Source organism: Mercenaria mercenaria, chromosome 6 (assembly GCF_021730395.1).
Source record: "Mercenaria mercenaria strain notata chromosome 6, MADL_Memer_1, whole genome shotgun sequence".
NCBI lineage: Eukaryota > Metazoa > Mollusca > Bivalvia > Venerida > Veneridae > Mercenaria > Mercenaria mercenaria.
In genome coordinates this window covers 9,532,059-9,604,147 of record NC_069366.1, presented here as the reverse complement: position 1 = coordinate 9,604,147, position 72,089 = coordinate 9,532,059, and the positions used below count along the sequence as shown (strand labels likewise).

General features: G+C 34.9%; 1 protein-coding gene across 1 annotated transcript; it reads left to right on the top strand.

Annotated features, from left to right (window-relative positions):
• The first annotated feature begins 41,808 nt into the window (after positions 1-41,808).
• LOC123550683 (uncharacterized) lies at positions 41,809-71,383 on the top strand. Its single transcript, XM_045339111.2, has 4 exons — positions 41,809-41,921; positions 66,515-66,625; positions 67,247-67,394; positions 71,306-71,383. The coding sequence occupies exons 1-4, from the start codon at positions 41,809-41,811 to the stop codon at positions 71,381-71,383; spliced, it is 450 nt and encodes a 149-aa protein (XP_045195046.2).
• Positions 71,384-72,089: the final 706 nt, after the last annotated feature.

Here is a 72,089-nt window from a genome sequence, read left to right as displayed (position 1 = left end):
TTTAAAATATTGTTAAATCCAGTGAAAAATCATGTAGCGGTCTTGGTTCGGTTGTAGTCTTACAGTCAGAAATATTAGTTTGGTCAATAATGTAATGCTCATTTTGAAATTGTTCATGTTTTTGTATTTGACGCAAGACTGTGGGTGCTATCTCGCGGAAAGGGCCATCCTTGATATCATTTCGCTAATGTTGTTTAACAGCTACTCATTAAACAGAGTGGCGGGTCTAAAGTGGTAATTAGCATGATTAAACCTACACTGCATGAGGGCGTAGGGAGTGCGTAGAAACACGCAAAGACCGTCATTGTCATTAATGAGTTGTTTATTATATACCTCAACACAATATCGAATACTCAATTGCTTGAATCAGTTAATTATATAGAATATCGACGTTAAGGTAGTTCTGCGCGTTTTCTACAATGTAGAATTTGATTAAACCCTGATTTTTCAAAACTTCAGAATATACTTAGAAAATTCAGCTATGAAAAAAGATAGGGTCGTGTGCTTGATTTTTTGCTTGACCGATTTGAAAAATTTGGACCTCACGCAATTTTTCATAATGGGAGTCTATGGGAAAATCACAATTTTTATAACATTTTCGCTCATAGAATTTTTTTTTACAATGTAGATTTTAATGAAACCTCTCACGGTCGTTAATAAATATGTGGTCTTTAATGTGGTGAAATAAAATGTATAGGTCCGTGTGCTTACTTTTGACATATTTGACCATGATTAAAGTGAACCGCACATTTCAAGGTAATTTTATGACATTATTTTGCATTATTTAACGTGTCAGATGTTTAAATATCATATTTTAACTTAAGAAAGATAGCAACAGTGCCATTGTAAAAACTTTACTCATGGGTTGCCATTAATTCATAAAATGATTTTCATTTCCTTACGCCGAATCCGGGTTTTATTCTACGTTTTCCGGATAAATGACGTTACGCCATCACTTCCGGTTTATCAAACGTGCAGAACTACCTTAACGGATTTTTTATTGGACAACAACGGGAAAAATTACGTCAAAAATGACGTCACTCATCCATGACAGGCCCCTAACCGATTACAATGCCCTCTTCCGGTTACTTGACCTTGGTTACAGGATTTTGTTAGATGAAGTTTTGTTACTTTTTATAGTAAGGTATATAATAAACGAAAATAAAAAGTTTTTTTCTCTCCATACAAAATATATAATGAATGTAAATATTAGTTTCTTAGATATAGATCTTGAAACAGTTAACTGACAAAATTTACTTTAGGTGATATAAATTGTACCAGAAAAGCAATATTCAAATTAGATATACATCTATTATTAGATAACTATACCAAATTAGTGATAAAACTTGTATTGGGTATGTATCAATAACTAAGGTCTACTTGTGTCATGTAAACGAATGTCGATTGTAATTTGATGTATAAATTTTCTTTAATACTGTTTGTGTAAAGATATACTATGCCAAAATTTCATTTTTGAACATATCAACAATTGTTATCTATTATATAGAATCTATGTAAAATTAACATAAAATGACACAAACGGTTGATGTGTGTAAACAGTTCTGTACCCTAGATATAAACTACTTCAGCATGAATATGTTATGCCACTAAAACCTGGACGTTTTAAAGCTGTCTTTTTAAACAAACTGCTGTTACAATTTCATTTTGATTACTCTAGTGTCTGATTTCTGACCAACACGCCAGAACGACAAACTAGTGCGCCATTACGACAAAAATCTTATTTCGTATCGGCGTGCTAATTTGTCGTTTCGGAGTGTTTGTGTCTTGGCGCTGTTCAAACGCGCCAGCATGCCAGTGCGAAATGGCAGTAATCAGCCACCATAGATTATAGCTCTGCAAACATATTATTTATCAGTGAAGGGCGTAATGTAAAGTCTTTGAAACAAATGCCAGTATTGCTTAAATGTTGTTCAAACTATATAAAATTGGTCTCTTGCGTCTGTTGTATTCTTAGAGTTTTAATAAAGGGTAGGTGTTTATAAAATAGTAAAGTAATATGAAACTTTACTGACTACGTGATCAATTTGAACGTTTCTGCAATATATCTGTTATTCACGTAGAAAAAAAAGTGTTATGTTCTTACACATACAAGAATGCGTCTAATATTAAGGTCAATGAGTAGTTTTTAAACAGCCATGCGGAAAGTGATCAGTTTAATTATGTGTTCAATCAGTTGTGGGACAGTTTTCGCGGAAGTCCTTTAACGATATTGCGAACAATTAGTACAAGGTTAATTGTTGTTGTTGAGCACGTGTTTCGTCTACCGTGACACAAAGGTCGTAAAACTCTTACACTACCAAAACGATACAAAACTTATAAAATCTATCATTTGGAAGTATTCATGAATAATGCAAGAAAGCAAAAGTTATATAGTGACTTGGTTTAAATGACCCTGTTCATGGATGGTATTGAAATGTGTAACAGCCCTCCCTCTGCCTACCTAACTATTTTCAGAACTAAACGCGATTCTACTTTCATGTAGCCCGCCCGCTTAGCTCAGTAGGTAAGAGCGTTGGTCTACGGATCGCGGGGTCGTGAGTTCGATCCTCGGGCAGGGCTGATGTTCTCCGTGGCTATTTGATAAACGACATTGTGTCTGAAATCATTAGTCCTCCACCTCTGATCATTCATGTGGGGAAGTTGGCAGTTACTTGCGGAGAATAGGTTTGTACTGGTACAGAATCCAGGAACACTGGTTAGGTTAACTGCCCGCCGTTACATGACTGAAATACTGTTGAAAAATGGCGTTAAACCCAAAACAAACAAACAAAAACTTTCATGTACCTGGATTCCTGATTGACGGAAATGAATATATGTAACGTAGTTAACCTTTACCCTGCTAAATTTAAAAAATGGACTGGTCCATCATTCAATTTGGGCAATACCATTTATTATTTAAAGGGGTGTTCACTGAAAGTTTACCGACTGAATAGCGAACAGTGCAGACCATGACTGAATGTGCAGACTGATCTTGGTCTGCACTGGTCGCAAAGGTAGAATCACTTGCCGCCAGCATTCTAAAGGGTAATATAGAATTTCCTACTGCAATAGTACTTTTTACATTATATACTTCTGCTTTAAGTTTTATTTTACCCGTTCAGAAATGTTTTCGCCTGATAAAACAGCACTTGGTATTAGCGAGTAGATTGCTTTCCTTAAAATTTGCTTCATAAAGCGTACCTATATTCTACACTCTATTCGAGTTTGTTCAAGTTCTGCTCTGAGTTCTTCATTCGTATTGCAGTTTAACTGAATTGTGTATTTTTCAGTGTCTGGTGACCTTATTATTGGAAGTACGGCAGTTTCACATTATTTGGCAGTTCAAAAAACATTTATGTTATACAAGTAATGTCTTTGACCTGTTGTTGCATTTCATTTTACCAAAGAGGTCAGAGCTATCTGATATCTCAGTAAAAGGTTGTTTGATTTCATGTTTTATGAATGCAAACACAACTCGTCATAAAACAGACATATTCAACGTATAGAATTACTGCAATTATCATTAAACTTAGTTTAACTGTATCGGTGCCTTTACTAGACGAATTAATCTGCTGTACTTTCTTAGTGATGTGATCAAAACCCAAATGTTATTTCTTTGTCTTATTTTAGTTTATTTTCGTAAGTTTAATGAAAAGAAAAAAATTGAAAAAGAAATAGCCACGCTCAAAGACAGGAAACCGTTGATTAAGGAACCATTGAGCAGGCAGTGTATGTATGAATGTGTATATTAAGGATAAACATGATTGAAAACAAAAGTACATAGACATAATAACCAGTTATTTTATTTGCGAAACCTAATACATGAGATATATGCTTGCAGAAGAAATTCTTAATTCATAGTCAACACATTTTAACTGCATGTTTACACAATGCTTTATATTATATCATATTCGCTTGAATGTTGCCCTTAACATATTAGCTCCCTATGCACATACTAGCCTTTGGTGTCAAAAAACACAGTGCTAGCGAAGGTGGTACTTTAGTTCTGTTCATTTAACAAACGTTGGCTTACTCTAATACTGGACTGGCTGAAGAAGACTCGGTGTCTTAAATATCTGCGTTATAGTGACAAAATCCAAGCTTTTTAATATTACTATCAAAATCATTTAATAACCACCTTTGTTTTGAAGTTTTAGATGTCCTGAGACATTCCTCTACCCTCAACCACTTTTTCAGTGTAGCTATCACTTTCTATGACCTTGGTTATGTTTAGCTAAACAAATAACCTATGAGCTTGTCGTACTTGCTGGAGAAAACGTTTTTGTCTTTGCATTTCGGTAACATTATAGTAAACTGTAATATACACCAGGGCAGTTATCTCTAGTTTTAACATTAGCTGTAACATTTTTCTTGGAAGGGACCTGTACTATTCTCCATTAACAACACTACATTTATTCTCATGTTTAGCATCAGATGTAAAACACTGTCTAAAATTAGTACCTTGTGTTTATACAAAACAGATAGGAAGAACCGTATTTAGTACATCTGAACCACATTTTCCTTCAGGTCCAATACCGTCTACAACCGGATATATAATTTAACACTAAGCAGCTGCCCATAACCTCCAGAGTTCATGTACCCAGTCCAGAACGAACACCTTGCCTGTGTTCTATCCGTCCGGTAACCGGACCCCTTGTCCTTCCTCTAGGGATTGTCTAGGCATTTGGTAATCAATTTATGAATAGTGTACCACAACAGTTCATCCTTGCCATCATCCTTGAAACTTCTGTTTGTCAGCATTTGACTTGGCACATCTACTGCACAACAACATTGAAAGACATTGGGAATCTATCATCAGCATTTAGTACAGATATTAATCTGATGCAATTAAACAAGTTGAACAACTTGATATATTCATAATTTATAAACAAATATATAATACTAAGTTTTTTTTTCTGAAAACGCTTTCTTGAGCGGCGATACCGTAAACCGTAGAATCAAAAATGAGTGAAAGGTGTAAACGCACAAAATAGCATCTAATTCTTAAATATTTTTAAAACTATATGTTGACCGGTTCTGAATGAAATATATAAGAATGCATTGTATACTATTCTAGAAGAAATCAAGTTTCCATGTTAAGAAATAATTATGCCAACATGCCATCGTTTCATGTATATAGCAAATTATGGATTTCTTTCAAATTGGTATACCTTCCTAATCCGAATGAACTTTAATCAAACACAAAACAGGTTTGATCTAACAGTGACTAGAATATGAAACTTGGAATGTCCTGCACAAAGTGATGTTAATTTGCTCTTTGTGTTTTAGTAACCAGGACAAAGTAATAGGTTTACCAATGTTTATTTAAACAAGAGGGCCAAGATGGCCCTAGGTCACTCACCTAAAAACACCATAACAGTGTTAACATGTTTGACATAGTGATTTCATGGAAACAAATATTCTGACCAATTTTCATTAAGATTGGACCAAAAATGTAGTCTCTTGAAGTGTAAACAAGTATTTTCTTCAATTTAACATAATGACCTAGTTTTTAAGCCAAGGTAACCTACATTCAAACTTGGCCTAGATTTGATCAAGGCAATCATTCTGACTAAATTTCATGAACCTCAATTGAAAAATACAGCCTCTATCGCATACAAAACCTTTTTTTCTTTGATTTGTCCTAGCGACCTAGTTTTTGATCCCAGATGACCCGTATTCAAAACTGACCTTAATTTCATCAAGGCTATCATTCTGACCAAATTTCATGAAGATCAATTGAAAAATACAGTCTCTATCGCATACACAAGGGTTTTGACCTAGTGACCTAGTTTTTAACCATAGATGACCCATATTCTAACTTGACCTAGATTTCATTAAGGCAATCATTCTGACTAAATTGTATGTATATCCAGTGTAAAATGCAGCCTCTATTGCGTACACAAGGTTTTTCTTTAATTTGACCGGGTGACCTAGTTTTTGACCTAGATTTCATCCAGACAAACATTCTGATCAAATTTCATGAAGATCCCAGATGACCCATTTTCGAACTCAGCCTAGATTTCATCAAGGTAATCATTCTGACAAAATTTCATGAAGATCAGTTGAAAAATACAGCCTCTATCGCATGCACAAGGTTTTTCTTTGATTTGACCTAGTGACCTAGTTTTTGACCCTAGATGACCCATTTTCAAACTCGGCCTAGATTTCATCAAAGTAATAATTCTGACAAAAATTCATGAAGATCAACTGAAAAATACAGCCTCTATCGCATACACAAGGTTTTTCTTTGATTTGACCTAGTGACCTACTTTTTGATCCCAGATGACCCATTTTCAAACTCGGCCTAGATTTCATCAAGGTAATCATTCTGACCAAACTTCATGAAGATCAGTTGAAAAATACAGCCTCTATCGCATACACAAGCTAAATGTTGACGGACGACAGACGACAGACAGACGCCGGACGCCGGACATCGAGCGATCAGAAAAACTCACCTGAGCATTGCTCAGGTGAGCTAAAAAAGCAGTTCTCATTTATAAAACCATGTGTGGTATAGGTCCTGAGTATCGCGAGTATACTTCTTTAGAGAGAGGCGATTACTGAATGATGCTGATGTATCTCAATGATCCACTTTCGTTCCTTTGCTTCGGATATTCAGTCTAGATAGAACATTTGAGAAAAACTTTTCTATACTCTAGTTCAGCTTTTGGAATGGCTTCTCCCAGTGCATACAAAATGCAACCCCAGTAAAACATTTTAAACCAGTATCTAGCAGCTCTGCATATTGATTATTATGCTTTTTGTATCACGTTTTTTTAGTAACGGTATTGTGTAAATGTATTGTTGAGGGCTTCATGAAATATTGACTTGTTCAAATGTGTTCATTCATAAAACAAAGTCTTTATTACTATTACTACTACTACTACTACTACTACTACTACTACTACTACTACTACTATTACTATTACTATTACTACTACTACTACTACTACTACTACTACAACTGCTATGGAAAAACAAGACAAAGAAATGAGAAGACGAGAAAGTGAATTCTTGGAACAAAACAATAATTACTTCTTACCTTGACAACGAGTGTGAGAGGATGTATACAGGATGTATACTGAGTACTGCACATCATATTCTAAGTTTAAATGAAACCAGAAATAATGGATTACACAGTTTTCATCATTTGTTTGAGACACCGAAAGAACACAACGTTGAAGAATTCAAAAAGTAAATGAAGCGTTTGAAAATTGCATTCGTGTAAATGTACATGTACCTTTCTTCCAACACGGATTACAGTCACGGGGGAGGAAGTGTTACACGAAGGATGGAGTTCTTCTGATAACCTGTCATGTTTTCTTCTGACAACTGTTACGGAGTTCCTGGAAAATGTTACAGAGTTCTTCTGATGTCTGAATGACGAGCCAAGGAATCGGTGGATAGAATGGTAATTATTTATCTTTCAATAGAGAGAATGGGGTGTAAAACTAAAGTTTGATGATCAAGGTTGCCTGATGTCTTGTGCTATGCGTCTGAAAACACTGTTTAGCCTAATAATCAGCGCCACTTCTTTGAAATGAAGACATTTTGAGTAAAATATCGGAATCGTTTGCTTATTCATACATATTATTCTTCTTATTCACGTTCTTCATCCTCACCACATGCAATAAAATAATTGTAGCCCAAGGTTGCAAACATAAATCACTTCCTAGACAATTTTATGCCCGATTTTTCAAATGTTACGGAATTCAGGTGATAACTCTGAAGATGTCACAGAGTTCTTATGATAACTTTTATAACTGCCAGGGTGTTTCTTCAGCTATGTTAAGATATTTTTAGCTAATTCAATATTACAGAACAGCCCTTCTATGCACCAAATGAAAGAGTTTAACAAAGGATGGACACTTCCTTCCTGCAACAGTTCGCTCAGTGTGCTTAATTAGCGTGAGTTATTAAGTGATAATTATCTTTTCCTATAATAAGAGATTGACCTTTCAGTGACCCATTATTTGCTGGAAGGTTCCGCAAAAACAATAGTAATCAAAGCAATAACACGAAGGACCAAGACAAAGAAACGCTTAACGAGGACTATGATAATTTCATTTTATAAAAAAAAAATAGAAACAAAGCTTTTAACTACACAAAGGTATCGTGGAAATTACCTGTTATAAACTGAATCCGAGTATGTTTGAAACAGATATAAAGCGCACTGACTAGTCAGACCTTTGCCTGGTTCATAGAAGAATTGACATTGTTGAAATCTAGATACATTTGTCAAGTTAAATAACAAAAAGCGCTACAGGTAACAAGGTTAAGCCCCGACAAGAGAGTGCATTCTGTATAAGTGGAAAAGTTCGCGACGTGGAAATGTCGAGAAACTCACGAAAATATCATTTTTTAAATTTATAACTCCATATCCATAATTTAGATTTTAACTTTAAAGCGTTTATGCAAGAGCCGTAATAATTGTCCCTTTAGGCCGCGGGGCATGTCAGACAAACAGACACTAATCCAATTAGTAACGGTAATAAACAGAAATATGTCAGCATTCGGTTAACTTATTGTCAAACACGTTATTTGACTTTATCATACATATATAATCATTACAAAAAGATAAGATAAGAAATTTTTAACAACAATATTATAATACTTACAAACAAGAAACATGAAATTTACACCCGACCCAATGGACTTGTTATATTTACATGTACAATATTCAAGTTTAAATATGAACATGTAGTTCTATATGTTAATCAACTTTATGTTAAAACGTTTTAATGCAAAAAATAATTCTAGTTGTGAAAATGGTATTAAATGAATTAAAAAATGGAATATTTTTATTTAAACACGTAATTTGAAATAACTTTATTTTTATTTAATCTGGCAAAGTAATGACATTAAACACGGAATTAGATTGACACACATGTCTATCTTATTCAGTTTATCCGGTGTCATCAGTACACGTGTACTGTGACGGGCAAAATTTTCCAAATTAGTAAAATCAGTGATATTCAAACGTTCAAGGAAGCAAGAAGACATAAAAGTAATTTAAAAATAAACTCATTGAAAGAAAGATTAACTTTTCTAGTTTACTTCAATAACTTAATAAATGTTGTGAGATGATTATAAATATAAGAATAAATCATTCTAAAAGACCATGTAAAGCTTAAAATCTGTCATTTCCTACAGAAATCAATGGGACTCGGGATCAAAATTAGTTACTTATTTCAAACGCTTCGGGAAGCAAGAAGATCATATTTTATTTTATTAAAAATTATATTGAAAGAAAGTGCAAATATTGCAGACTACTTCAATAACTTAATAAATATTGTCATATGATGCTTTTGATGTCATTTGATGTGTTAAAGTTTTTTTTCCTTCTATATTTCAACAGGCGTAAATTGACCGATAATGGCTAATCGATACACCCGATAACCTGTTTTCAAGGGAGACAATTTCGCCAATAAGCCAGCAAATTGGTTTAGATTTCTGGGTATGGCTAGCGTAAATTTCTTTCACCAAAACACGTAATTACAGTCAAGTAAAGATAAACAAAACTTAGCTTTAACACTTCAGTTTTCGGCAATTCGGAAATATTTCCGCTTACGCGAAACGTCTGGAATCGGCAGCGAACTTTTTGACCAGCGAATATATCCACTTATACACACTTATACATATATTACATCTGTCATATAAAAGGAAGCATACTGAGTACTTCACAGTGTTAAGTCTGGAAAAGTCCGGACAGTTTACAGACAACGACAATGATACCTTTGTTACCAAAGAAAATAGAAGCATAGCGTGTAACTGAATACAAAGATATTGTGGTAAATAGTTTTGCCAGTTATAAATTGAATCCGGATGACTTTTTATACCTCAAGTCCAGTCTGTGATGAAAAAGGAACTATTATATTGTTGTTGTTGATACCATTCCATACTTTGTTAACAAGAGAGCCATGTTGGTCCTTTATCGCTCACCAGAGTTCCGCAGCTAAAACTGACCAGTAGATATAGAGGAACAGATTTTGTACGTTTAACATGGAACCATATAACAAAATCAAAGCTTTGAAATGTCTGATGGTTACGGGTTTTTGGTAGATTTATTTTCGGTTTAAATGCCAGTCTATGAATATACATGAATGAGAAACAAATACAAATTTAATGTGCCTCATATCTAAGATGAACTCTACCTGACCCAGCTTGTGATGTAACCATAGGCTGGAAAACCTTATCATTGGTAGATCTTATATAATGTAAATGGTCAGTGTGAGTGGATACAGGTTGAATAAGAAGTAAGGTATCACTGCAAAAATACGCAAGATGTGGTTACCAAATGTTACAGTATGTTGCAGATAGCGTCCAGACAGGAGAGTGATTAGCTCATTTTATAGATAAACGGGAAGCAAAGCTATATATATGGTTTATTATGATATAACGACAGATAGCTTGTTCCTATTACAAACAGAAACTAAGAAAGCCCTGGAAAAGAATTACATGTATTCAAAATACATAATATTATTGTAATACTGCAAATTAAATTTAATAATTTTTCTAACACTTTTAAGATTTTCTTTTATATAAACAAAGAAGGATTTTACCGTGTATTTTATCACAGACACTTGGGGTTCGGACCTCCACACACCCCATTCTCCGCCGCCCCTGGTTAAGTTTAGCCAATATATTTTAGTATTTTACCATGTATTGAGCATAGGTGGCAATCATAAAACGCATTTCGTAACATTTCAGCGTGCTTTTAAGAAATGTATTTTTACCATCAATGTTCTCAGTATTACAAGGTATGAAACATCGCATGAACAATGGGAACACTTGCTTGCGCTGGACACTGGCTTTGTGTAGCGCATGTCATGAACCTGGTACCAAAATTTTTACTCTTACGGTTGTGTTAAACCAGATCATCACATCTTAATGTATACAAACCTCGTGTAACACGTGCTGAAGCGATAATCCGGTATAATGTAGTCGAAACGGTATCAATTTTGGTACCCGGCAAAGATACGCGCAGTTCAAAGCAGGGATCAATTCGCAAGGAAGTGTTCCATAGAATTTAGATTGATTGATTTATATTATTTATTGATTTCTCGTCGGAATACAAATGACAGTTGTCGGGACCGGTGTCATTTGACAGAGCGGTAACAGATCTGACGGTTGATACCAGTGATTCATTGGTAGGGGTTCATTCAAAAGTTAAACTGGCTATTGTTTCCCTAGTGTTCGTGCGATGTTTCATATCTTGTAATATTGAGAGCATTGATGGTAAAAATACATTTTTTAAAAGCACGCTGAAATGTTACAAAATGCGTTTTATGATCGTCATCTATGCTCAATATATGGTAAAATGCAAAAATATATTGGCTAAACTTAACCAGGGGCGGATGAGAATTGGGTGTGTGGAGGTCCGAACCCCAAGTGTCTGTGTATTTTATCGATTAGAACGACCTACTTTTGGCTATTCCGGTTTACTCCCTCGTATTTAAAACCGCATTTTATTCCAGATTAGTATCCCTTCCTGGTGTAATTCGGACGTGTTAGAATGGAAATAGATTTTAGTTTTGCGTACTTTGTTGGCAAATAAAACATTTCCCAAATGAAGTTATTACCGAGTGCAGGTCATACGTCAGTAGCCGTTTGGAAACGATTTTAATAGACTACCCTCCACAAAACTGAAATACACATGTACACATGTCTGCCAAGTTAAAACAAAATTAAAATAAGGAGATGATAAAATGTAGTTATGAAAGGAAGGAACTATATTTAAGACGGTCCTTTTTGACCCCTCATAGCCTTAAAATATCAAAACCCAGTTATAAAAATGAGCCGCGCCATGACAAAACCAACATAGTGCGTTTGCGGCCAGCATGGATCCAGACCAGCCTGTGTATCCGCGCAGTCTGGTCAGGATCCATGCTGTTCGCTAATGGTTTCTTTAATTGCAATAGGGTTTGAACGCGAACGGCATGGATCGTGACCAGACTGCGCGGGTACGCAGGCTGGTCTGGATCCATGCTGGTCGCAAACGCACTATGTTGGTTTTCTCATGGCGCGGCTCAAATGAAGTTATAGACGAATCAATAAATGCAAAGACAATCTTTAATTTCAATAAAATCTATAAGAAGATCATATGGAAGCAAAGGACACAATTAAGCGAAAGTGTAGTTGACTAAGTCTTAAGAAGGCTTTAGCACTAGCATTCTGAAACATTTATGACACAACATTTTGAAATAAAATCTTGGAAGTATAGATGCCAGCACGCAAAATAATAGCAGATTCGGTTTGACTGAGTTAATGAAAATATTCATTTCGTTTTAATTCATAAAAAGTTTCAAAGTTAAATATTTGAATATATACGGAACAGGTTTAAGTTCATTTTTATCAAAACAATATTTTTAAATATATTGAATTCTGGCAGATCGTCAAAATGTGTCTGAAGAAGAATTCAAAAGTCTTTGTTAAATTTGATCTTAAACTAGATAGAAACAATAACAAAGAAACAATTTCCAAAGTAACTTCTTTTTTAGAGAAGAATTAAATCGAAAAAAAAAATCTTGAATATACTTTAGTGTACCAATGAAAACAGAAAATCGCGTCTAGTCAACTTAATTGTGCAGCGTTATTTCTCATTTTCGTTCAAAGATTAAATAGAAATTTGACAGGACTGTCTGCAGAGGTAAAATGTTAGTTTTGATTTAGACAAGTGTTACAACCACACCGTCATGTGTGCATGGTTTCATAATAGGCGTTGGATGTATACTGTAAATAGGGTATTTCTCGCCATGGTCAATTTGGTGAATTTTCACTCTCTGTCCAATCTCAAGTGAAATTAATTATTTCCAATAGTATAAACAATTATAAAGCGCATATGCGTGGATTATCTATCAAATTGTAAAATAAAACCTACGCGAATATAGCCCAACCTACAGAATTCTGAGTACAATGTGAAATCATACCGGAATTAGACCAAGGTCATATGTTTATCAGTCTTGACAACATCTTCGCGACGTGTCTGGGTTACGTAATGAGCTGAACTACTTAATTATGACTTTAAAACATTCTGATGCTATTTATAATTATAAAATGGACACATATTTACAGAACAAATTTATCTAGACACATTTGTCAAATTCTTTCTTTGTTTGTATGTATATTAGTTATTAATATATGAATATTGCTGTGAATATTTTAATGTTATTCATTCTTATGCTGACTGAGACAATCTCAAAACATCATTTGTTTCTAAGGGCAACGTAGTTTCAAAACAGTATTTCAAAGTGAGGCTCTAAGATTAATGTCTTTCGGTAGTCTGTCATGTTTGAATGTCGTAAAGTAATTGCACTTATTTTTTGCGACAACCATAATTGTAAATGAACGCATACAATGAACTTTGATATATGCACGAGCTAACCTTGTCGCAGCTATTATTACTACGTGATAAAACATAAATGATTTATTTTTATAACGAGAACGCATGCTGTTTTTTTTTTATTATTTTACTTTGTCAACTGAGAAAATCTGTGACAACTATTTTGTATTTTGCCTTTAATAATTTTCTTAACTGAGTTCATCAATTGAATCGCTGAAGTTTTTTTTCAGATAAAGTAACCAATGCAATAGGTTATAGTTGAACCTGCTTCTGCGTTCAAAATTAGTTTATATTAACCGCTTTCAAATCTGGTTAAGATTTCTTTTTTAAAACTCTTTGTTATATCTTGTCATTAATACCAAATACTGTTAAAATCTTAAAGTAATTTTGAACTTTTGAAGACTGTCGGGTAATTTTTCAAAATGAATATGATGCATACTGGGTTAGAATGGCGTCATGCTCCTGTTCACAGTAAAATTGATTCACGGAGCCAGCAGACTGATTCCCAATCCCTATTATTTAAATGTTTAGGACATCCCAATATGCGGAAATGTGTTCATGGTGTAATACTTAACAAACGAAATCAAATTATATCGATCAACACTGCTGCGAATGTATAAAACACATAAATTGCACATCACTGCCATTTTAGGAGCTGCAACTTCACAACGAAAAATAGCAACTGTTAAAAACGAATTATTTCTATAAAATTGATATCATATAAGTTGTCACCTTTTTATGATAATATACACTGAATTTCGATTCAGCATCGACGGCAGTCAAAATTGTTTGTTTTTGATTATTTAAAATGAAAAGAATATTTATTTTTAGGCCCTTGGCAGGATGAGCAAAGTTGTACATGCATGTCGGAGATACATTTGTCAACTGTAGAAACACGATCGATATTTAATTGAATTTTTAAGACAAGAATTTTAGATTTCACAACCTGTCTACTTTCACGATTTTATTTTAAAGTTAAGTGTTTTAAATACGCTATAATAACTACAAAGAAAGTATTTCGTTCCGCTTTATTTAGTCTATAATTTGTGAAATACGGTATGCAAGAAAAATAATCTACCACTGGTTGTAGATGCAGATGGGATCGGGAAACTGTTTTAGCGGTTACTCGACAGAGCCTCGTTACTGCAAAATACAGTTACCCTCGAAGCGGATATTCCCGTCTGCATGACTCTCGTGCTGTTAATAACAACTAACGATTCGTGCATAATTATGTTGTTTATGTAAAATACGAAAAAAATCCAATCTTGATAGTTGCTGTATACTTCTCAGTTAAAAATAAATTCATTACCCTCATAAGTTAACACACTCACACAATACCAAGATTATAAGAATAAATATGGGACTATTTTTTAAACGTCCAGAATATTCGTGTCATGCGGTCACATAGAAATAGAATGAAAACTCAAACGACGCGAGGTTGAAACTTGGTAGTTGGTAGTTGCTAAGGCACTGGCTAAAAAGGGTCAGACTTATGAAAGTGATCTTATCTCAATATTTATTTATCATACTTACAAAAAAATGGTAAAATGATGACATCAATAAATGCAAAGACTTGAACAGGAATATAACAAAATGAGATGAGATAAACATTTTGTGCTTCATCTATAAGCGTGTTGATTGTGTTAACTTATTAATATACACCAGTAACAAAGCGCCGGAAATTAACGACTATTGCGCAAAACAACAAAGTTCCGGGTGTTTTTTTGTTGTTTTTTTTTCATTTGCAGCGTGACGTTCCATAAAATGATTTATTTTTTATCGAAATATACGATATTGAATGAAGAGCAAATATCGGTATTAGATTTTATCTCATGGTACATGAAATATATTCAATGCATGAATCTATAGTTGTCATTAACAGCATGAGAGTCAACTGGCATGGGGGTGGCAGATGGATTTTGCCGACATGGGTTAAATCACCAGAAATGCCAGTCCATTGTGCAAGATTATAGTAATTTGTCATTGGTTGCCGGTGCAGATGTTGATATCCGGTTCGAGGGTAACTGTTTTGGCGGTAACGAGGTCCTGCCAAGTTATAGTTTAAACATTTACCCGACAGCCTGATATTCCAATCTGCATCTACAGCCAATAGAAGATTATCTTTCTTGTATACCGTATTTCATAAATTATAGACTAAAGCGAACCGAAATACTTCCTTTGTAGCACTATTTCTTATAGAGGCGTTTTTTTTTTTTAAAAAAAGACAACGCGGGGATGAAACTTCCGTTAACAGAAATGACGTCATGAGATTTCAAATATGCACATCAATAGAGTTCCAAATTGGTTTTATCGTTAGTAGCGTAGCATTATGGCTTTTCCTTTAAATAACTTATTTTGAATCGAGAAATATACCACAAGAATCAGGAGCAACCATCAAGGATTTGATTATTATCGAATTTTACATAAATGATATATTATTATGAATGAGTGAATGAATGCAACAATCGTTAGTTGTCGTTAACAGCTCGAGAGTCATCTGGACGGGTTTTGTCAGACGGGTTCTGCCAGCAAGGGTACAATCGCCGGAAAAGCCAGTCCGGTGTGCAAGAAAATCCAGTCCAGTGTGCATGGATGTAATATTTTAATTCTCTGCACGATATGACCAGCAAAATTGTTTAAAATGCTTGTACTTTTATCATTTTGCAAGATGCACTTAAAATGTTAGATTTTATACAGATATAATGCATAAACTTAAGGACACAGAAATTAGTCTGAAAATATCAGTGTGTTTTGGTATAACTTGTTGTATTTGCACTCATAATAAATAACAAGACATTTAAATGCCCATCAACCTGTTTATCAACCTGGTTGTCTCTATTTCAACTGTTACTAGGTATAGTTCAAAGAGAGTGTCCTTATTTTCAAGGTTACTAGCTGCTGTTCCAAAGCGGAGCTCTAATTTTCACGGTCATAAGCTAAAGTTCAGAGGTAGAGCTTTAATTTCCACCGATACTAGCTGTAGTTCCAAAAATGGACCCTAAATGTTACGGTGGTTATTAGTTCTAGTTTCAAGGCGGGCCCTTATGTTCACGGTTCAAGTGTGTAGAAGCGAATTACAACCATATATGTCACAGTCGAATTGAAATTACTAATAAAGTCAATAAATCCTTTCGAAGTAAATTATGCAGCCATTGTTTTTGGTATAAACACGTCTCCCCACACCGCCTTTACTTCGAAAAAATGAGTTTATATGCAATATCCAGCGATATAGCAAAGGCTAGCCTGGGAATCCAGTCTGACAATTTCTAACTTTTTTTTCTACCTGCAAATTGACTTTGTTGAGATGATAATATCAGAATCTCGATGAATGCCAATTAACACTAATTAGCGCAAATTAAGTGATATCTTTAATGCATAGATATTAGGTATGCTTTCTTCTGACAAAGCACAAATATTATCAACGGCTTCCCAGGCTAAGCAAAGGCTTGTATATGTGGAGACAGTAAAAAAGAAAAGTTAATGTCCCTGCTTGTAAAAATACAAGTTTGTTATTTTTAGAAAATAGAAAGGAAAATTAGTTGAAACTTCTCTTTGAAGGTGGCATTGATCTTTGATCCACTGACCCTTAACACAACAGGGATTAACTACCGACCCAAGCAATCATCCTATAAAGTTTGACAGATGTAAGCCCAATGTTATTCACTTATGTTTAGTGTCAATATAATCGGCGACTCCAAAACAGAAATGGTCGATTTTTAACTAAAAAGCATTGTCACCTCCGGAATATTCCGCTTTCACGTGTCGTAACTAGTTCGTCAGAAATATTTAAAACGTGGGGTTCATATAGGTTCATTAATGCGAATAAGAAGTTATACAAATGTAAGAGAATTATATCTAATAGTTGGAGTGCATTATCGCCAGTATCATGACCATCATGGCTTTGGGTGCAATCAAGGGTTTTCCTGCGAAGATATTAATCTCGGTCAAAGACCTCAAAAACTCGCGATTTCACCCAATGCCATGATATTTGCGATAACGCACGAGTGTCTGTCCTATAACTGTTTTATCGCATGGAAACAATATTTCTTTTTAATCCAAAAAGATATAGATTTTTCATAAACAAGAGTTCCCCACGGGTGGCCCTAAATGTCTATTTTGGTCCTGCCTTTGAAAATAACTGCACCCATATAATTATATCAAAACAGTTTGGTTATAATATCAGCACAGTAATTTCAGTCAGATTTTATTCATTCGTATATATATCATGGCATATATCATTCGTACATATATTTATGTTCGTCCATCCTCTCAGGGTAATAACTCTGTTGTGGTCACACATAATCATAGTTGATAATATGTGCGTTTTTTTTGTAAATAATATGTATATATTGCTTTTTAAATTTACGCAAGAAATTTATTTTCACTTAAATAGACACAAATATCCCAGACAGAATAATAGGCTTCAAACGGAGACCACTTGTTTCTGTTGCAATTTTCCATGTAGAAAATGCTGGGGAAATCGTTTAGCTATAAATTTGAAATTTATTTAAGAAATTAAAAGATGTTCTTCTTAGAAATAAAACAATAAAGTCTTTATTTTATGTTTTTGATTATGGACTTGATTTGAAACAACATATCTATCATTCCTAATGAAGATGAAAAGAGTTCACTATGCAAATATTTAATACATTTTCTACATACGCATTCGCTAAATTTGTTTTGTCTGGTTTGGGATTAACGCCGTTTTTCAACGGTATTTTAGTTATATAACGGCGGGCAGTTAACCTAACCTAAAATATCAAATTATGAAAAACGATAAAGAAATTAATGCAAGCTGCTTTTATATAACATTTAAGACGGACTATAATACTTAAGTCTTCAATGGATCATTTTCAGGCTTTTTTTTTTAAAAAAGATTTTCCTAAACTTCCTCTCTAATTTCCCTGTAGCTGTTACAGATAAATATTTAATCAACAGTTATAACTGGATTATTGCGGGAAGAACTTACGGCACGATGGTGCGATGGTGAAAACGCGATGGTACGATGATGAAAACGCGATGGTACGATGATGAAAATGCGATATTACATCAACATTTCACCATCGTACCATCGCACCATCGCGATTTCATCATCGTGTCATCGCGTTTTTACCATCGTACCATCGTTGTTTCATCATCGTGCCATCGCGCCATCGCGTTTTCGTCATCGTACCATAAAAAGTCACGATTGTCCAAACGGAACACCGTAGTTATTTGTACCATAACATACATCATATATAAACACAAGAAAAAGCTATGAAAACTGGCATTGCAATGAAATAACTAATCACTAAGTTTTTAACCATACAGTTACTTCTTTGTTCCTTTTAACTTGTGGCATACAGGTGTATAGGTAAATGCAAGGTAGGATTATAATTTGTGTCATAGATGGATCTCTATATGTATAGGTGCTTTACATTTGGCTCTTTTGGAAGAGTCACCCATACCGCTGCCGGTGACGACTATAAATAAGCTTACATATACACAAAATTACCAAGGAGACGAAATCACATGGAACTTGTCGACTGTCATCACGGATCCGTTGTCTTATAAATGAAAAGGGGAGGGCGCCCGATAATGTTAGAACTTCTGGCTCAACCCTTCTTGTATACTTACATTGACGTATTTATGCATGCGTGTTGTATGTATGTGAATGGAATATGTATGTATGTATGTATGTATGTATGTATATATGTATATAAATCATACAATAACACAATAAAATATTATTGAATCAAATAACAATAAAAAGATAGGATTCTTCTTGTATCTACTTTGATTCATGAAAACTATCCCCGTTACATTATATGGCTATACCCACGACAGCAAGATAAACATTATTAAAGGTAAACCTTGATCAGTTTAAAGTTTTTAGCAAGGATAGTTTGACCAATGCACTTGAAATCGTACGATTCATCATTTTCATTTGTTCTAAATCGTTCAATTAAATAAAGATATTTATCGAAACACTGCGAACTTTGAGATGATCATCCCTGATTGCAAAAAAAAAACCACAATATATCAGGGTATTGTATCTCTTTGGAATTAACCAGTTTGTCATAGGTCAGATGTAACATTCAACTATCAATTAAAAAGCTCTTTCGGTTGCAGTACAGATATCGCACTTTTATACTTGCAATCCATTCGAAAGAAGTAAATGAAATGAAATGTATTAAACCTTGCTAGATACGCTGAAATGATAAATTTGTCAATTAACAACACAAATTATTTACATTTCGTTATATGAGATAAAATACTTTAGGCTATACGTTAGAACGTGACTTTAAAGCAATTACTTGTACCCCATGACCAGCTTTTAATATTTTCACGAGACCCTATATATATCGTAAAATCGCATATTGTTAAAGGGTAGTACTCCAGTAAACATTAATTACTATCTCTAGAAAAGATAGTCCAGCCTACCTTTCAACGCCTTTTCAAATACGTCTTTAGTGTAACTAATTTATCTGGCTTTTAACCACGTACGTTCATTCATGTGATCAAAACGGGCAGCAATTATAATAATAGAGACATATTTCTGCACTGTGTTAACCCCAGATAGGTTACTCCGTCCAACATCGTATATTTTATGTATAAACCTTCATTTTGATTTAATGTTTTTGGCTGAAACTCTATATTTTCGCATGAACCGCTTGTAGATTTAGCTTGCACAGGTGTTTTGGTTACGGCCATAAATTTTACTTGAGTGAAATATATCTAGTTTAAGTAGAGAAGACAAATAAATTGTATTCATATATTTTGGAGAGTTTTATTCCGTACTAGTTTCAGTGAATTTAAGAAAAAAAAATGCATTTCTTTACTGATTTCTTGAAAGAAACTCGCACAGAGGGCTTATTGCATACAAATACGAGCTTAAAAGATAAACTGCCTGCCGTGGTCAAAGTAGATTAAAATATGCATCACATGTCAGCCATTTCGGATATCGAAATTATACCAAAACTGCAACGTCACTATATTTTTGTGAATTTGTAAAAAAAATCTGGATTACAATCTTACTCAGAATAAAAACAACATTTTCAAAGAAAAATGTTTCAGAATTTTCCGAAATGTTCACAGGCTAGAAATGACACACATATAAACTTCTTTCATTTACATATAAAGGGTATGCATGTCTTTGATCATGAAGTTGAAATACTGTAAGATATCTTTAAAATTGCGTTTTAGTTTAAACATATTTTATTTCAGAAATTCATTCAACATTTAGGGCCTACAAAACATTAGTTAAGGAATTGGACAGAAAGCTTTAACAGCTTACGGTTGTCCTCTCCTTATTGGTACAATTACATATTTTTTCATGACATACCTGGTTATACATAAATACAATATTATATGAAGGACAGAAAGTAATGATATATGCCAACAAAACAAATATTGATTTGCATATCTAAAATAAATAATGTTGTTACGTAAGATTCATAAAGAAATAAGAGTCTTGCAGCGATGCATTAGATAGCACGATTTTGAAACAGGTTGTGAATTAACATTAACAAATGTCATTGAAAGAGGTAGATCTACTTGATACTTAAGAAATAATATCCCCAACAGTGATTTGTCGTTCAATTAAATCATTGTGCGAAAGAATTAGGCCCTATATCACGAGGGCGCAGACCGAGTGATATAATAATACGCATCTATTAAAACGACAAACAATGATTTTATTCACCAGCAAGTCACAATGACTATATCCATAAAATATCTGGCTGATTTCTGTCGATTTCTTTTCCAGCGCGCCTTTATGCCGTCCAACGCTATGACGTAATAATTGTGACGTCAGAAAAATTAATTGTTGAATAAAGGGTATAAACAATAAAACAAAAAAAACGTGAAGAAAGATGAAGAGGTAAGGTACAGTGTGAAAAAAGAATAGCCGAATATTGTTTGCTCTATTAGATTTCAACGTGTATAAATAAGATCTGGGAAATATAGCGTGTATACAATTTGCTATTTATTAAACAGTAGGCTACAATCCTTTCTTACGGTGCCCCTAAAGTGACATGTTACACACTTTTTTCCAATTAGGTAATGTGACACTTTTTTTATTTCGTTTAAACGAAATAACTTATTTCGTTTAAACGAAATAATCATTTCGTTAAAACGAAATAAGTTATTTCGTTTAAACGAAATCATTTCGTTTAAACGAAATAACGAAATGATTTCGTTTACACGAAATAACTATTTCGTTTAAACGAAATCATTTCGTTTAAACGAAATAACTTATTTCGTTTAAACAAAATGATTTCGTTTAAACGAAATGATTTCGTTTAAACGAAATAAAAAAAGTGTCACATTACCTAATTGGAAAAAAAGTGTAACATGTCACTTTAGGGGCACCGTACTTTTTATCTCTAATGTCGTTTCGTTTCTCTTTTGTATTTTTGAACAGCATTAAAATTGATATATTGGAGTCGAGTACGGAATCCTGTTGGGGCCATTTATAATGTCGCCGTCGCGTTTGTGGGGTCGACACACGACAAAGCGATGTGACATAGCGACATTACGAAGTTACACCCGACAATCGCAAACGACGGCGACAATCCCAAACGACAATGTCGCGATATCCTCTTTGAAATGTCGCCTTTCAAAAGCACGATATATCGCGATGTCACTTTGCGTTGTCGAGCGTCGTATCGCATTGTCGCTATGTCACTTTGTAATGTCGTGATGTCACTTCGCGTTGTCGTGTTTCGACCCTGCAAACGCGACGGCGACATTATCAAACGACATGCGATAATCTCAAATGACGCTCGACAACGCGAAGCGACATTTTCCAAATGTCGTATCGTATGTCGCGTGTCGCGGGTTTGGATGAGGGTCGACGCGCGACAATTCCAAACGATACACGACACGCGAAGTGTCGTATCGTATGTCGCGTGTCGCGGGTTTGGATGAGGGTCGACGCGCGACAATTCCAAACGATACACGACACGCGAAGTGACACTCGACAATACGAAGCGACATTTTCATAATATCGTATCGCATGTCGCCCGTCTACCGGTGAAAGGGTAAGTTAAAAGCTGTATTTCCGTACTTTTCCGTACGTAAAATGTCTATATTTTTCATTAACTTCAAATAATTGTAGAATGTTCCAAACACAAGATATTTTAATGAAATAACCTTTATAAATTAAATTCAAACATTGTCTAAACGGATATGTAACTTGTATAATTTTACCGCCGACGGTTTCGTCGGAGGACCGTCTCAAAATGTATCATTTTTCGTGAAAATATGCATACTTCTTCATATAATATTATTAAATAGAGGGGTGGTCCTTGTCTGAGGAGCCATATCTTCATAACCTGATGTCCGCTTTTAATAAATGATACCTTCTTGCAAAGGGCAAGCCAGTACCTAGAAAAAAGAGGCCACGTCAAGTTCGAACCCGGTCGGCTGGGGTTCAAGGCCAAATTCCGGTAGTATTCTCAAAATATGAACTTGTCAGAGCAGTCAAGACTGTCCTAAAAACCCAAGCACTACCTTCACTGAGTCCAATAACACCGATGGAGCAATTCTCATGGCTCCCCGGGTCGGGTCAGCTTAGTCTAGGCCAGCACCCTACCGCATATAACAAGTTTGATCATTTTCTGATACCTGTCCTATTTTTTTTAAATTATTATTATTGTAATTTATACTGAATTTCAGTTGATAATGACATTATGTTAGATTTTGACCCTTGTTCGAGTCTCTACTCCCCAGGTACCTACCTATACCATATATATATGAATATGTTTGTAGATGACTTGGCTTTACATTTAATCTACTTACAAGTCCATATGATGCCATCCGAGCTCAGGACAGGTATCAGAAAATGATTAAACGTGTTATATACGGTAAGGTGCTGGCCGGCCATGACTTAGCTGGTCCGACCCGGGGAGCCGTGAGAATTGCTCCAATGGTGTCATTGGACTCGACTCAGTGAAGGTAGTGCTTGGGTTTTCAGGACTGTCTTGACTGCTCTGGCAAGTTCATATTTTGAGAATATTACCGGAATTTGACCTTGAACCCCAGCCGACCGGGTTCGAACCTGACGTGGCCTCTTTTCTCTAGGTACTGGCTTGCCCTTTGCAACAATGTATCATTTATTAAAATCGGACATCAGGTTATGAAGAAATGGCTCCTCAGACAAGGACCACCCCTCTATTTAATATATGAAGAAGTATGCATATTTTCACGAAAAATGATACATTTTGAGACGGTCCTCCGACGAAACCGTTGGAGGTAAAATTATACAAGTTACATGTTCGTTTAGACAATGTTTGAATTTAAGTTATAAAAGTTATTTCATTAAAATATCTTGTGTTTGGAACATTCTACAATTATTTGAAGTTAATAAAAAACATAAACATTTTACGTACGGAAAAGTACGGAAATACAGCTTTTTATGTTACCCTTTCACCGGTAGACGGGCGACATGCGATACGATATTATGAAAATGTCGCTTCGTATTGTCGAGTGTCACTTCGCGTGTCGTGTATCGTTTGGAATTGTCGCGCGTCGACCCTCATCCAAACCCGCGACACGCGACATACGATACGACATTTGGAAAATGTCGCTTCGCGTTGTCGAGCGTCGTTTGAGATTATCGCATGTCGTTTGATAATGTCGCCGTCGCGTTTGCAGGGTCGAAACACGACAACGCGAGGTGACATCGCGACATTATGAAATGAAATAGCGACAATGCGATACGACGCTCGACAACGCGAAGTGACATCGCGATATATCGTGCTTTTGAAAGTCGACATTTCAAAGTGGATATCGCGACATTGTCGTTTGGGATTGTCACCGTCGTTTGCGATTGTCGGATGTCACTTTGTTATGTCGCTATATCACTTCGCTTTGTCGTGTGTCGACCCCACAAACGCGACGGCGACATTATAAATGGCCCCAACAGGATTCCGTAGTCGAGGGATAATGAACTATTACCTTTAATGATGACCTTCATAGAAGGGTTACAGAACTTGGAAATAGTGGTAAGTAGATCAGTACGTAGATTTATGTATTTTGGATAAACAAGGAAGTGGTGGTAAGAATGTTCTATTTCACCGCATTCGCACAAAGGAGAGTCAACGATATTTTTCTCAAATAAATCAGATGATAGAGAACTGGAACTGCAGTGGGTACGCAATCTTGTACGAAGGACCTGCAGTAAAGAAGAAATCGGGAACATTCGGTAGATCGTTATTTAGCATCCGCTTAAATGACGCTACTGTTGGAGCAGTTTGTGTCTGAGATGGAAGAGCATTAAAATCTCTGATAACACAAGGTAAAAATGATTTGTAATAGAAGTCAGTACGTGTAAGAATGTATTGCGTGTCTTCTTAAGGGATAACGATGCTCACGGAACAAGATCTGATATATATATTGCGGGGTAAGATGGTTTTTCATTTTATAAAAAAGAATGAGTTTGTGTTTGTATCGTCTTTTCACACAACCTCCCTCATGAGTTTGTCACCCGATACAAGTTTTGTTGATCCGGTAATAATTCTTGCCGCTTCATGTTGGATATGCTCTAACTCTCTTTTTATACTAAGTGCCTTAGCCTGCTAAATTTCTAAAATGGATTGGTCCATCATTTAACTTGGGCAATACCATTTATTATTCAAAGGGGTGTTCACTGAAAATTTATTGACTGAATAGCGAACAGTGCAGACCATGATCAACCTGCACGGATGTGCAGGCTGATCTTGGTCTGCACTGGTCGCAAAGGCAGAATCACCTGCCACCAGCAGGCTAACGGTTAAATAATACGTCACCATATTCCAGAATTGGTCTTATAAATGATATGTGGATAATTTCAAGTGACTTTCTATCAAGCTGAAATTTTAATTTTTTCATAATGTTAATCCTTTTCCTAAGCTTTACTTTTTGTGTGTGCGGACCAGCGCAGATCGTGCGATAGATTGATACCCACGTGTTTGTGATTACGAACTTCATTAATTTGTATACCTTACAGTTGAATTGGACAATGGTTAATATTTCTTTGAGTTTTACATGATATTAGTAAAGATTCTGTTTTAGAAGTGTCAAATTTTACCAATCATCTTTCTGCCCAAGAAAATCACATCAAAAACCGCCTGATTTTTCTACGTTGCAGATTCATACCGCTTAAATCATGTCTACGTGTAAGCAAAGCAACGTTTCTTCATTCCATCGTAAAATTCATTGTGTATAACTCTTGAACCCCTAGGATATAGAATTGTTGGATTCACTAGCTACAATACGAGGGACAATACTAAGGTATTGAAACGCACATCACAAACAAAACCTGATCAACATACCCAGTTACGTTGCGTCCCCAATTCATTCCGCTTTAATCGAGTCTACGTGTAAGCAAAGCAATGTTTCTTTCCATCGTTAAATTCATTGCATATGACTCTTGAACCCCTAGGATATAAACCTGTTAGGTTCGCTGGCTATAAAACGAGGAGTTTTCAAAAATTCACCGTCATTGGATTAAGTCATAGTGTACACCTTCTAAACTTTACCAGAACATATGTCTGCAGGTTGTCTTCTGTTGGTAAATGTTTAAGGCACTGGAATATGAAGATGTCTGGATAAGTTCTGGACTGATGAATTTCCTCTGAAATAGTTTTAAGGCTTAGGAAATTAAAAGAAGATGCGTCGGCTTAGAAACTGGGAGTACGGAGGTGGCGGCAGCATGCGTATTCAGCCGCCTCAACATCTTTACACACGTTAGACGCAGTGATGAGTCCACCTGCTCATCCTTCGCTTGAACGTTTCTTATAACTCGTAGTTTTTATAGAAGTGTCCAAGGCACTTGAAAATCGGTCCGTTAGAATAAAAGAAAATTGCGTGCATCATTTTCTTCGTACTGATCGTTTGGTATGCAATACATGGACACACTTTATGGTTCCATTGTTTGTAATCAGACATCCCTGTATATTTTTTGTACAGAGGGTCCCTAGCATGTTTCTAATACTGCATTGTCAGTTCCCCAGTCAGCGAATAAGATAAGGTATGCAACAAGAAACGAACTTTTGCTCAGGTACAAATACATGTATGTGTATGCTGCAAGATAATATACACTTATTGAATGGCTTGCCGGTCAATAGTCAAAACTATCGCCCGAGATTCGAATGACTACGCTTACTGACTGGTAAGCTATTCAATAAATGTTTTATTACATGACATTAGTAAATAATTTTCTCAGTTTTATCTTTGGATCTTTGACTTATTGGCCCAGTTAACACGTGTTGAATATAAACTTGTCATATAGTACAAACTATGACCAGCGGTTAATATAAAGAGTCATGTAATGAAATACCAATTGTACGAGCAATTACTGAAAACCACACTACAACGACAGACCCTACATCAACAATGTTTTTCTTTGTACTAGAGGTTACATCTTTTATAGACGAGAAGTTCGACATTGGACATTGGGCATTGGAAAAGAGAACGACATTGGACATTTAAAGCGCGAAATTGGCGAAAAGGTAAACATTCGACATTTGACATTCGAAACAAGGACGACATTGAACATTCAAACCTAGAACGACATTAGACATTCGAAGCAAGAACGACATTGGACATTCAAACCCAGAACGACATTGGATATTTGAATCAAGAACGATATTGGACATTCGAATTCAGAACGCCATTGGACATTCGAAACTACAACGAAATTGGACATTCACATTGCGGAAGACATTAAACATTCAAACCCAGAACGACATTCAACATTCGAAACAAGCTGAGATTAATAAAAAAAATCTGATCAATATGTTAAGAAATGATATAGATCTAGGCCTATCTCAAACAGTGGTTTGTCGTTGAATGAAATCATTGTTTGTAGAAAAGATGGGCAGGAATTGTATCATCTGAACGACAAACAATGATTTTAACACGTTATCAAGGATAATGATCAATATCTTTGAAGATTTTTACCAATATATTTGCCGCCGCCTGTTTTGTGTGGTTTTCTTTTCCAGCGCGCCGCTCTGACGTTTGGTGTTGTTTTATCTGTAGGACATGAAAATAAGAAGCGACAGACTCGCCCGCACTCTGAGAGACATGTTGTTTTAACCATGACGAGAACTGACCTAGATTTTAACCATGTATCAGTAAGAGCAGTCTGTCGCTTCTGACTATTGACAATAAATAACAAATGCTGATTGAATGGGATAAGGCCGTGACTTTTATTATTATAATATCATTACAGAAAATTAATGAAATATCATGGCATATTGTATGAGATAGAAGTATCATGAAATGAAGCATGAAATGATAGATTTCTAGCCAAATTGCATAGAAACAAAATAGGCAACGGTATGATGCTGAAGCTCTAAATTTATGATAAGTACACATGTACTAGACAATGGAAGGAGAATGCAAAATTGCAAATTCTGCTAGCAAATCCAGCTGGAAAATTTCCGAGGCCAAGATGCTCAACGAATTCTCAACATCATGATAACGGATTTTGCTCTGATTACCTAAATTATATTGATGATTGTGTATACAATATGCCATACCGAAATGCACAAAGTGTGTTGAGGGCCACCAAATATTTTATGAAATAAAATTCGTCCATAAAATGATACATTGAATATTGTATCTAATTACTGAATAGCCACATGCAAGCATTCATTTCTTTAATAATACCAGATTTTCCGGATAATTTACTATATATAAGCTATATTCAACTCTATTTGGCCATTATTTCTCTTGATTTTATCTAATCAACAATATGCAGCAGTTACTTTTTCCCTCATAAATTTGTTGGATCTAACCCGAAATAGGTAAGGCGGTAATCTTTATAAGACACGCACTTTATAATTCAGCCATGATTATTCAAGTATGTAGTTACGTATACTTGAATAGATCAAAAAATTTACTTAATAGTGTTTTGCTTACCCTGCTAGCAAAGTTTACATTTACTTTCACCAGTCTAAGGTGAAAGAACTCTACCGAGGTCATGCCACCCTGCCATTCCGAGTGTATATTTAGAATTAGCAAAGTCTCATGCAATCCACCAAATGGTTCGACAGTGCTCTCAGGCTGCGCTTCTATTCCTAGTGTATTGTTTGACTCGACAGTGCTTCTTCCTTGGTTCCGGTATAATGACATATATCGACAGCACAACGCCTGTGACAAGAGAATATAGAAGCTGCATACACAAGCATCTAAATAAAAGTAAATATAATATCAAAATTATTATCTATTATGTTGGGTTAACCCCCTCGGATTCAAATAACTAAATAATAGAAATACTATACAGTTGTTGATTATTGATGAATGATTTCGTGATTACGATAAAGTCACAAAGCGCACAGCCCTAGATTTGGCACTGTGGACGAAAATTATTAATTACAAGCGTAAACATAGATATTACAGACATAAACCAATGTATAGTCTGTATCATATACGGTAGAACACGGACCAAATACAACTTTTCAATAACATCGACTTTTTATCTTTCGCTTCTACAACATCCACATCAAAATAGTTTGATAAAAAGCGATATCATAAATAATGTGGTCATAAACCGATTTAGATGGTAGAACAAAAGGGACCGACGCTTTGTGAAACAATTGAAACAATAAACATAAGTTCTGCAGAGCTTTAGAGCGACCCTATTTTAAGAACAGTTAAAACCATTTATACCTTACCCCCAGCAGTTTGCTGGTACCCATTTATAGCTGGGTTGACTGTAACAAACGTGATAAAGTGCCTTGCCCAAGGACACACCGCAATGGGAGTAGCCAGGATCCGAACCAGGGGCCTTCATCTCCGTGGGAAAGCGTCTTAGCCCTCTCGACCAATGCGTCCACTAAGCGGCACTCAAGGAGATAAACAGGGGGGTGATGTCTGTTTCAACATACTCAAATGTTAGAGGTTTGTAGCAAAGTGATCCACAAATATATAAAATATATAATATGTACTGACTTACAAGTACACATTTATAAACAACTTTCGACGGGTCAAAGACCAATTGGCCGGAGAGTTGTAATCCCTGTTTAATATAAGATACAGTCAATTCGAGGAATTTGGTTGAACGGCCGACCATGTAGGTCAAGGCCCCCTCTAACGGTTAAGAAGCGCAACACTAATAATAAGAGAAGGCCAGTCGAACGCCAAACTTAAGATGCTGATCTAGTGGCCTACCTAGGAAGTGAGCTTGAATTTTAAGACACTACCGCAGTATCAAACCTTTAAAAGGCATACAAAAATTGTGGATCATATAAATTTAATATAGCTCACATGATCAACACGGACAGCGTAAAAAATGCATTTTTGAACATCATTGTGATCATCATCAAAATCGTCCATTCCAATATTATCATAAGAATCGTCTTGACCATTAGTCGTGTTCAACAACATCGACCTTTCTGTACATACTAAATCTACTAAATCCGTTCTAGTATACCTAGTATTATAACCATCTGCAACGACAGCAACATGATCATAATGGACGGCATGATAAATTATTACGCTTTATAAGTATTCAACTGCTAGTAGCAACAACCATAGAAAGATCCGTCCATTCATTCTCAAATTTTCAATCGTTTTTTTAATTTTTGCATTTCATTTGTAATAGAGTGTATATCTAAGGCAGTAGTGAAACAAATAAAATGTTGTGATAATGCTGTTGTAAAATATGCACGTATTGAGGCCTTCGGTCTTGAAATGTTCAAAGATATTTCATTTATTCGTTGAGGATAGTCATTTAGTTTTGACTGTATAAGCAGTGTAAACGTTGAGCTTTCATCCTAAATTATTAGAATTTTGCGACGTGTCAAAGCTTTGACATGAGACATGTAAAACTGTCACCCAATATCCAAAACACAACGTCCCAACAAAACGGCAACAAAGAAATAATGACGATTGCTGCTACTTTTCAATAGAAACGGGGATTTCCCTCGAAAAGAACCCAGCCCCTGATACCGCAAACAACAAATGACTGTTGGACACAAACAACACATGAAAACTTCCAAACCACAATGCATTCATGTGCCCCAGCGGCCAACCACTGCAGCCTTGCACCCTTCTTTAATTTAATGAAATACACTGTAAAGGAAAAAGACAATTTGTTCAAAACTTATCTGCATTTTTCTTGCATCCTCCTCTCTGTGGCAAAATAACTGGAAAACGCCAGCTCTTCAAACATGTGATGAATATATTTTTATACACGAAGTGTCGACTTGCCTGCTTAGTTATTTGTGAAGGAATGAACCGGTTTGAAATATAACAAGAGCACCGCCTTGCGGGTGCTGACGCTCATCTGATTTTTTTTGTGTAATAGAAATATTGTCCTACCCATGATTTTCTAAGTCTAAAAAGGGCCATCATTCTTGCAAAAAGCAGGATAGAGTTATGTTTCTTAATGTTCAGTGTCCACTTATGATGGTGAAAAACTGTTGCAAGTTTTAAAGCAATAGCTTTGATAGTTTATGAGAAAAGTTGACTTAAACATAATACTCAACCAAGAAAATGATTTTCTAAGTCCAAAAGGGGCAATAATTATTGCAAAAAGCCGGATGGAGTTATGTTTCTTGCTGTACAGGGTCAGCTTATGATGGTCAACAAGTGTTGCAAGTTTTAAAGCAATAGCTTTGATAGTTTAGGATAAAAGCTGACCTAAACATAAAACTTAACCATAAAAAAAAAGTTTCTAAGTCCAAAAGGGGCAATAAATCTTGCAAAAAGCAAGATGGAGTTATGTTTCTTGATGTACAGGGTCTGCTTATGATGGTGAACAAGTATTCCAAGTTTCAAAGCAATAGCTTTGATAGTTTAGGAGAAAAGTTGACCTAAACATAAAACTTAACCAAGAAATCTGATATTTTCTAAGTCCAAAAGGGGCCATAAATCTTGCAAAAAGCAGGATGGAGTTATGTTTCTTGCTGTACAGGGTCAACTTATGATGGTGAACAAGTGTTGCAAGTTTTAAAGCAATAGCTTTGATAGTTTAGGATAAAAGCTGACCTAAACATAAAACTTAACCATAAAAAAAAAAGTTTCTAAGTCCAAAAGGGGCAATAAATCTTGCAAAAGCAAGATGGAGTTATGTTTCTTGATGTACAGGGTCTGCTTATGATGGTGAACAAGTATTCCAAGTTTCAAAGCAATAGCTTTGATAGTTTAGGAGAAAAGTTGACCTAAACATAAAACTTAACCAAGAAATCTGATTTTTCTAAGTACAAAAGGGGCCATAAATTCTTGCAAAAAGCAAGATGGAGTTATGTTTCTTGATGTACAGGGTCTGCTTATGATGGTGAACAAGTATTCCAAGTTTCAAAGCAATAGCTTTGATAGTTTAGGAGAAAAGTTGACCTAAACATAAAACTTAACCAAGAAATCTGATATTTTCTAAGTACAAAAGGGGCCATAAATCTTGCAAAAAGCAAGATGGAGTTCTGTTTCTTGCTATACAGGGTCAGCTTATGATGGTGAACAAGTATTCCAAGTTTCAAAGCAATAGCTTTGATAGTTTAGGAGAAAAGCTGACCTAAACATAAAACTTAACCAGGCAACGCCGACGCAGACGCCGACGCCGACGCCGACGCCGACAACCGCTCAAGTGATGACAATAACTCATCATTTTTTTTTCAAAAAATCAGATGAGCTAAAAATGATCAAAAACGACCCAACCCGTGAGCCACTCGTGCGTGGAAGTGATTAATCGAGGCACGTTATATTATATGGACTGGATTAGAGTAACAGAAGCAGAAATTATAGCTCATGCGTACCTACTGAAAAAAAACAGATTTATTTCTCAAGAGAACATAAATTCCTCTATGACGCAATAATTGTGACGCACAAGCATGTTGCATAATAACACGCAGTTTCAGTCTTCTTTGTTTCATAGGGAAATAAATAGGGCCGTGTTAGAATATTAGATCTATATCCATATGCAGGCATTCAGTAAAGAAGCGTGCATAAGGACCCATCAGCCACAAATAAACGTTTTCATTTTCTTCTGTCCAATGTCTCACAGAACAATTCATTGTGTGCGAAATTTTCAAACATACGGCGGAGGTATAAGATTATGGTGCTATCAATATGTCCTTCCGTCTGTCCATCCGGGGCCGTCTCTAAGACTTGGTTTGTAGTATTTGAATAATCTCTGTGCAATTTCTAACTTGCAGGTCAGGCTTTGCGCTTAGTACTTGAATAGTGTTTACAATATAGGGCTTTACTTACTGTCTTCAGTAACTTCAGTTAAAATTAAAATATTACGAGTAGTCTTGGACCATTCATAGCTGTGTTGAATACCAAGCTGTGTGTTCCGATCACTTAGGTCAACATGGTCATTAACACTGTTAATATGAATAATAATAGTGTATAGCTGAGAATAATTCATTGCTGAAAAAGATGGCTTCCACACAAAGATTTATTATCCCTTGTTTTGCTGATGTCACGTTCTAGGTCACTGTTACTTAAAATGGAAACAGTCGTTTCGTGAAATACATAAACCAAACTTTATACTTGGGTATTCTGCTTAGAATTAGAGGTAAAGGTCTGATTGTATATGAAATTGCTTGGTGTGGGATATTGTTTCTAAATATAGAAAAAATCGTTTTTGCACAATAATATCAATTAAAAATGAGCTATTGCGACCAACCTTTGTACAAATGTCACCAATATTTATGGAAAATAATGCTTAATTGCATTTTAGGTTGATTGTACCAATATCAAGGTCATTCTTATTTTAAAAAAAAATGTAACGGCTTTAGCTCAATAACTTCAGTTAAATATGAGGTACATTTACCAAGATATTAAACTGTTTTAGCAAAATAACTTTAGTTAGGAATTTCAAACTTACCAAAAACCCGTCCATTCTAAGGGGATACCAATTCATCGAATTTGTTTGTTCGCCGTTATTACTTAGAACGTCATCATGTCAATTTGTTGACATATTTGGTGATTTTTAATGTTTTGGAGTAGTTTTTACTTGCACATGTGTTGATTACCATTCTTATTATTATATCTTTTCTCACTGGCTACTTTTGGACAAAAAAAACTTTATTTGTTTCACGGGAATAATTGTCTATCGCCATTTTTAAAGATAAATTGGAGAACAGAAAAATTATCTACTGTGCTGCAGTAAGATATTTGTTTTATACGCCCGTTTGAAAAACGGGACGTATTATGGGAACGCCCCTGGCGGTTGGGCGGGTGGGCGGCCGAGCGGCTGGGCGGGCGGCGTCCACAGACTTTGTCCGGAGCATATCTTCTTCATGCATTGAGGGATTTTGATGAAACTTGGCACAATTATTGACCATCATGAGAAGGTGTGTCATGCGCAAGAACCAGATCCCTAGGTCTAAGGTCAAGGTCACACTTAGAGGTCAAAGGATACAAGAATGAAAACTTTGTCCAGAGCATTTCTTCTTCATGCAAGAAGGAATTTTGATATAATTTGGCACCTATGTTCACCAACAGGAGACGGAATTTTATGCACAAGAACCAGGTCCCTTGGTCTAAGGTCAAGGTCACACTTAGAGGTCAAAGGTCAAATTCAAGAATGACTTTGTCCGGAGCATATCTTCTTCATGCATGGAGGGATTTTGATGTAACTTGGCACAATTGTTCACCATCATGAGACGGAGTGTACTGCTCAAGAACCAGGTCCCTGGGTTTAAGGTCAATGTCACACTTAGAGGTCAAAGGATACAAGAATGAAAACTTTGTCCGGAGCATATCTTCTTCATGCATGGAGGGATTTTGATATAACTTGGCACAAATGTTCACCCATGAGACGGAGTGTTGTGCATAAGAACCAGGTCCCTAGGTCTAAGGTTACACTAAGAGGCCGAAGGTCAGATACAAGAATGACTTTGTCCGGAGCATTTCTTCTTCATGCATGGAGGGAATTTGATGCAACTTGGCACAATTGTACACAATCATGAGACGACGTGTCATGCGCAGGTCCCTTCTTTAGAATTACTTCCCTTTGTTGTTACTATAAATAGCTTATAGTGTAACATTTTTATTACTAGTCGTAGGGAAAAGTCGAGACCACTTTTCTGTAGTACAACATGCATGTTACATCCAATTTTGAGGTGTATTTAAACCCTTCTCTTCCTGATAGGGATTTTTGTGTGGACTTAGAATTTTTTTTTTATTTCTTTATTTCCATTTTTTAAAGATTAACTCCCTTAGTTGTTACTTTAAATAACTTATATTGTAACTTTTTTATGACTGACCCTAGGGAAAAACCAAAACCACTTTTCTGCGGTAAAACATAGATGTTACTTTCAAATTTTAGATGTATTTTAAGGTATCTCTACTTGGTAAGGAGTTTTTTGTGGATTTAGAAAAACAAAAGAATTACAATAATTACTACACAACCACAGAATTAAAATTCCATTTGCAAATACAGGTGCTAGTGTAAAGAAATTTGCTATGACGGGCGTATATTGTGACATTCTGGCACTCTTGTTCCTGTCTTTAATATGTCTCTAGACAAACATTGTATCCTTTGTTTCATACTTGATTAATGTGTGTAAAATAGCACGTTTCATATTAGTAACATTTTTTTGTATTATGTTTGTCGTACAAATTTCCTTATTTAAAACATTGTAAACATTGTTAAACATTGCACGTAACTTAAATACTTTGTCAGATGTTTCTTAAATAACAGCTGTAGTACTACGTGAATTCTATTTGTCAATTATGCAAATACAGTCGTAACTGCAGTACTTGAAGGACAGGAAGCATTGTGGGTTTCTTGTATTAAATATACGAAGACCTACATGATTGCCTGATGAATGTTTTTGCTTTAAAACTTTCATTTACTCTATTCAAAAACGATGCGACGCAAATATCGCAACATCCAGAGCATAATTAGAACGCATATAATGAAAGTTTATTTGGTAAGTAAAATTAATGCTCCTTTACAGCAAATTACTTATTCTTTCTCAAATGGCCGACATAACGTTAACAGATCAGAAGTAACTCTATTCTCACAAAATAGTACATATATGTTTGTTACAATAAGGTTGTTATTATTATTATTGTCATTATTAATACTGTTATAATAATTATTATTATTATTATGTACAACGCCATTGAATATATCATTGTATAAAAATAGGCGTTTAATCAAATTATTCAGTTTCAGTTTTCAGTTTATATGTATCAATTTTCAATTTTGGCCCATTGTAAATGAATTTTAGATAAGCTTGAAAATAAAGTTGTTTAATCAGAAAAAAACAAAGTTTTGCATAGAACAGTCTTCCGTTTCGAATTCTAGATCATTTATTCATCTAAACACGTTTTTAACAGAATTGTTTGCAAATATTTTATTCTAAGCTGTTTCACCTTTCAAGTTTTATAGTGTATCCGCTCTCAAATATCTGTACTTCACAGGTGTTAGACAGTCTTACGAAATGGATACCCGTGTCATTCTCTTAAATTAAGGATAATAAAGGCACAATTTGTCTCATTTTTCCCGCATCTACAAATAGCAACATACTGCTCTATATTTTAGCCTTATCAAGTGCTATTTATGAAGCAGATTCTCACATATTTTTCTGGCATCTCCGCATTGAAAAAGAAGCTTTGTGTCAGATATTACCTACATGACATTGTATTTATATAACTGAGTAAAAAATATATATTTGCATATCAATTTACAAAATATTTAGTTTGCAACACTAATAAAAACCGCGATAACTACTTGGTAGGTCGAAAATATACGTCCGTGCTTAATATTAAGTTTGTATAATGCTTATAAAGAAAACATATATATAGTATACCTTTCCCCCGACTGTATGTGAAATGCATATTTTTAATTAGAATCATGGGAAATAGCTTAAAATCATTTTTTATTAAGAATTAGAATGTACGTATCCAGTACGTCCCGCAAAAGAAAAGTGAGTTTGGTTTTACGGCGGATCGACACAAAATGGTCATATATCGCCGAAAAAAAAAAGAAGAAAAAACAAAAGAGATAGTCAGGTATTTGTTCATGTAGCAGATCCATAATTTTTATTTATTTTTTTGCTATTTTACACAGTCAATTAAATCATGACACAAGAAGAGATATTTAATCGAATTTGTTATAAACACCAATATAAGATTGTGATTAAGTCGACAAAACATGAATACAAACTAATTACCGTACCATGTATGTGGATTTAGGTAGATAAATATACAAAACGAGAGAAATTTGTGTTCGCATATCGACCTTCCAGAAGTAAAAGCTCGTGAGTGATTCAGGTTTTTCTCACCGAAATTGTTCGTATTAATATTGTAACCTATGTATTGTAACAGTGAAAGCTTTTAAATTCTGAAAGAATCTGTTGTCATATACTTGTCGAGCTGATCATATTTAAGAAATTGCACGCCATTTTACAGTCATCAATAATAAAGGGTCGCACCTGCTTCTTACGACCTTGTTGTATCCAAAATATCACATAATATGCAATCTAATAAGGTTGTAAATGGCAGATTTCTGAAACCTTCCGAAAACTGGATCGTTGATAACAGATACGACCGTATATTTATGATTAACAAAATGTCATTTTTGGCTCACACAATTATAAATTCATGTACAATCTATGGGTCGTATGTAACAGTTACGACCTGATATTTCTGGGTAATAATCTGAGCTCTACAGTCGGTCATTTTGCCGACCTCATTCTGAATTAGAAGACTTTCCGCAAGTTGCACATATGATCAAAATATAAGAAAGTTGCTTTTGTTGACCTTATTCCGTTAGTTTTAAATACCTTTTTTTGTGCGTTTATACGGGTATATATAAACTACATTCATTGGAACTTCTGGCAAATCTGCAAATCATAGGGCGGTTCATGGATGGTTCGCAAGAGGCCCCAATGGGTTTATACTCGTATAAACGCACAAAAATGGCATTCAGTTCTTGTATTTACACTTTTACTGAAGTTTGCTACCAAAGTTTTACACTTTTACTAAAGTTTGCTACCAAAGTTTCTAAAATGGACTGGTCTATCATTCAATTTGGGCAGTACACTTTTTTATTTGAAGGGGTGTACAGACTGAATAGTGAACAGTGCAGACAATGATCCGGGCAGGCTGATCTTGTTCTGCTCTGATCGCAAAGACAACCCCACTTGACGCCAGCAGGTTAAAGGTTCAGTAAGTTTAAACCACACTTTGTTTCTACAAAATAGTTATTTAGCTGTGTGTTTAAAACTTGAAACTACACTGAAAAGAGATTGACTGAATAAAAAGACAGCTAATAGATAATGTCGTGGAAACACATTATTTCAGGAAACGCCTTAAATTTTATAGTATTGTTGTATTATAGCAGTATTATAAGAATGATTTTAACCTTTACCCTGCTAAATTTCTAAAATGGACTGGTCCATCATTCAATTTGGACAGTACCATTTACCATTTGAAGGGATGTTCACTAAAAATTTACTGACTGAAAAACGAACAGTGCAGACCATGATCAGCCTGCACGGATGTGCAGACTGATCATGGTCTGCACTAATCACAAAGGCAGAATAACTTGCCGCCAGTAGGTCACTAGATAGTGGATCGAGGACTTCTAATATAGCTGTAGAATAAATAGGTTTAAACTGAAACATATGATATACTAATATTTAAAGAAAGTAATCTTTATCATGTAGTCTAAAGTTTTTTGTATATAAAAACATAAATCTAGAGTAATAAATTCAAAAATAAACAATTAAAACGTTGTAATTTAATGAACCTTACGCTGACGACGAGTGCTTGACTTTGAAATGTTTATGGCCTTGTCTGGCATGTATATTATAGGACAATCAAAGTGTAGGAGTACCACAAGGTTTAATACTGTCAAGTAGGCAATAAAACAAATATAGTGGAACCCCTCGCCCATTGGGGAAGAAGACAACATCAGTGTAGTAATAGGTGAAAGGTCGAAACATGGTTATTTTGTGAAAGGTTGAAAACATGATCATTTCAAAGTAACGGAGTTTTATTCTCAGAACATGACATTTTGATTTATGCGGACATTTTGTAAAATAAACATCTGGGGCTGACTTAGTCATTTCATTGCATTTGACGTCACGAAATATCTGATAGTTTATTAGGTTGTATTGTTTGGCATTTGAGTTGAACCATCGACCTTCCGCTAGCCAGCTGGATTATTGAAAGATCTGGGCCCATATCACCCATGCCGAGTGAACGGCATCACGTGGTCGGTTATAGTGGTTTATGCTATTTATTTAAATTGATGAAAATAAACTATGACAATTAATTTTGGAAAGTTAAATCAATAATATACATATTAACTAAAACATACGAACAGGAAATCTGTTTAGAAATTGGTATATTTCATTTTTTAATAAAGTGGTTTCAGAATAGCCCAGCTTCTCTTCCATAACGTTTGTAGGCGTCACATGTTTCCACGAAACAGTGAACAAATCACGTTTCATTATTTATATGATATTTGTCATAATTATACTGTTTAAGAGAATTTAATCTTAATGCATATCATACAATAATACATAGGAATGTTCCCTGATTTTATTGCTTCTTTGAAAGTCAATTTTATTTGATCATTTGATTATATAGGTTATATATTGTCATTATATAAAATTTCATCAAAACTCGTACAAAAGTAAATGGTCAGGAATTTTGATAAGCTCATTGTATTTAACCCTTACCCTGCAAAATTTCTATAATGACCTTGTCCATCTTTCAATTTGGACAGTACCATTATCTGTTAAAAGAGGTGCTAACCAAAAAGATACTGACTGAATGGCGATAAATGCAGATCTTGATCAGACTGCATGGATGTGCAGGCTGATCATGGTCTACACTGGTCGCAAAGGCAGAATCAGTTGTGTCAAGCATGATAAGAGTTAATAGAACTGCTTACAGAGTATGTTCCTAGTAGACAAGGTCTGAGATCGTGAGAAAATTCTGAATATCGTTATGTTGTTTCATACAGCAAGTGCAAAACAGAAGTTTCTGTACTATTGGTCCAAACCTGTGGGATGAACTTCCGCTAACATTACGCAAAAGTGAATCACTTGAAACATTAAAATAATAATCGTAAGACACTGTATGTGTTAGTTTTAATGTTATGTGAGATTTTACATTTTATCATTAATATTTTAAGTTTTTTATGTACAACGCCATAGAATATGCCATTGTATAGAAACAGGTGTTTAACCCTTATCATGCTGGACAGGATTGATTCTGCCTGTGCGACCAGTGTAGATGGACAGGTTCATTATAGAAATTTTGCAGGGTAAGAGTTTATCAAATAAATCAGTTTCAAACTCATATTCTGCACGAGTTTCCTTGATATTTGAAAGAACATGCGCGCATGCGCTTTAGATACTACCTTTTTCTAGTCAGAATATCATTTGATTTTGATTCATTTCTATAAAACAAAATAACCTTTGCAAATTGGTAAAAAAAATCCGCAATGGTGATTTCCGTGTTCCGTACCATTTTGGGTCACGTGATTCCCCACACTGTAAAACAATCAAGCATTTATGTCGGCTAATGTTTTGCATGACATAAAATACCATTTACACTGTATATCTAGTTATAGAATTAATTTATATCAGTTTATATTTCTGACTATCGCGTACACCATTAATCATATATGTTGACTGATTTTATGAATGAAATATTTACTATAGTTCAAATATTTGAACTTGAACATATCAATAAAAGTGTTGTTACCATAGATAAACATTTTCCTGAAATAAAATTCAGATAAGTATCACGTACATTCATTCATAAATTCAAATTTATTTGCCGTTGAACGATATTGGGATTCCTTTTAGTCCGATTAAGGCAAACAAAATTATACAATATAACGTTAGACACTGTTATAACAGCGCATTAGCGCCTGGTGTATGTTATTCATTAACTCGGCATTTCGAGATATGTAACTTGAATGTTCGTGTTACATTTGTACTAAGTCGAAAGTTCGAGTTTCGTATCTCATAAATTGTGAGATACCTAGTCGAATTTGAGTTACTAACTTGAAATTTTGCGTAACGTATCTCGAACGTTGGACTTCTTACTCGAACTTCCGCGTAACTAACTACAGAGGTATACGTAAATGTATAAGTCCTAGACTAGATCACGTGCCTTGTGTTTGTAGTCCTAGAGGATCATGTAAGACGACCGGGAAGCGTTTACTCTTAACCCTTACCCTGCTAAATTTCTGTAATGAACTTGTCCATATTTCAATTTGGACGTACCATTAACTGTTAAAAGCGGTGCATACAAAAAAGATATTGACTGAATGGCGAACAGTGCAGGTCATGATCAGACTGCCTTTGACACCGGTATCATATGCATAAACAATCTCTCGAACACAGTCATTAAGTTGGTCATCAGCATCAACATCATTAATACCGATACTAGGGGAGCGGTGGTCTAGTGGTTAAGGTGTCGGCTGCTCAACCCTGGGGTGGTGGGTTCGAGCCCAACTGGGGTCACGACCATGACATCTCATATGACACCAGTACTGGTGTTTCCAGGAAGAGGACTAGAGTGTGGTTCAAATACGCTTTAAGCTTTCATCACAATCGAGCTACAATAAAATTAGTATAAATTAATACCGATGCTAATAATGATAATGTGGTGAAAATAATGCTATTCAAATTTATGTGAAACTTCAATGTATCAGAGTATAAATTAGTAATTACATCGTATTTTAAACCAAAAAAAAAAAGATTTTTTTTGTAACACAAACACGTCTTTAAGCAGGTGTGTAATAAAAATTGAAATACCTGAGAAATGTGAAAACAAATAAACCTTATATAGGAGTCGTAAATCCTTTATCCTTCCCAAAAGCAGTAGTTGTATAAATTATAAGTTCTTGCCAACTGTTGTATGTCAAGAATTTGAGTTGATTCTGCTAAATACTGCTACATGCAGAGATGACCGGTGAAGAGTCCTCGGATATGGCGATTCGGCTGCTGGTGAGTCCATAAAACATGGCGTTTAGACTGTGAGAAGTCCTCAAACATGGGATTAGACGGATGATAAGTCCATAAACAGTTCGATTAGAATGGTGTAAGTCCATAAGCATTTTGATCAGACTGGTGATAAATGCATAAACAGTTCGATTAGACTGGTGATAAGTCCATAAACAGTTCGATTAGAATGGGTAAGTCCATAAGCATTTTGATCAGATTGGTGATAAATCCATATACAGTTCGATTAGACTGGTGATAAGTCCATAAACATTTGATTAGACTGGTGATAAGTCCATAAACATGGTGATTACACTGGTGATAAGTCAACACATGGCGCTTAGACCGGTGACAATGCCTCACTCATGACGATTAGACTGGTTAAAAGTCCTCAAAATGTCGATTAGACTGGCGATATATTGTCCTCAAACACATGGCGATTAGACTGGTGGCAAGTTCTCAAGCATGACGATGACACAGTTAATAACTCCTAACGCATGATGATTTGACTGGTGATAAGTTCTAAAGCATGGTGATTAGAATAATGATAAGTCCTCAAACATGTCGATTAGACCGGTGGTAAGTCCTCAACATGGCGATAAGAATGATGAGAAGTCCTCAAGCTTGATGAGTAGACTAATGATAAGTCCTCAAAGATGGCGACTAGACTGGTGGTAAGTCCTCAAACATTGCGATTAGACTGGTTGTAAGTCCTCAAACATGGCAATTAGACTGGTGGTAAGTCCTGAAACCCCGCGAATAAACTTGTGATAAATTCTCAAACATAGCGATTGAACTGGTGATAAGTCCTAAACCATGATAAATAGACTAATGATAAGACATCAGACATGGTGACTAGACTGGTGATAAATCCTCATACATGGCAATAAGTCCTCAAGCATGGCGACTATACTATAGGTAAGTCCTCAATCATGGCGATTAGACGGGCAATAACTCCTCCAACATGACGATAAGACTGGCGATAAGTCCTCAAGCATAATGATTAGACTGGTGATATCTTCCAAAGCATGAGTATTAGACTTGTGATAAATCCTCAGACATGGCAATTAGTCAGGTGATAAGTCCTCAGTCGAGGCGATTAGACTGGTGATAAGTCCTCACACATGGCGATTAAACTGATGGTAAATCCACAAGCAAATCCACATGCATGATGATTAGACAAGTGATAAGTCCCCGAGCATGGTGACTTGACTAGTGATTAAGTCCTGACCCATGATGATTAGACTATGGTAATTCCTCAGACATGGCAGTTGTACTGGTGAAAAGTTCTCAAGCATGGCGATAAGACTGATGAAAAGTCCTCGTACATTGCGATTAGAGAAGTGATAAGTCCTCAAGCTTGGTGGCTTGACTGGTGATAAGTCCTCCAACATAACGTTTACAGCTTACAGCTTCCTACTCAATCCTCTATGCTTATATATTTGTTAAATTGTAATATTTGCAATTATGTACATAGACTGGTGATTTATAAGTCCTCAGATTGGCGACTAGATTGGTGATAAGTCCTCAAACATGGCGATTAGACTGGTGAAAAGTCCTCACACATTGCGATTAGACTGGTGCTAAGTCCTCAAACATGGCGATTAGTCTGTTAATAAATCTCCAAGCATGGCAATTTGACTGGTGATAAGTCCCGAAGCATAGTGATTTGACTGGGCATAAGACCCCAACATGTTGACCTGACTTGTGATAAGTCCCTAAGCATGATAACTAGACTGGTGATAATTCCCCCTTCGTGGACAAGTCTCTAATCATTCTTACTAGAAAGTCTGACTTGTGATAGTCCCTAAGCATAATAAAAGGTAATCATACCATGACTTTCACTAGTTTGTAAACCCGCTGTGTTTTATGTATTATATTAAGAAAATTTATGTTACCAGGAGTGTACAGCAATTACAAAATAGTAAGCTTATAATTCGTTGAGATTTAAAAAAAAATCTACATATAATGCTACTTCGGCATTCTCCGGTTGTTACGAAAACGTCCGAGAGATGCCGAAATCGTAAACGGATAATACGAATTCTCACGGAAGTTGCTTAATGTCAGTACAGGTCTGCTATCTTAAGAGAAAAAAACAAGCATGTTAAGGTAAGGAAACTTGAAAAAAAAGGTCGGTATATCTTACAGTAAAATCATCACTTGTCTCTAACCAATGTGGGTTCGAGCCTCGCTCGGGGCGTTGAACACTTCATATGAGGCAGACATCCAGCTGGCTTACCCGCCCGTGATGAAATAATGCACGGAGGGGCACCTGGGGTCTTCCTCCAACATCAAAGCTGGAAAGTCACCATATGACCTATAATTGTGACAGTGCGACGTTAAATCCAACAATAAATAAATAAATAAATAAATATCTAATCACGATTATTAAGCAAATATTTACCAGAACATCAACCCTATAAGTAACAATAAATGTGCCCTGCATATATCAATCAATTTCGTGTGAAAAAACGCTTTATTCAATGTCGGAAAAATGCTTTTACACAAGTGACGCGTGGGTGAAAAAAAAACGGAGTCATTTTTAAGAATTCAATATACGTCGTTTATAGCATCTATCAATTTAGTATTTTTGTTCGTCAATATATAAATCAACGTAATTAACGATGTTATAAAAGTCGAACATTAAACTCTTGTAATGTGTTTCCTCGAGTCGATAGAGGTAAATAAAGATTCGTCATTGAAAGTCTATTTGTTGATTGATGACTTTTTTGTAAACAATATTGTTGAAATACGTGAAAGGTGGGCCAAAGTGTTTACATTTCTTATCTTTTATTTGATATGATATATGAGAATAAATATTTACAGCTCTGTAAAAGACTTATCTATAAATTGCACCCGTCAAACTCTAGCTTCTACTGATGACGTCACGTGATGATTAAAAGAAGATTTTTATAGGCAGGTGAAAAATTTAGTTATTCCGATGATGGTGCTGTTCCTCAAAACATTTGAATAATTTTATAATTTATTGCATAACGGAAAAGGAAATAAATATTACAGTATAAACATCATACTAAAGCTAACGTAATAGATGAATACATGCATTAACAGTCATTTTACTATATCACAAGAGTTGTATACTAACTTAAAACTGTTTAATAGGATTCATTCCTTAATCTTGAATTGTGAGACACGGGACGACATTGTAAGTGGTGATCGGTTAATTAACCCCCTTTAAAACCGTTTAAGTTTGAGTTTTAAGGTTCCTCTTTTACCTTATGATTTATCTTTAGTAAACCGCGCTTAATTTAAAAATCAAAGTCAGTTACAATACTCTAATTCATAAAAAAGTTAAACTTGACGACACCTACAAGGTTACAGAAAAGATAAAATGTATCATCAAAAGGCATTATTTTTTGCGGTGTGTGGGGAGGGAGGGGGTGTAAATTCAGATCAGCCCCTTAATGTGAAATCGCAACAAGTCCGTCAAGTAGGTACGGTCTCACTTTGCGTTGATCAATAAAAATGGGATCTTAACCGTTGCATAGAATTATCACGAGAATGAGGACCAGCAAAAGGGGAAAAAAGTTGACATGTGCTAATTTCTAGGTGAAGTTACAAAAAAACAAGTGCTGACATATCTCAAAACCTAGGTAAAAAAACAGAGGCAACGTGTTGGCACACTTCTCAATATATATTTGCTTACTCGGTTATATGAGTATACAGATACTTGTAGTACTGTTGATACGTGACAGAAATAATGTACCTTTCACAAATTTCATAAATTGTAATGCTATAATAATAATAATTCATTTCGGCATAATTATATGCAATATTCCATGGTATATCACAAACATTAAGTAAAAACAGTAATCACGAAGAACAACGTTTAACCCTTACCCTGCTAAATTTCTATAATGAACTTGTCCATCTTTCAATTTGGACAGTACCATTAACTGTTAAAAGGGGTGCTTACCAAACAAATACTGACTGAATGGCAAACAGTGCAGATCATGATCAGACTGCACGGATCGTAAAGGTCGCAAAGGCAGAATCAATCGTGTCCAGCATGATAAGGGTTAAAATCAACACAAATTATTGTTGGTCAAATAAATGGTCAAACGCACTCATACCAAGGATAACAGAAAAAAGAAGTATCCTCTAATTTTTATTATGGTCCTATTTTAATAAGTGATTGACATGAAGAGGCTCTGTTTCTTGATGAGACAGAAATACTAGATGGTCTACATAACACCAAACAAGTAGAGTTTCACCTGTGTTTTGAATGTTCATGTATTTAGCCTGGTTATGTTCCTGAGACATGTTCCAAAGGTTTCATCCTACCATAAGAAAGGGACTTCTTGCTAAAGGATCCAACTTTGGGGACAGCAAAACATCCATCATTACTAAATCTTGCTTGTGTTGTACGAGTGTACATGAGTCTTGAGAAACAAGTGTTCTGGTTCAAAGATATTGATTCATGCAGCCGTTATTCCTTAAAACTGTCTCCGACAAAATACAGCTGATATGTTCCTCTTCAAATGAATAAAACTTACATTCTATAACCTTAGGACGGCCAGCACATATTTATGCAATCTCGCCAGGCATATGTATGTTTTTGACAACACAGAAAATGACGGCACTCGACCTTCGTAAATAAAATGAAAGTACAAATGCTAAACTTGAAAACGAAAGCTGCATTTTGATTCGTAGATAGTCAGGGGTCACGCGCAGGGGTCACCCCGTCTAAATGTATGCGCGTGGACTTCTTTTTTTTCCTTTCTTTTTTTGCTATTGGGGAGCCAATTTTCAGCACTTTATTACGAATTGAAATTACCTGGGCTTTAGTACAGCATGTCAGCTTTTAATCTATGAAAAAATATTTGAGCTCTGGATAAACAGAAATCCCACAGGGGTCCCTAACGAACCAAGGGTACATTGATAATTTTGGAACTTCATCAAGTCGCTCAAAATGTCATTTTTGATGTTGTCTGAGAGTGTCAGTATATGCCTCAGATGTAAGATATAACCGTATTTGAGAGCTGCAGACCTAGACATTTCAGAAGTATTTTCAAAATAAGTTTCGTGTAATAAATATTGTTTCTACGGAAGCGTGAAAGGGCCATCAGAGGCTAATACGTTTTAGTACGTTAAGGCTGAGGAAAGGATATGTAGCATTTTATATCACTGCCAAGGATTTGTACATCGGAAGTATTAGTTAGAACTCTGGGTGTGGCGTTAACGTTTCTTTAGCATATAGTGATTTTTATCATTTTGTAAAAGGCCAGGCAGAAATTGCGCATTGAAAATATATACCGGTTCAGAAACGTATATGTTGTTTTTTTTTCAAATCTGAATCGCAAACATCCATTCTTTACTAAATGTTATTTGTATCTGCTAAATTTAACGAGATTTTGTTAATTTTAAAACTAAAAAAGCAAACTCTACAATACTTTATAGTACACTACCGGTATAACTTAATATGTCACTTGGGTTATTATATGCTTTGACAATTATGTATGGTAATAAAATACTCTGTCTACTTTCATTTTAGGCATTTACATGATAATTAGAAAAAAGAAGGTATAAGCTGTCACCAAATCGTAACAATTGTGGTATTTTAACAAGATATATGCGACAATACACAAAACATGATCTATTCAAGTAGAGTTACATCAAACTAAAGCAATTTAATTGCCGCTAATTAGTTAGTCCACATTAATCATTGGCTAATTAATAATGGTGTCGCCATTCAGTTTTTGGTATGAAAATACATTTTAGCTTCTAATAAGAAATAGTTTATGAAAAAAGAAAAATCACAGTTGGGGCATTCGTGCATTAAGATACCATCAGCCGAAATTATTTTAATCTAAATAATCAGTGAGGCCCAAACTCTGCACATGTAGTTGATTTTTCAGCTGAATAATCAAGAACAGTTTGTAATCTTTCTATTAGGTATGCATAATACTTTAAGATTTCGTTTTCGTACGATATTGATGCTATTTTGGGTGATGGTTTTCACATGGAAGGTGTCCCGAGGATAAATGTATACGCGAATACATGGGTATGAGGGCACGTGGCAGGTGCACAATTTCAAAGTTAGAGAGTGAACTTGATTTTACGGCGAATCGACAATATCAAAAATTGTGTAGTTACGCCCCCTATAAAAGTTAATTCTGTTTTTGTGTTTCACCAAAGTACTGACAGGATTTACAACATACACTTGCAAAAATCAAAATTGTGAATTACGGGAGACGTTTGAAGATTAACTAAACACAATATAGCACTCTCGGTCTCTCTACAGTCATAAATTGTGAGTGTTTATCTTATCTGATAAAACTATAAGACTGATCATGAATGGAACTTGCTTGACTGAATGACTCAATGCTGACACTATTATTATTTCGGCATTGCCACATACAACCGTAAACATTACATGTCATTCACTTATTTACGTTGACTACATTCTAGAAAAGTGGGCAAATTATTACGTTTACTGCCAAAATCTTGCATCTACAAGTTTCCAGTCAAAAAGTGGAATTTGCGAAGACTGTTCGGTGTCAATGTGGCATTATTTTTAAGGGTCATTTTAAAATTTCTGTTATGTTATCGACTTAATTCTCCGCTACCGCTTGAACTTGACTTTAACTTACTGATAATTGCATACTTTACAAGATTGTTATCATGTTTTTGGGTGGTTTTTTGGGTTTTTTTTTAATCAATACACAAATTAATGTAGATGGACCCCCTTTATCCAGCCTCCACCACGAAGAGCTAATTCAACGTTGTGTGCTGGTTTCGTAAAGTTAAGTAGCAAAACAAAACACATGTAGATGTTCAAAAGGAAAATGATGTAAACCGTCAGTATGAGATCTGTCATTCATATGGGATATGTAAACAAAATGTCTTACACTCATTGACTCTCTGTTGTTGTTTTTTTCATGGACATATCACTCTGTATAGTATACTTTATTTGCATACTTTCGCAATAATGAGACTAATCAGTTATGTATGCAGTTACGCTTCAGTCATAGCAGTTTCTGTCCTTGAACTTGCATATATACTGGTCTCAATCCCGTACATTATTATTTAAAGGGACTCACCCACACATTTTAGCCGAAATATTCTTTTCTCTCAAAAATCCGTAAAAAGTGAATACTCTGAAAGTGACTAGTGATACAAACTTACTGACATATGAATTTTGCAAATACCCTTTTAAATAACCAAAATTATTGTGCAGAAGGTAGTAAATAGTTGCAATGCTTTTGAAATAATGCAGAAAGTTTACATCCTTTTTGCATTGTTATCAATATCTAACTCTTATTTTTACTCACGATATCGTTTTTCAGTGTCACATATACATTCTATGCCAAACTTGATGAAATTAACATGTTGAAAAAGTTCACCCAATCTGTGGGCGAGTAGCTTTAAATACTCACAAGTATTTGTTATAAAATCAACATATGCATGAAGAAACCAAAGTAAGTATTGTTACAACTGTCTGTGCGAGGGATGTATGCACACACATGCTTCACTGTCTTAGTCATGCCCGAAAGCTGCAGAACTAGGCTACTAGAAGCAAAGGTCGTAGAGATAGAGCAATAAACTAAATATAAACTATAAAAACAAACAAATAAACAGGTATTAAAGAGCCTTAAATGACATTCACAATATTACTTTTATTTTGGTATGAACTTTTCGTAATAACGTTTTTAATAAAGTCTTATTCCGTAAGATAAACGATGAAATGCAGTCACGTGCAGAGTAAATCTTGTAACAAACAAAAATGTTGCTTTTTCATTAAAAAGCACTTACTTAACTGGGAAAAAGAAAAATGAACAGTACATGAAGTTAGGCGCTGTGTGGGTATCACATTTGTTTCATTTTCATTACAAACAAAGTTATTGGATCTCCGTGTGTGGCTTCCAAGACCTTTGCCCATCAATTTTTCCATTCCGTTGTCATTTACGACCAATTTTCTTTCTAGGCGTTATGATCCCTAATTGATAACATTAAACATAAAATCAAAATAAACTCAACGGAAGTGTTGTTAACAAGAAATAAAATAAAATTTTCAAAACAATTTTAAAATCAAAAAGCAACTTTATTTCTATTAGCATCCCATTCTATTCCATGTGAATGAATATATGACCTAACTAATAAAAATTTGGAAGACATGACTGTGCATTATTTGAATATAGCTACATACAGGAACACCTCAATTTTTTGTTGGGGTTGGATGTAATTTAAGGTATAAGCGCTCTAAATATTATTAAGTATAAAGTGCGCTGCAGTACAAACCAGGGCACTGAATGACATTAATCTAAATTTTCTTGATGACCTTCTCTATTGGGTGTGGAAAGCTTTACTTTATCAAATTGAAAATTCACAACGTGACATATGATATTTTGTTTTCACCTATCAAGGAAGTAAACTTTCTAAATAGTTAAATCATTTATGTTCGAAACAGCCGTATTTTGTATAACTGACTTTACCCAATGTTACAAATACTCAACATTAATGAAAAACACAAATTCTTCACATACACTTTCTTCACAAGTATTAAATTAGTGACATGTTTACGGCAAATTGATACTTTGTGTCAAGATGTTGTGTCTAATGAATATTGTGACATTTTTCTTCACATTTGTGTCAATATTCTCTCTGTTTAGTATTCATTGTAAATTCTAAATTTTCTAACTTTGTTACGGGAGCCCGTGTTTATCTACGCCTAATACTCGTATTGACGTTTTCGGTGACGATATATTTCAAAATTTCACAGAAGCAAACGAATATCCTCTATTTCATGACGACAGATTTTCGTGATTTTTTTCTGTGATACGAGAAATTTACAATTTCAGCAATGCAGATTAACTATAGTTAGGAATTTAAAACTCAGAGTTTAGAGTGATCACATTTTTTGTTGACAAATTTACAATAAAAAAACGTAAAATCTAGACATAATTTTGACTGCTGACGTATATTAATATCAGCTTTTCTCAACGTTGATATACTAATGACGGCAGCACTAAGTCTTTGGAATTTAAAATGGGCAGATTAAAATTCCAACTCTTTGTGAAACCACGTATCCTGTTTTACTTGTACCCCCTCGTGCTGACTTTTACCAACTTTTTTTGTCAATTTAATTTAATGAGACGATAAAGTTATTTTCTTTCAAATTATCCCAATTTCGCAGCGATTGTAGAGTAAAACACGAGACCCACAGCACATAATTTGCTGATTATTTTATAGGCTAATTTAGTTCATTCATTCACTGCGGAATTATATATATCGAGTACTGTAAAAGTTTACTGTCACCCTTGTGCCATGAACTTAAGGTCAACAGTTTTGTTTTTCAAATGATTATTTCAATTATTATTTACTTTTGTACAACAATATTGTCTTGTTGCCAATGAAATGCAACCTTTTGTAAACATTTGAAAGCGTTTCGTATCTGAACAACTTGAATTACCACTTGCCAAATACAATTCACTACATTTTCAATTGTTAATTTCCAACTTAACCTTAAGTGTAAGAAATATTAGATAGCGCCGATGGGCCAACAATTATTGCATTCATAAAATATCTTTGATAGTTCTGCACTTGTACTTAATAAACCGCAGACGACACTTAAACCTGTCAGTAAATTGGATAATTCCAGTATTTCAAAGTCATTATCTAGCGCTTTTATACACCTATATCTCTTACATATGTCAAATAAAATTTGCATCACCATATTATTGCACTGTTACGAACTGTCATATTTTATTATATGAAAATGAAAAATGAATTAGCCTAAAATTTATAAACTGATGTACTCGTATAAGATAGTATCTTGCTACTTTTTATATGGTAGCTGATTTCTGCCATGTTGAGTTGTCGAATCAGCGGGGCGAAGGAGACTACAATACGACAGCTGGTCAACGCGATACAGAATATGTCGTTCTGTCGTGCTGCCGTGTCGGCGGGACGAAAACACGATATTGCCACAGTTCGATAAATTTAGGTAAATTTTAATACCCGACATCGCGAAAATTCGAAAATTATGTGGAATATTTTTCGGATAGAATATGACATTCAGCATTATGTTTTATTATTATATTTAAGTGAGGGTGTATTGCTTGCAATCATATTAATAATTCCGCAGAAAAGGCGGCACCGACCAAAAGCTCACAAAACAAAAGATACATTATTTGTTTTCAATATATTGCAAGTACCTAATCTGTCAATTATAAACCCATTTGTTTCATTTCAGTAAACTTCATGTGCCAAGAAACAGCCGCAACTCCCAAGCATTTCATGACTGCCCCACCCAATGGCCGCAGTTTAACTAATTACCTACTCACCATTGTTGCCTTTTTTCACGCTGTGATATGTTGGGCAACTGTTTACAGAAATTAATGTTCAGTCATGCTAATGTACAACTTAATAATACATGATTTTCAATTATATACTTCATACATACTATTTAACGAAATAAATGTGATACTTGTAACACGTGCATTAAATCGCAAAATACAAGACATAAATCAGACCCTAGCGTTGTAGTGAAGACATAAATCAGACCCTGTTGAAGTGAAGAAATCTATTACACTAGTGCTCTTCTATAAAAATCCTACAAAGATATTTCGAGATTTTCATTACTGTTGACTGACTTTTGTGCTTAATAGCAATGATGTGCTTGAGAAATATGTTTTGGTTGTACCCGTTTATTTTTAACATATCAGTAGATATGATATTCATTTTCAACTGCATACATATTACAATATTTACAAATTATGTTGCGTCTTTCAACGCCATGGTAACGTTCTGTCTCAGTATATAAGTAGTATATAAATATTGATTGCTTAATCATGGCCTCGGGTTCGAAAACTGATCCGAATTATAACTGAGTATGATAGCTGAGTCATGTCATTAATGGTGAAATACCAATGTTGCATAAATTTGTTTTTGTGACAAAGAAGGAAAAAGAATATATAAAAAGACTTTTTCCATATCTCGATCAAACCAAAACCGTCAAAAGATTACCTATATTTGTTCATTAGTAAATTTCACTTTGGAATAATACTTTTGAAAGGTCTTTTCTTGTGCATTCATGAATAACATATTTTCGAGAAAGCAAAATAAGGAACACATTCGTTAATGAAATCTTTCTCTCCAGCAAAAAGAGACAGACATTGATCGTTGAGGACTCAGCAACGTTTGTTTAACGGAATTTCAGTTAGATAACGTCGAATAACCTTACAAGACAGTGTTCCGGGATTCTAAACCAGTACTAACCAGTTCTTCTCAAGATACTGCCAACTTATCCAATTTACAACATTTCTCGGGTCTGAGATTGGGGATTGATGATTTCAGACACAATGCATCCTACTATCAAACGAACATACGTCTTGCCCGGGAATAAAACCCACGGTCCCACAATTCTTAGCACTATTGAGGGGGACGGCTTATATGAGCCACGCCATGAGAAAACCAACATAGTGGCTTTGCGACCAGCATGGATCCAGACCAGCCTGTGCATCCTTGCAGTCTGGTCAGGATCCATGATGTTCACTAAAGTTTCTCTAATTGCAGTAGGCTATAAAAGCGAACAGCATGGATCCTGACCAGACTGCGCGGATGCGCAGGCTGGTCTGGATCCATGCTGGTCGCAAAGCCACTATGTTGGTTTTCCCATGGCGCGGCTTATATATAAGTAGTCGATTTTTGCGAAGTTTCCAGCCGTAGAAATGACGTATAACTGATTGAAAAGAAGCAAATCCCAATATTATCATTTTTATTATCATAATTATCAAGTATGACGTTGTTTTTCAACTTGTTGGTCAAAATTGTAGTATTTTCAGAGCACGCGTTTGTTACAAATGTTATTTTTATGATATACAGTCCATCCTTTATATTTGTAAATAGCCAAAGTATATTATATATGCTGATATGCCAACGAATCTGAAACTGAAACTGTTATCAAAATACACTGTTATGTACTCTGATTTGAAAACAAAAAATCGACGCTTATACCTGAAGGGCTAGGGTCCGAACTCACGACCTCTGGCCCCGTGTTCACAAAACATTTTCAGTCTCAGTTGAGTTTGATAATGAAACTTTATTTGTTATTTATATCTAAATAGCATGTTTAAAACTAAATTTGAAGTTAATAACTATTTCCAAGTGACTATTCAGTATTGATGGTCAGTCACTGTTGGAATTTAACCGTGCAGTTTAATTGATATCAAAATTTCGAACGAGACCGAAAAATGTTTTGTGAACACGGGGCCTGGTTTCGTTGTCCAGCATCAAACAAATAGACCAACGAATCCGCTCTCAGTAAGTCGATTCCCTAAAAGACATTTGAGTATTGTATGTCTTTTGGTGAATACTTGAAACAAATATTAACAAGTGATACTCCAGACAACAGAGGGCACAAGAGTGATAAAGATGTTTCTACATTTTTTTCCCTTTTTTGTCTTACTCTTAGTATTTCATTTATCCTGACTGCAGGTATCAGTCTAGTACAAACTTCGTTAGAGAGATGGTTGGCTCTTATGGCTACTAAATTACCATTAGATAATTTGGTACATCATGCTTGTGGCCAGGTGTTATGATAATTTGTTTACCTGACGGTTTTTATTGGTGATGACTGAAGAATTTTCCCATCAAGAGTAAACCATTTTACAAGATTGGAACTTTCAGTGCGACAACTCGGATATTTATAATAATATTAAATACATTTATTTGGTTTAAGTACTGATTAAAAGAATGTTTCAGTATAAAAAAAAAAAAAAAAAAAAAAAAATAAAAAAATATATATATATATATATATATATATATACAGGAAATATGCGTAGAAGTATTTCCACGAGTGGCGCAGATATAAGCAGATAATATTGGACAGTGAATTATAAAAAAAATAATAATAAAAGACCGTGTCGCAAACATTTATTGACATACACTGGATGTACGCACGCATTGCTCAAGTATTAACGTCTAATGGCCCCTTTTCGCTTCCGTAGAATCAACAATTCTGAAATGTCTAGGTCTGCAGCTCTCAAATACGGAAATATCTGACATCCGAGGCATATACTGACACTAAGACAACATCAAAACGGACCTTTTGAACGATCTGACGAAGTTCCAAAAATCTCCATAATTATACCCTTGCTGCGTTCTGGAACAACTGATACGTATTAGACCTTCCAGCTGCGTTGTAGGATTTGTGTTTTTTCTAATGCAAATATTTTTTCGTAGATGAAAATCTGGCATGCAGTGGTGCTAAAGCACAAGTATTTTCAAAGCGTAAGAAAGTGCTGAAAATCGACTCTATCTGCGCGTGGACCTTGACTATAGACCAAATACAAATGCGACTTTCGTTTTCAAGCCTAGCCTGTGTCATTTCCTTACTTCCGTGAAAAGCTGAAGGTCGTCTGACGTAACTTTCTGTGTTGTCAAAAACATACGTATGCCTCGCGAGATTGTATAAAAAATGTGCTGGCCGTCCTAAGGAAAAACATGCCGGCTTGGGTTTAATCTAGGTCTGTCAGCGCGTGTATTTTTTTCGTTCTAGAGACAAGAGAGGTAACCATGATACCGAATATTTCAATGACTGTATGGTTTATTGATCTTGTTTTCGTTATAAAACACGCAAAAGGCGAGTTTGAACAGAAAACCAACTTAGGGGGAAAGATTAAAGATGCATAAACATTGTCGATTCAATAAAAACAAACTTAGAAGTTTTTAATAAAGGTTACAGATACTAATAAACTTTGATAATGTGGCAGTTGACCTAAATACAATCGACACTGTTTACTTTCCAATACAGGTAAATCCAATAATTGCTTTACAATAAATCTGTGACGGATTATCTTTGAAAACCCCTGGACTTATTGGACTCAACTGCCACATTATCAAAGCTTATTAGTACATTTACATTATTCGGGCAACACAGTAGATATAGTACCTATTTTCAAAAGTTAAATAGCTTTGAAATGCAGTCAAATAATTGAAATGTCCATATATTTCGCAAAAATAGATATATTTACAATATTTTAACTAGAAGTACATAGTTATGAGCATTTAATATTTTCATATTAAAGAAAATTTTGTGATCAAGGAAATGTAACTCTTTTTGGACATGTTGAGCAGAAATATCAAAGGGACATATAATATATTGGATATTTTTATTCAAGAGTGTACTTCGTTTTACATTCAACATTGATCTGGATTGCTGAACTATGATCCATTATACTATTGCTAAAAATACAGTCTGATAACATTCAAATACATGCAGAATGCAATTATTTAAGCTCTGACCGGGACTCGATCCCAGGACCTCTCACATGTAAGGCAGACACTCTACCACTTCGCTATAACCTTATTCTTTACCCGACTGGAACAATTTTGTGACAATAACGTGTTCAGAGTACTTCGGATTGTCGGCGTATTGAGACCGGCCGAATTTCCCGGACGTGCTTTTTAGATGAACTTACTAACTCACGCTAGGTAACCGGATATGTTCGGCACAGGATGCTATGTTCGGCGCAGGATCGATACATTGATTTGAAAACTTTAGTGGTGTTAGTATTCTCCTTATTTCGGCCTATAAAACAAATAACCAGTAAAATCACCTTACTAGTCTTATCACGTAATAAATGAAGTTTCCAAAGCCGATTCGGTATTCTTGCCGAGTTTAATTGCCAGATAACCAACCAGTACCAAGATATTAACCTAACCGGAAATATCCCTCTAATCAACAAGCGGGCCGTCATGGCCCACTATCGCTCACATGAGTAATACTACACTATACATGTTATTAAATGTGCGATTTTGCCATTTTAGGAGTCATAATTCTTAAGACAAATAGCGTGATATGGCTACTCTTTGAGGAAAAAAGATATATAATTCCTATGATATATAATTTCTATGCAAGCTTGGTCAAAATCAAATCATAAATGTGATCTCTGTCATGTTAACAATGCTAAAATCAGCAAATTTTGTCATTTAAGGGGGCATAACTCCAGCACAAATGTTGCTATATAGCTGGTTTTCATAAGGAACCGAGATGTTATAGATATATAACTTCTATACAAGTTTGGTCAAAATGAAATAATAGATATGGCCTTTATTGTGTTCACAAGACTAAAATAAGCAAATTTTGCCATTTCAGCCATAACTCTGAGATAAGTGGCGCGATATGGCTGTTTTGAAAGGAAGTGAGATCCTATATAAGTTTAGTGAAAATCAAATAATAAATGTAGTCTCCATTGTGTTCACAAGCAGCATTTTTACCAATTCAAGGGCCGTAACTCAAAGTCAAATAAATGGTGCAATACGGTTGTCTTTGAAAGGAAGCGAGATCTTATAGATATATAAGGTGTATGCATATTGAGTCAAAATAACAAAACATGTGGTCTTAATCGGGTTCACAAGGCTTAAATCAGTAATTATTGCCATTCCAGGGGCCATAACTCCTAGATAAATAAGGTGATATGGTTGGTTTTCGAAAGGAACCGAAATATTGATCTATATTAAGTTCTGTGCAAGTTTTGTCAAAATCAAATGATAAATGTTGTCTCTGTCATATTCGCAAGAAAAATGTGAACGGACGGATGATCGCAATAGCTTACCTTTATCACTTCGTACAAGTAAGCTAAAACATGTTACAAATGTGTTTCAGATGTAAAAATGCACTTTTTTGTTCATTTTTCCGATTGAAAATGACATGTGACAAATGTGATCAGATGTCACATTAAAAATCGGCATCGATCACATTCGTCACAAAAATTATTACATATGTGCTTGATTTCTGTTACGTATGCGATCTCATTTGTAACACGTGTTACATATGCGATCGCATTTGTAACACCTGTTACAAATGCGATCTGTTACGAATGTGGTCCTACAGAGCACGTTGTACTCATTTGAGCTATAACAAACGCTCAGATGCGCAACTTATAACGTTGATTAACATTCTTATTGAATTTCATGACGGTATATATAAAATATTTTCAGGTACATATGACACACAAGTTTTCCCAGACGGACAGACGGACTGCAAAGTGCTGACATAGTTATCCAAACATTATCACCTTTATAGACGCGTTTTTCCTACCGCACATAATTTTAGATGAGTACCGTCGTCGCAGTTCACATTCATTCGCAAACGTCTATTCAGCATTCAGTGTGTTAATATCAAAATGTCACAAATATCGCATCACGCAAACGAATTATCATAATCATTTTACAGCTAACACACCAACTGTAGAAAGTTACAAAATACGAATGACACATAGAAACAGAGATTTTAGACTATTTGTACGAATACATAGGTACATTCTATTGAATGGCTTACGTATCATACAAACATACATAGTGTTAGGCAACGACAACTTTTTATTCATTTTCTTCCGTCATAATGTTTAACGCTACTTTGTAAATTCCAGACATTTTAGTGTTTTTGTGACTTCTCAAAAACTACGTTGAAGTCCAAAAATGAGTAAATTTATATGTTTGATTTTTGAAATGTTTTAAGAAATTGGTAATTTGCAAATGGCGTGTAAGCTGTGTTGTTCAGTATATGTTCCAGTGTGGCAATATGTTTGTTGAACTGGGAAACCTAAAAGTTAGACATTGCATTTTTTTACAATCAAAAGAAGGTCTTATGCCAATATGATCATACTATGTTAATAATTCCTTTTATCATTTTGTTTTATATATACTGTACGTATTGCTCTTGCGTTATTGTAATATCAATTTGGGTCAGTTTTATAATACGTGTATATATTTCCCTTTTCAAAACTTTTCAAACTGAAATACCAATTTTGGAATTATATAAGAACATGTAAAATGGTGTGAATCTGCCGCAAGTCATTTATTTAAATATTTTTCAATATCAATTCTATTTGCAAGCGTACTTTAGTTAAAACTATATACAGAGATGTATAAATAATGTATATAGAAGTTTGTAGAATAAGTTTAAGACAAAAATAGAATCATTTATTCCACCATCTCTGCCAAGTTTGTAAAAGAAAAACCTTCGGCAAAACCGTATGAGACATATATGCATGTGAAAATTACTTGGGAAGGTTAACGTTGCATTAGAAACTGTAAAAACGGTCGCTTATGCGATCTTGTTGAAGTTGGTGCGGAGGTCGGCGGCCTGGCGACCGAGCGGCCAAACGGCCTAGCAGTCTGGCGACCCGGCTGACTTGCGTATTCTTTGTAAACTATAATGATTTAGAATATACGATAAATATAAAGAAAACAGTGAATGCAAACGTTAAAACTCAGTAAAGCACAAAAAGAATGTTGCTTTACATTGAAAATTCGTACAACAGCCTACTAGAAAAGAGTAGGGAAAGTTGGGTGGGGGGGGGGGGGGCAGTTTTGAAATCGGGATACGAAATGACCAAAATGGGGACGAGTTGACTCGGGGTTGAGTTGACTTGAGTTGACTTGAGTTGACTAGGAGACGAGTTGACTGTTAATGGTTTACGGGAGATAACTCCGTATTAGAGAGGCAGAGTCGAACTCTGCCGAAGAGGATTCAGGTTTATGACGTTTAACAAGCTATTTCCACAGGTTTTTTGCAACGGATTATATTGTCTAATAATACTGCTCAGAGCACCTGCACACCACTTAAGAAAATATTATCTATTCCATTCGGAAACCAGTGGAATTTTTCATTCACCAATCAAAATGCACAGTTTTAATAGCTGTTAAATGACCTTCACCCCAGATATAAACAGGAAGTAATGATAAAATTAATACCGGACTGCAGTCGGAAAAACAATATCTTTAATTTCCTTGAATATTCAATCCGGCGGCCTAACGGCCTGACGACCTTGCATCCTAAACTGATGTCAGATTAGAAATGTCCGAACTTATGATAAATATGCGCCCAGCAGCCTAGCGACTTATTGCATATAAGTTACAAATAAATATTTAAAAGTTAAAATTTATTAGAAATGACTTTTTTAAAAATTGATGATTCTAAGCCGCGATGCCGCTAGAAATTTTCCAAGGCCATAATTTCTATTCAATTCGACCAAAAGTTATCTAACTTGGTTCTTCCATTGGGTTTGATGACACGGAAGCCATGTGTGAAGTTTCAGTCTAATATATGTAATTTTGACTGATATATAAGCTTGCACGCAATATTTTAACCACGACGTAACGCCGACGCTGGGATGAGTACATAATCTCTAACCGTTCTACGAAAACTCGACTTTAATTACAATAACATTTGTTGGGTGGACAGTTCTTAAACTTGCAATAATCCAGCTTCAATGAATTTCTAGAAATACTAGTCCACAGACAACTACAGTCAGACCTGTGTTAAAGACCACCTCCGAACAGAGACCATCCGGCTCTAAAGACCATTATGTTTTGTTTCCCATTTTAACATTTACAGTGTATTTTAACCTGTGAATAAAGACCACCTCCCAGTAAAGACCACATTTTGGCTGGCTCTCCCAAGGGTGGTCTTTATAGACAGGTTTCACAGTATACCATATTCTCAGAAGAGGTTAATCACAAAAATTAACAACTTTTCTTAAAGAGTGAGATTTGATTATTGAAAAATCAAATTGTAAATTTATGTTTGAATTGTTAAAGTTTTTGAATAAAATTAATTAACTTTTGCTATGAACGAAATTGAAATTACCGCAACTGACCCACGAAGTAATAGGAAAAAAACAATAAATGGCTAGCCTGGAGCATTCATGTTCCATTTATTTATTCCATAATATTTAATTGATAATCGAATGTAAAGACAAGACAGTTGTCACTAAAGTTAGCTTGTGCGCTTTGTTTGTACGGGATTAACTCTTAGACTGTCGTCTGCCTTGCAAAAATGTGAGTGTATTATAGCTTAAAAACAGGATGTAAATATATTGCTGGAAGTGAGCAAACTGTATTACATACCCCATTCTGATTTTCGATAACATTTAGATAAGTATTTGGAGTATAAAGCAGACAAAACATTCGTATTTTTTTCTAAAAATGTAAAAAAAAATGTGTTCCTTTATCGTCAAATGTTAAATACAGATGCATATATACGCTGTTTGGGTATTCGTCTCTGGGTAGGCTACGTTCTTTGAACGTGGGACTATATGTTAAGAAATAATATATATCTCAATCAGTGATTTGTCGTTGAATAAAATCACACTTTGGGAGTTCAGATGTGAAGGCATGATCCATGCTCGTCGCAAATGCACTATGTTGGTTTTCTCATGGCGCGGCTCAAATATTTGCCTGTTTTGTATGGTTCCACGTAATAACTGTGACATACAAATGCCGCCTATATGTTGCATAATTATGATTGCATATTTCTGCCACGAGATAGCTAGGTAGCTATCACGATACTTAAAAAGTGATCTTGATAAAGCGAAGTTTTCTGAAAAGATTATCTCGATAGTTGAAAGTTTCCTGAACATATTATTGCGAAAACAAATAAAATATCTAAAAAATAATATGTTTTGCTGTTCAAAATGTTTTCAGAAAAATGCACAAATTTCTTGGAAAGTTTTCAATATTATCGTGATAGCTACCTGGCTATCTCGTGGCAGAAATGTGCCACCATACATCTTTGAATGAAATAAAGCTGACCGTGTTAGAATGCTATCGAAGATGAATTTCATTTCATACTAAGTACATTAAATTTTATTATTATACAAGACCGAGCATGCAAAAGTCTGAAAATAAGTCAATATTACTAAACTTGGCGAAATCCACCTTTTAACGCCTGGATAATTAATCATTTAGAAATGTCTATTAGAACTGATGTACAACAGCATGAATGACTTAGTCCGGCTGATTATGTTTTTTTTTTTTTTTTTTTTTTTTTTTTTTTTTTTTTTTTTTTTGGTTCTTTATCTAATTGAAAGTATTTAAAGTATTTCAGTAATATGGATACATTCTAACTTTCACGATAAAGGAATTCCCGATGTGTCTCTCCTAGAACAAGGTTAGACAGGGACGGACATTTGACATTTCCTATGCAAACTAGATAGTTTCGAATCTAGACCGATGATTGACAAGCGTTTGGAGGCCAGCATTTCTATGCCAAAAGTCTTAACCAATCGCTAATGGAATTCCTTTTGAATTTTAATAACATTTCTAAGAGGCCAGTTGAATTTTACATATATTAAGCAAGCTAAAAAAACATTCTGTATGTAAATATTGTGTCTCCTATTAAGAAAAATATACTGATTTAATAAAATGACAAAGAAAACAAAAGTAAATAAGTCATTAGGAACATAAGACTAATCTTTGAACAAGCTTTTCCTTTTACGGGCCCTTCTTGTTTTGATACTACACGAAACAGATGCTCTGGCTGTCAACTTTATATATTGTGTCAGTGCGATGCCGTTGAATAAGCTAAGCATGTTGTCATTATTCTTTTAACACGTATCAAACTTCTAAGACTTCATTTCACACCATGACCAATTTTAAATTTACTTTTTCTGAAAAACCAGTGCCATCAAAATAAAAGAATCAAAGGGGACATGTTTTGTTCAAAATCAAACAAACAAACTGCAAAATAGCCTAAACATGAAACAATTTTTATAGTGGACTAACTTTCTCTTAGTAATTTCACAGCACAATTTTTTCATGATGAGAGTGCTTCCAAAATGTCAACAATAACACCTGCCGTGCAGTTTTAGCAAAATATTGCAATGAAATTAAAGACAAAATGCGCTGCAGAGTATATATCAACCCACTATATGAGCCGTGTCATGAGAAAACCAACATAGTGGCTTTGCGACCTTTTTTGATCCAGACCAGCCTGCGCATCCGCGCAGTCTGGTCATGATCCATGCTGTTCGCTAACGGTTTCTCTAATTGCAATACGCTTTGAAAGCAAACAGCATGGATCCTGACCAGACAGCGCGGATGTGCAGTCTGGTCTGGATCCATGCTGGTCGCAAGGCCACTATGTTGGTTTTCTCATGGCGCGGTTCATATGCTGTTTTCGTCTGAGTGTGATCTGGCTATTAATTGTTTGATTACATGTTCATAACAGTGAAGCAGCTATACATTCACAACTTATCAGCGTGTAACTTTCTTTCCACGACATCATTCAATTAGTTGTTAGTGTCTCGTTACATTTTATTAGTTCGATGTCTATGAAATGTTCAAAAATATTGAACGTAATGAAAAAGCATTGACTGCAGGTAACAATGCTTAGTGTGGGAACGTCATCTTTACATCTTGCGATATTTAACTTTCAAACTACAGGGCAAACTAGGAACTGTGTATATATACTGTGAAGCTGGCTTCCGAACTTTATTTTTTTTTTCTCTTTTCAGGCTGAGAAAAGTGGGGATTTTTATTTTGATTTCGTCGGTGTCTTCTAACATGGCACATTTGTAAGTGTTCAGATCAAGGTTATTTTTGTCTCTTTTATTTTTGTTATTTGTAAAGTCCAATTTATACAGAATGCTCCGGATAAATTGGAAAAAGGAACACTTTAAGTTTGGTTTAAATGCATTTAAACATAACAAGGGCTCTATGTAAGCACGTAACTTGTTTCATAACAAATACCATGTTTTACTGTATAATAAAATCAAAGATCTGGAATTAAACCTGCCTCATAATTATGCGTTGTGTACATAATTACAATTTTAAAACAATAATATTCTAAAAAATAATGTATTACAGTAATAATGCACATAACTGAAGTTGTTCAAAAATTATCATGTTAAATTCAATTTAATTTGTTTTTTGATAAATGTTGATTTTAACAGTGACTTATAAGTCCATGGTGCTGGGTGTTTTTGTTTTTATTTATATGAATATGTTCATATAGTATTATACAAGTCACTTTAATAAAAAGTATAACATAAATCACTATAATACTTCTTTGCCTTGCTTTTGCTTTGCTTTGCTTTGCTTTCCTTTGCTTTTGCCTTGCCTTGCCTTGCATTGCCTTTGCCTTGCTTTTGTTTTGCTTTTGCCTTGCATTACATTTGCCTTTGCCTTGCTTTGCTTTGCTTTGCTTTTGCCTTGCATTGACTGTGCCTTTGCCTGCGCCTGTGCCTTGCTTTTGCTTTGCTTTGCTTTTGCTTTTGCCTTGCCTTGCCTTGCCTTGTCTTGCCTTGCTTTTGCCTTGCCTTGCCTGACCTGGCCTTGCTTTGCTTTTGCCTTGCATTGCCTTGTCTTGTTTGCCTTGCCTTGCCTTGCCTTGCCTTGCCTTGCCTTGCCTTGCCTTGCCTTGCTTTGCTTTGCCTTGCCTTGCATTGCATTGCATTGCCTTGTCTTTGCCTTTGCCTTTGCCTTTGCCTTTGAATTATTATCAGATTTTCAGTCGTGATTATTTTACTCACCAGTTGAAAATGAAAAATGTATGCAATGAACATCTTAAAAGAACGTATATGAAATTTTACACTTGTTAAATGACTAGTTTTTAATTATTGTGTGTAAAAACTGTATTTTATTTGTTTTTCATAAGTTTATCACATAGTTCATCGGTCAATAATGTCAGGTTGTTTTGCCTTTGGCTACTAGGTTTTGTGTAAATATTTTCTGTTAATTATGCCTTTAAGTGAAGTATAAAAGAAAATTGAACTATATTATCACGATTCACATTCAAGTTTTTACCTTGGTGAATCTTAATGTGCTTAAGAAAATAGCTAACATCAGTTGTTATGGCAACAAGGATTAAATATTGAACTTTTACCTTTTACAAACTTTACACATATATTGTTTTAAGTATCCATTTCGGTTGAATCATTGAAGAAACCAAATTACTTGTAGTAGCTTTAATGTACTACTCAAAAGAGAAATGACGAAAACGCAAAATCAGTAGTATCAACATCTCACGAGTAAATACCTTTTGATTGTTTTTATTTGGGATACTTTTACTCACATCTCAAACATTTCTAGCATGATTTGAACTATGTATAGCTCCAAAGGATTTAGAGACTTGTTTTTGCAAGTACCCTGTATCTTAACATGCATTAGTTTGCATGTAAATGCTTCTGTGGAACTTAATGATTCGTATGATTTTATTTTAACCAAGACAATCTGTAAGAAAATCCTTTGGAAGCATAGAATGCACCCAAGCAGGATAATAGCAGACTCGGTTTGATTGAGTCTGTTCATGAGAGGTAATGAAATATGCAACACCTCTCACGCCCCCCCCCCCCCCCCCCCCCCCCCCCCCCCCCCCCCATCGGCTTAAGTGGAACTCTATTACACATATATTGAATGGACTCCGTGATCCCACAGGACAAGAAAATATAACAACACTGAATCCAAGTACGGGGAGACATTTTACAGCCGAAATCTATTAACAGCAGAGTCGAAATTATTTACAACAATTTTAAATAAAAGGATAATGACATACTGTGAAAAAATAATCTTATATATGATGCACAGTTTGGTTTTAGAAAAGGTAAATCGACAGTTGATGCATTGTTTATTCTGTTAACTTTAGTTCAGAAGTATGCTAATGAAAACAAACGCCTTTATTGTGTCTTTATTGATTTTAAAAATTGCTTTGATAGTATATATAGAAATGCTCATGGGTTAAAATTGTATGAGTGGAATTAGGGGTAAAATGCTCCGCATTGTAAAAGATATGTATGAAAAGGTCAAGTCTTGTGTTAGATTGTGTAGTACCTACTCAGATTCTTTCGAATATGCAGTTGGCTTGAGACAAGGGGAGGTAATTTCACCCATATTATTTTCCCTCTTTGTAGAAGACCTTGAATTATTTCTTCAACAAAGTTACGCATCAGAAATATGGGGTTTAGCAAACCAAAGAAAATTGAGAGAATACATTTAAAATTCTGCAAAAGGATATTAAAGGTTAAGACAACTACATGTACAAATGCTGTATATGGGGAACATGCACGATATCCCCTTTATGTTATGAGATACGTTAAGATTATTAAATATTGGTTTAAATTAGTAAACACAGATAACGTAATATTGCAGCATGTATATAGACTTGCAAATAATGACTGTTTAGTTGATAAGATTACCTGGTTGCTAAAGGTTAAAAAACTTTTATCGGATTATGGTTTTATGTATGTTTGGGAATCACCCGATACTGAATGTGATAAGACATTTGTTTTATATTATAAACAACGTGTGATTGATTGCTTTGTCCAAGGCTGGTATTTTGGCAAGCAAAATAGTTCTGTTTTAGAATTATACAATAATGTTAAATGTGTTTTTGAGTATGAAAACTACTTGGACATCTTACCTAGTAATCTAAGAAGTTATTTAACCAAAATAAGGCTGTCCTCTCACTCTCTAAGAATTCAAACAGGCCGGCATAGTATAATGAGAGCGGGAGAAATCAGCGTTATTGTATATATTGTGATAAGCATGACATTGAGGACGAATATCATTTCATTTTGATTTACCCATGTTACTCTGATTTGAGAAAATTGTATATTAAGAAATATTACTATATTAGACCGAGAATGTTTAAATTCATTGAACTTTTAAGAACTGATAAGAAAGCAATTTTATCAAACTTAGCAAAATATATTAAACACCCTATGTCTTTGAGAACATCTGTTACATATATATAGCAGCCCATCCTCTCACAAGTTTAGAGCAATATTATTATAATTATAATCTACACTTGTTGAAATGTGACTTTATTATATGTATTGTATTTGTAAATATGTTTTATGATGATGTGTCTGTAGTACAAGTCAAATAAAATATCTGTTCTGTTCTGTTCTGTTCTGTTCTATTAGCAGAATCATTTGTCAATAAGTAGCCTTTTCCACTGACCGGCTTTGTAAATAACCGCAGTAATTATCAGTTTGCGAAAATATGAGACCCTTGTGGGACCTGCCCGTATGTCGCATCCCTTCAAATAATCAAGATTCTGGTTGCTTTATGCTCGAAACATATTCCTTAGCGTATGAATTTCAGATTTTCATCTTGGTACGATCCATGCGCAGCCAGTAGGAAAAAACAGGCAACAACCGATAAACAATAAAACAAATTATTACAAGTAATTTACAAACTGCTATATTTCAGCAGAATACAAATTATTAAATTAGCCTTTTCTTCAATTTTCTAGTTACGACTCCACTCCGTCCGAAACTTCTAGTAATGCAGTAGCCATTTTATCTATATAAAATATTTTCATCAGACTTTCTCCAACTCAATATGAAATATATCGGACCAAGTGATTTCTCCTGACAGTTTAGCACGCGAGATAGATGCTGATACTGTGGTGTTATGTAAATATCTTGCAACGTAGCTGCTGTGTCATGGAGGAGCGGACTGATGGCTCTGTTTCAAATCCTTAAAATCTTATTTCTGTGTTATTTATAATTTTCAGGTTAGATTCTGATAACGGTTATATTCAGCTATGGGCGGCTTATTCCACAGACGTCCCGTGCATCGATTGCTGCGAGACTCGTTCTCATGGACACCTGGTTGTCCTCGCAGAGTAAGTTTCGTTTCAAGTTTTAAGAGACAGTCGTGTTATCGACTTTTTGTTGTTCGCAAGGTATAAAATGGCAAGTTACAGACCAACAAATTTTTCTTTTACAAATTGTCTGAGAACACAGCTTCCAAGGTAAATTAATTCTAGAATTGAACTACATCGGTCTTCTTGTAGTTTCAATAGACAGTCTAGAACTTGAAATGGTTTTTAAATAAGACTTGACTCTTTTACCTACTGCAAAACGAGAAATGGCAATTGACACATTGCTGAAACAAATATTTTTCTAAGAATTTATTCTAAAAAAAGGTCTAACAAAGTAAAATAGTGTTTAGATTTACAATTTATATAAAAAAAAGCTGTAAATTACGAGTAACAAAGTATTTGTTCCGTTTTTTTCTTTGGGTTATTTTGTTGTTTTTTTTTTTTTTTGTTTTGTTTTTTGTTTTTTTTTAAATAATTTTCTTTGTGAAATACCAGTGTTTGGTTTAATGAAGTCATGTAGTTCTTATAGCAATGGATATTTGATAAAAAATCTATTTCAGACTTTTGTGAAAAAAAGGCCATTTGGTGTTTATTAAGGTTTTTAAAACCGATCTGTTAGAATTAGATTGCTATGTCTTTCAGTGTAATAGACGAAAAATGTGGTTCGTCGACACCATTCACACCAACCCCGTTCTCGTCATCTTCATCTCCGTTTTCGTCAACCGGAATGTCTTCTTCCTCTCCGTTCTCGTCAACCGGAATGTCTTCATCATCACCGTTCTCGTCTTCAGTAAGTTTTTATTCCCCGCCGAAGGTGGAGGGATGTAGATATGGCGTTGTACGTCGGGTTGTCCGTCCGTCCGTATGTCCCTGAGTCCGTCCGTGCGAACCTAAGTCCGTCCGTGCGTTCGTTCATCAATCTGTCGGCCAGTAATTGAAAATGCTTATAGATCAAAGTGTTTCAATAGAATAATCAAACCTCAAATATTTGTTAATTTGTACATAAGAAGTATTATACCCCTTGACCTAGTAAAAGCTGAGTTGTTAAAACTGATTTTGTAAAAGTAGGGATTTTTGACTTCATCTAAATAACCTATTTATAGATCGTCATGAAACTTTACAAAATACAGGTCAATATAGTGTGGCGGTGCATGGGCAGCTGTTAATAATGTGTTAGTCATGATCTCTTCAGCGTTTTTGCCCTTTAATTGTTTTAAGATCCATAAATTACCACATAACAAAGTAATTCATGAATGGATCTTCGTGAAAATTAATACAAATGTAGAACACTAAAGGAGAGTGGAGCATGTTTATTTTTCATGAGGATCTCTTTAGTAACTGCAGAGTTATTGCCCTAATGTTGTTTTTAAATTTATGAAAAATTCTATATGACAAAAGTTACCCATTAATAGAACTTTATGAAAATTTATATAAATATTGATCACGGTAGGGCAGTTGTGCACATGCAACTTTTGTCAGGATTATTTCACTGACTTCAGAGACATTGCCCTTTAATTGTTCTAAAGTGCAAAAATACCTACATAACGAAGAAGCCAACAGTTAGAAATACATTATATTTCATTTAAATAAACAACAAGTAAGTTTGGTTGTGCACATGCACCTTCCATCAGGATCACACCAGAAACCTCACAGCCATTACCCTTGAGTTGGTTTGAAATTTTTTACTTGCAACATAACAAAGCAAAAGAGATATGAGCCGCGCCATGAGAAAATCAACATAGTGGCTTTGCGACCAGCATGGATCCAGACCAGCCTGCGCATCCGCGCAGTCTGGTCAGGATCCATGCTGTTCGCTAACAGTTTTTCTAATTCCAATAGGCTTTAAAAGCGAACAGCATGGATCCTGACCAGACTGCGCGGATGCGCAGGCTGGGCTGGATCCATGCTGGTCGCGAACGCACTATGTTGGTTTTCTCATGGCACGGCTCATATAACAAATTAATAGGATTTCATTAAACTGACACATACAACAGAATACTGCAGCGGTGCATAATCAACTTCTGTCGGGATCTCTTCATTAACTGCTGAGTAATTGCCCTTTTATTGCAAAATCTACGGAATTCTACATAATAAAGTAGCCAATAAATAGAACTAAATTACACTTCAAGAAATATGGTGACACACTAGTAACTTTTATCAGAATCACACCTGTAACCTCAGAGTTATTGCCCTTGAATTGTTTTAAAATCCTAACATTTACACAGGCTATAGGGAACTATATCGCAACTTTAAAAAAAAAGAAAGAAAAGGGGGTGTTAAGTTTTATATAAGAAAACTACAGTTCGTTAAATTCCACCCGCTAAATTTACTCCTTTGCGCTTCTTTCAATTTGTCTTACCCCGCCAGTTTTACCTAGCATGCGATAGGAACATGCTGATTTCGATAGAATGCAAAGTGATACATACTGAAACGCGGTAGAGTAAAAGTAAACACGTTGCTATTGAGAAAATGCAGTAGGAAAGGAAAAAGGATTAGAACTATTTATATTTGAACTACTTGCGATAGACCTGTGGAGGCTTACGTTTGTTTTGGTTTTGATCAGCCTATATACCCAAGAACCAAGTTGGAAGAAGGACACTGTGTGATTTCAATTACCCTCAAGTAACCTTAAAAATAAAATTTCTACTAAACGTGTAAGGAAAGAAAAATATGACCCTGATAATGAATAAAAACGACCCCACAATGTCTTCATTCACAAAAAAAAATTGTAAAAAAATGACTTTGAAACGTTTTGTCTGAGTACTTTTCCCTTATACCTTATATTTCATATAATATACAATTTCATTTTCATTTGTTTGGTCAAATGGAATTCAAGGAAACCATTGACAAACTCGTCTAATGCAACGTTTCACTTACCTTGATATGGCATCTCAGAGGCATTTTACTGATTGGCCTCCAGCATCGAAAACAACTTGATCTAAATACAAAGTGAAAGAAATATTTTTTGTACAGTGTTATGAACAAAGCGGCTCTTGTTATTCCAAGCCGAGAAAGTACAACAACAAGTTGATTTAACGAAAGGGCTTCTGTTTGAAAAAATACGAAAAAGACCAGAGGTGCGCCATGCTATTTGCCAGATGGTAAATGACAAATAATTAATGCTAAATGCCAATTACTAAATACCAATAACATGATGCTAAATGCTATATAACAAATGCTTTATGCAATATATTCAATGCTGAATGCCAAATGTTAACTGTAAAATAGCTAGGGCTTATTGCTAAATGATAAATACTAATTGTGAAATTCTTTAACTTTGTGATTTAGTGATTTATATCACTTTACCTAATTAATGTTACTTTTAATTATGTAAGACATACAATATTCTACCAGTCTGACTTAAAACAGAAACATGTTCCAGCCCTTAAAGATTTGGACCGATACTGTTTACTCCTAAAATGTTTAGAAAAACGTTTTTGATAGAGACAAAGTCATGTTACAAAGGTTTATAGCTATTTATAGAATGCATTCATACAATGCTTTATTCTACTCTTTTTAATAAGTACTTAGCAACAAGCGTATGGCATTTATATTGTTTCGCATTTCTCAATTAATAATTAGCGGTTATCGTTTACCTATTACCGTTTGAAGGGCAATATTTGAAATGCAGCATATGGCAAATAGCATTTTGCATTAACTATTTGTCATTTAGCATTTGGCAATAAGCATAGCGCACCGGCCTTCCACACGAATCCAATTGAGGCATATTTTGCATTGCTTTCTGTGCAAACAACTGCAACTGTATTGTCACAACCAGATTTTGCAATATGTAGACCCAAAAAAGCTCTTTCTAAGTGAAAATTCTTGTTTTGTTTTGTTTTGTTTATTTTTTTTCGTTACTGCTAGATAATATACTAGTACATGTGTACATGTGCCTCTTCGATTTTTTGCACGAAAGCAAAGTACATGGGCACAAAAATTAACATTGCAATACATTTTATAATATTGAATCATTATAGACATAGCTGAATAAGGCAGACGCTTGTTTTCCTTCCTGATTAGGCAGCTACTTTTGGAAGTCGTTCTAGCTTGTGCTTTATACAAAGTAATATCACCTTGGCTGAGAGTTGTGGTAAAAGACGTTTTTCGTCTATTCTATACACAGTATATGTCGTCGACAACATGAGATAAAGTGAATACAATCCACGGTATTAACGAGATGATAGCTTAGCAGACGGATTGATACATACTGGCCCGAAGTATCGGATATCTGTAGATGGGTAGTCAATGCTATGTGTGTTTACCACAACCGCCCATGAATGTAAATGTTGTGAAAAAAGGACAAAATCACTAGCTTCGGATATGTCACTTTTCGTGTTGTAACGACCTTTGCCCGCCACAAAATTGACTGATAATATGCTGTGAGACAAGAGCTCTTTGTCCATCCATATCTATTTGATAGGCCAGTAGTTTTGTTTGACTAATTTCATCGTTCGATTATTTGACCCCGACCTAATCATTTAGGACAGTTCTTACGGTTCAATACTTATATTGTTTGTTGTGTTGTTTTTTTTTCATATGTGAGTGCAGGCTTTGATGGTGACAACTGATTTGTCAGTAAATTAAATATAAGCATTTTCTTAAGAAGAATTTTGTTTTTTATTATATAAAAAATAAACGTATATAAGTCAATTGATATCTAAAGTGGATATAATATTATTCGGTATTATATCTTTACAGTTGTTTCCCACAACGCCACCAGGCTGTATTTGCTGTGAGACAAGGACACATGGCCATGTTATAATAATAGCCGAGTAAGTTATTTTAGATCGGTTTTAACATTTTCAATAACAGATTTTTGTTATATAATTATATCGCTTCGTTGACACAAATTAGTGTTTGCAGATTCCGTTAAATATTTATTTGAATGCCAGTGGTGGTATTTATGAACGAAATGTTCTTTTGATGTGTTAACCTTTACCGTGCTAAATTTCTATAATGAACTGGTCCATCGTTCAATTTGGACAATACCATTTATTATTCAAAGGGGTGTTCACTGACAATTTACTGACTGAATAACTAACAGTGGGGACCATGAGCAGGCTAACCTTGGACTGCCCTGGTCGCAAAGGCAGATTCGCTTGCCGCCAGCAGGCTAAGGGTTAATATCGTGTATGTTTTAAGAACGAAATGAAATACACTGAATATAGTTTTATAATTTCAATGAAATGTTGTTAAAATAACCAAAGTTGTGTATTTATTGCCTTTTTAAAATACATTGACATGCATATTTTCAGAAAGGTTATTCAATGTCGTGTCATTCATATTCTAAGTGTTACCATTGTTATTCTATATGTCGTTTTCTTATTGTATGTCCGATATTCTTATTGTAAAAGACGTTATTGTTGTTGTATATTCATTATTGTTTTTGTAAGCTTGATATTCTTATTTTATGTGCGATTTCCCGCGATCTACAAATACAGTCACATAACATAGAATAAAAATGACACGTTTTGTAAATAGA

What these genes read in the sequence shown, in the direction of transcription:
- LOC123550683 (XM_045339111.2), top strand. Translation starts at nt 41,809, where the DNA reads ATGTCGATTAGACCGGTGGTAAGTCCTCAACATGGCGATAAGAATGAT. An exon ending in AGATGGCGACTAGACTGGTG is followed by an intron (nt 41,922 to 66,514) that starts GTAAGTCCTCAA and finishes TATAATTTTCAG; the next exon opens with GTTAGATTCTGATAACGGTT. An exon ending in CATCACCGTTCTCGTCTTCA is followed by an intron (nt 67,395 to 71,305) that starts GTAAGTTTTTAT and finishes ATATCTTTACAG; the next exon opens with TTGTTTCCCACAACGCCACC.